General features: G+C 40.0%; 5 protein-coding genes, 2 long non-coding RNA genes and 1 pseudogene across 8 annotated transcripts; 7 read left to right on the forward strand and 1 right to left on the reverse strand.

Moving 5' to 3' along the window:
- Window positions 1–4,154: 4,154 nt before the first annotated feature.
- On the forward strand, window positions 4,155–6,409 carry LOC125591660. Of its 2 annotated transcripts, XR_007327768.1 has the most exons (4): window positions 4,810–5,397; window positions 5,488–5,705; window positions 5,947–6,077; window positions 6,155–6,409. It is a non-coding gene; the product is annotated as an uncharacterized LOC125591660 (long non-coding RNA). The 2 variants fall into 2 exon arrangements; XR_007327767.1 differs by having other exon boundaries at window positions 4,155–5,397; window positions 5,488–6,077.
- Window positions 6,410–12,217: 5,808 nt separating this feature from the next.
- On the forward strand, window positions 12,218–16,028 carry LOC125591899. The gene is made up of 5 exons (XM_048766812.1): window positions 12,218–12,365; window positions 12,492–14,414; window positions 14,501–15,038; window positions 15,140–15,239; window positions 15,306–16,028. Exons 1-5 carry the CDS (start codon window positions 12,218–12,220, stop codon window positions 16,026–16,028), a joined length of 3,432 nt encoding a protein of 1,143 aa, XP_048622769.1.
- A 660-nt stretch (window positions 16,029–16,688) lies between these two features.
- LOC111206860 lies at window positions 16,689–19,047 on the forward strand. The gene is made up of 6 exons (XM_048766235.1): window positions 16,689–16,916; window positions 17,204–17,637; window positions 17,733–17,859; window positions 17,952–18,257; window positions 18,370–18,585; window positions 18,663–19,047. Exons 2-6 carry the CDS (start codon window positions 17,204–17,206, stop codon window positions 18,939–18,941), a joined length of 1,362 nt encoding a protein of 453 aa, XP_048622192.1. The 5' UTR covers window positions 16,689–16,916; the 3' UTR covers window positions 18,942–19,047.
- An 11,928-nt stretch (window positions 19,048–30,975) lies between these two features.
- LOC125592123 lies at window positions 30,976–31,103 on the reverse strand (annotated as a pseudogene).
- A 3,472-nt stretch (window positions 31,104–34,575) lies between these two features.
- Window positions 34,576–35,947, forward strand: LOC106442841 (DNA-binding protein modulo-like). The gene is made up of 4 exons (XM_048766813.1): window positions 34,576–34,635; window positions 34,803–35,408; window positions 35,488–35,694; window positions 35,776–35,947. Exons 1-4 carry the CDS (start codon window positions 34,576–34,578, stop codon window positions 35,875–35,877), a joined length of 975 nt encoding a protein of 324 aa, XP_048622770.1. The 3' UTR covers window positions 35,878–35,947.
- A 1-nt stretch (window position 35,948) lies between these two features.
- LOC125591749 lies at window positions 35,949–37,882 on the forward strand. The gene is made up of 4 exons (XM_048766567.1): window positions 35,949–36,374; window positions 36,443–36,775; window positions 36,863–37,216; window positions 37,321–37,882. Exons 1-4 carry the CDS (start codon window positions 36,165–36,167, stop codon window positions 37,600–37,602), a joined length of 1,179 nt encoding a protein of 392 aa, XP_048622524.1. The 5' UTR covers window positions 35,949–36,164; the 3' UTR covers window positions 37,603–37,882.
- Window positions 37,883–38,148: 266 nt separating this feature from the next.
- Window positions 38,149–42,655, forward strand: LOC106442840. The gene is made up of 2 exons (XM_048766248.1): window positions 38,149–41,613; window positions 41,931–42,655. The coding sequence occupies exon 1, from the start codon at window positions 38,821–38,823 to the stop codon at window positions 40,246–40,248; it is 1,428 nt and encodes a 475-aa protein (XP_048622205.1). The 5' UTR covers window positions 38,149–38,820; the 3' UTR covers window positions 40,249–41,613; window positions 41,931–42,655.
- A 20,816-nt stretch (window positions 42,656–63,471) lies between these two features.
- LOC106444750 lies at window positions 63,472–66,166 on the forward strand. The gene is made up of 5 exons (XR_001288325.3): window positions 63,472–64,279; window positions 64,750–65,045; window positions 65,126–65,257; window positions 65,340–65,447; window positions 65,851–66,166. It is a non-coding gene; the product is annotated as an uncharacterized LOC106444750 (long non-coding RNA).
- The last annotated feature ends 4,780 nt before the right edge of the window (window positions 66,167–70,946 follow it).

Below are 70,946 nucleotides of genomic sequence, written 5' to 3' on the forward strand. Positions count from 1 at the left end.
AACCACTATACAAATCAAGAACAGTAACCAATTTCTCCCTCACAACAAAACAACATCAACACGCCTCATGAACACTTCAACACCTAAATAAAATGGTCTAATGTTATTGAAGATCTCACATGAGTCTCATTTTCATGATTGTCTAAAACAACAATCCTAATAGATCCAAAAAATCTGTTGGATCCCGAAAACGGAAAGGCCTACAAGGATGTCTGAGTTGAGGCCAATTAGCTTGTGCAATGTAGGGTACAAGATTATTTCGAAGGTTTTATGTCAGCGGTTGAAATTATGCCTCCCACGGTTAATATCGGAGACACAATCAGCATTTGTACCAGGAAGGTTGATTTCAGATAATATTCTTATTGCTCAGGAAATGTTTCATGGACTGCGGACTAATAAGGCTTGCCAAAGTAAATATATGGCGATAAAGACAGATATGAGCAAAGCGTATGATCGGGTGGAGTGGGGTTTTATTCAAGCGCTACTTCTCAGGATGGGTTTTGATCCGCATTGGGTTAAATTAATTATGGAATGTATATCATCAGTTCAATATCATGTTTTGCTAAATGGGCAGCCCCGTGGACATATAGTTCCTCAAAGAGGTTTACGGCAGGGGGATCCCTTATCCCCTTATCTATTTATCATGTGTACTGAGGCTTTGATTGCTAATATTAAGAAGGCTGAAAGAGGATATCATTTCACTAGAATGATGGTGGCAAGAGCTTGTCCTTCAATCTCTCATTTGTTGTTCGCAGATGATAGTCGCTTCTTCTGTAAGGCACAGAAGGAAGAATGTCATACTATTCTTAGGATTCTGAAGGAATATGAGGTGGTCTCGGAGCATCTGATTAATTTTCAGAAATCTTCGATTCAATTTGGACATAAGATTGAGGAGTCCACTGACAGGAATTGAGAGACATCCTTGGGATACAGAATTTAGGAGGGATGGGATCATATTTGGGTATGCCGGATAGTCTTTGGAGATCCAAGATACATGTTTTTGGTTTTGTCCAGGACCGTTTGAATAACAGGGTGAATGGGTGGACGTTTAAGTTTTTTTCAAAAGGTGGAAAGGAAGTTATCATTAAATCAGTAGTCACGGCTTTGCCTAACCATGTGATGTCTGTTTATCGGCTACCAAAAGCAACGGTAAAGAAATTGACGAGTGCAGTATCAAAATTTTGGTGGAGCCCAGGGGGAAATACAAGGGGTATGCACTGGAAGTCATGGGACAAAGTATGTACAAACAAAGACGAAGGAGGTCTAGGCTTTAAGTACATAACGGATTTCAATACAGCTATGCTTGGAAAGCAATTGTGGAGGCTGATAGAGAAGCCTTCAACTCTTTTTGCTAGAGTTTTTAAAGGACGGTACTATAGGAATGCCTCACCCCTAGAACCGATCTGTTCATACTCTCCGTCGTACGGTTGGAGGAGTATTGTATCTGCTAGATCTCTGGTTAGCAAAGGACTAATCAAAAGGGTGGGAACGGGATCCTCTATCTCTGTATGGAGTGATCCGTGGCTCCCAACCACTCGCCCGAGACCGGCAAACAAAAATCAACATGACACTTATCAGGACCTCACAGTGGACTCTTTAATAGATCCAATTTCACGAACTTGGAAGTCGCAAGTAATCCGGGATTTGGTGGATCCCCAGGACGCTCAAATTATTGAAAGTATTCCTTTGAGTAAGACTCAATTGGTGGATAGGAATGGATGGCATTTCACAAATAATGGAAAATATTCGGTTAAAACAGGATATCAGCTGGAACGGGTCTATCCGGACAAGGCAAAACCACCAGCTTTTTATGGTCCCACAGTGGATACTCTAAAAGCTTTCTGTTGGGAGGTGAGATGTCCTCCGAAGCTTAAGCATTTTTTATGGCAAATGGTATCCGGATGTATAGCTGTTAAGAAGAATCTGCAAGCAAGAGGAATGAAGAGAGATATTTGTTGTATTAGATGTGGAGCTGAGGAGGAATCAATAAACCATGTGTTTTTTTAGTGTCCTCCTGCCCGTCAAGTTTGGGCTTTATCAAAGATACCGTCTAACCCAGTCTACTTTCCCACAAGCTCACTATTTACAAATATGGATCATCTTTTCTGGAGGGTACTTCCGAAGATGGAAGATCATCATTTTGCGTGGATACTATGGTATATTTGGAAATGAAGGAATAATAAGGTCTTTAGTAATTTGGATATTGACCCAAAAGATACACTTACGCTTGCAGAAACTGAATCAACACTTTGGGGTGAGGCCCAGGTGATTAAGACTAAGCAGGCTCCACCACAGAATGAGGTTTTGAATCGGCAGCTGATAGTTGGTCGTTGGTGTTTCATAGATGGTTCCTGGAAAGATAAAGAATCTTATTCAGGCCAAGGGCTTTCAGGGATTGATGGGTGCAAGGAATACTAGGGCATGTCTTTCACCTCTTCATGCAGAGATGGAAGCTTTGATATGGGCAATGGAATGCATGAGGAATTTACATCAGTTTCAGGTTACTTTTGCTACGGATTGTTCTCAATTGGTGAAGATGGTTTCGGAACCAGAGGAATGGCCGGTATTTGAGAGTTACCTGCACGACATAAAGCTACTGAAGACATATTTTACTAGCTCAACGATCATTCATGTACCCCGGACGGAAAATCAAAAGGCAGATAGTCTAGCACGATGTGCCAGAAAACAATCGTCTTTCGTCGTTCACATGGATGCGGAGTTACCAGTTTGGTTCGCAGAGTCTATATGAGTCTGTTTGTTGATGACGAAAAAAAAAAAATAGATCCAAAAAATCTAACTCGAAACCATAAATCTTACATGTTTCAGCAGATTCTTGACCCGCAAATCCACCCGTTGATAGTTGGAGATGAAGGTCATGACCTCTCGGAACCAAGTCAAAACAAATTACATTGCTTATGTGCTGCTTTACCTCAACTTGTAGTCTCTGTGATTTATACATTAAAACAAATATTTCATTAAATATAATTACTCTAGTAATAAATCATGAAAATTTTAATAACTCAAATCCCCTATATATTATTTGAGAGACATTACAACTTCTTTTTGTAGCCACATATCATCACTTGGATGATTCTTAGAATCATTAGAGAAATATGTTGGTTCATCTAATTATATAATAAGATTTTTATTAAACTAACAATAAATTCATCATTAATGTACTTTATTATTTCTTTAAATAAAATTTACGGAATTGCCTAATGTGACTAAAGTACATATGACAATTAATGATTTTGAATAATAAAGATTTGATAAAAAATAGTGTATCTTCTATCATATTTGTTTAATTTTAAACTATTAAATAAATTAAACAACCACAATAACCATATAATAAAAATTTAGATTTTTATGTATATGTTATATTTTGAATTTTTACAAACGGCTATAAATTACTAAAACTGTTAAGAGTCTCACATTCAAATTTTATGATCCATGGTTTAAAAATTTTGTTATGACAAAATACAAATGATTACAAAAATTATATAAGTAAAAAGTCTAATTTAATTAATTATTACGATTAATATATATATATATATATATATATCATTTTAAATTAAACTATAAACCATATAAAATAAAATATTTTAGTTTCAAATGTAACTTTGAACAATTTTTTTGATAAAAGTTTTGAACGATCATTGACAACTTATTTTTTTTAAAATTATAAATTACTAAAACTATTAATCCCACAATGGAAATTTTGTTATCAGTATTTTAATTTTTTTTACAAAAGATATAAATGATAAAAAAAAATTATATGAGTAGAAATCATCATTTAATAGACATTAATATTAAAAATATACTAAAATATATTATCTATGTTAGTATCAGTTAAATTTAATTACGTATCCTATCAAATATAAAAAAAATATTTTTTGGATTAATAAAATTGATTTATATGTTAGCACCAATTTAATTATATATTTAATAGTTACCGAACTTTAATTATTTAATATATATTAATTATTTCATAATATGTAAAAATATTTGATACATAAAATAATTTTTATATATAATATTGATTCCGCGCAAGGCGCGGATCTTAACCTAGTATATTTTATAGAATGAGCATAGCATAAAAATTTAATCATTTTATAACTAAAATGATGATATCTGTTTTGTTACTATATACATTAATTTTTATTCACATGATTAAGTGATAGAAAAGAAACACTACCAAGTCAAACTCTTTAGGAGAACTAGAAATGATAACATATCTTATTTTAGATCAGATACTCGACTAAGACAAAGGAAGGAATAGTTTTTTTTTTAATATTTGTAAAAGAAAACCTTTTGATTAAATGAAAATTCAAAGATGCTTTGTATATAAGACTTTTTATGTTAATATTTCAAATTTTATAAGTTTGCTGAAACATCAAATGTAAGGATCGATAACTTCTTTTTGTTCGTTTCTTTCTTGTAATGAAGAGATCGATAATTTTGATATGAAGTACATTTGTGAGTGAACCCGGACGAGCTAGCTCAACTGGTAACACTTTAGACTCCAGTCTGAGAGGTCGCGAGTTCGAGTCTCGGGCGGAGAGGAGTGTCCAGGGTCGTAATGGTACAGACACAGGCTGGCTCCGGGTCTAGGAGGGGATTAGGGCCGAAGGCCCGAACCCCGCCTGGTTAAACAAAAAAAAAAGTACATTCGTGAGTGAGTACATATTTCAAATATTTAGATTATTATATTTTCATAAATAACATACTATCAGATATTTAGATTATTATTTCTAAACATTTAGATAGCTATCTATCTATCTATTATTATAAAGAAGAATTTCTCTTCTTCTTCCTTCTGTCATGTCATCAATTCATTGAACTTGAATGCACCACATGTCCTGCTTCACCGATCCGCTCTGTTGTGTACATTGTTTGGACTTTTCTTTTATTAATACATAAAACTTTAATACTATTTTCAAATTAGGCCCACGACTTATTAGGTATCTTCGTTGTCGATGTCTATTCTACGCCTCTGTAACCGTTTCAGTTTCATCAAACATTGTTTTTTTTCGCCAGAACTTTGTAACTGAAGAAGTTGATTTCAGCCTTCACTTCCATCAATTAATTATTAGAGATTAACGACGGAATTCATTGACATCAAACCATGAATTCTTCATCCTTTTAGCTTCCCTCAAGTCTTGACTATTTTCATACACTATTTATATGGAGCTGAAGAGGACGGCTATGTGGATCAAATCGTCACTGTCTTCTATTATACCTAAGAACCTGCAAGCAGGTTACAAGAATCCTCAACTGCTTCTTTCTGAGTTGGCTGGTCGGTACAAGGAAACCGGACCCGTCTCCTCCTCAGTTCTTGGGAAGCAATGAATGTGGGGGAAAGCTTACGGGGATTGATATATTTTGGTTGATAAGAAGGTATGTTATCTACACTAAATCTGTTCTTTCACAAACCCAGTAATGAAAAACTGAAAATAATGTGTGACTGTGTTTTATTGGGATGTGTAGTCTACTCTGATTCAGGGATCTATGAGCTGAGTTGATTTGATTTGACAAGGAGTAATCAGTACTTTAAGCTCCCCACATCACTTTCTCTATTAGATTCAAGCAACATTCCACCATGATCTATATTGCAGAAACCGTTAATCCATTACCAACGGAGGTCTTCATGTTCCGCGATTAGGATGAGATGGTGGTACTAGCGAACACAGACACATACTTACCAGGTCAGGTTGTGAACTTTACCTCGATATTGCTTGGGTTAAATGCATTGGTTTGATGATGGAATGTTTTACTTACACATGGTTTCACCCCATATTGATCGGATTAAATGGATTGGTTTGACGATGCAAATGTTTTACTTATTCCTGGTTTCATATTAGATATTGTTGGTGAATTTTGCTATAAACAGTGGATTTCATGATTTTTTTATGATTTCTAAAATAATAACATTGAACCAATCTTCAGGGACCCGACTGTTTTTGTAAGTGTGTTGACAGGATCGAAATTCGCAACTGTACTTCACGAGAAATTGGTGGCCTCAGGTGTTGAGCCCAAGGTGGTCGTCGCTACCAACGTGAATCCTAAGCTGGTTGGAGGTATTGGTTTTCCCTGACTAACTTTAATCAACTTCAGAACGTGCTACCTAAAGTTTTAGTTTTTGATTTCCTGACAGGTTGTGTCTTCCTAGACGCTACATTAGGCACATATTTCTACTTCGACACAGAGAGTGCGCTGGCCAGAACGTTTTTGAAGCGTAAAATCTAAACTCTCCAACTTTATCTTTTAACCAAAATCCTTTCTCCTGCTTAAATTTTTTTGATTGAAACAAGAAATTTTCCCAAGATGTCTCATCTTTCTCAAGTTCAAAGGTGTAATAATTTAAAGTTGCTGGCCATACTGTTATTGAAGTTGTTTTCTTGGTTTTATATTTTCTAGGCTTGGTCACTGAGAAACCTTTTCGGCCCTCACTTAACTTTTTTTAAAAACATGTACAGAAGGTTATCATCTATTAGTTATTCCAAAGACAAAAACATGCAGGTCCAACAAAAGTAAAAATCAAAAGTCTACCTTCTTAGCTAAGAAACTAGATATCACGTGTGATAGCAAAAACAAAATCGGAGCTACCAAATATATTAGTACGAAAACAAACTTCTGATTCCTTTGTGACCAAGCAAATAATAATTAATGATTACACAATGCATTTAGTAAGTACTTATAGTTAAATATGATGGTGATCACAGTGAAATACATTACGTCCACATAGGAGGTGCTTGGTCCTTGACGGATCCCCTAGCAGAACGTGTGCTTGATCGACATATTGGATGGGTTTCTGTTTAAGAACTCAACATGGTTGAGTTGACTAGAAGTCGAGTCACTGTGGTAGATCTTGCTGTGGGATGAGTTTCCAAAGATTTAAAAAAAAATCTCCAGCTTTTTGCAATGTTTTAAATGTGCAAATGCGTTCAACTGTTGGTTTATTAACCATGTACACGAGCAAATAAAGTTCACCCAAAACAGAGACATTTACAGTACATTAAATGAATTAGGCACACCCAACAGTCTTAAAACGTCTAAGATATAACTCAGAAACAAGTTCACTCTCTTCTTCGGGGGTAACTTCTAAACACAAATAAACTCAAGCTTCCTGAATCACACTACCTATGCATTCCGGCGAAAATGGTTAAGAAAAACCTGCAATAGAAATATGAGAGAATTTAACAACATGGGAAATAGTTACTCGAAATATATAAACAAATATAACCAAAAAATAACACACAAAAGAAACAAAGAAAAGCAAAAAAAAAACAACAACAATTGTTAATAATATCAATTATTAACATTCTCCAAAACAACTATGACAGGTAATTTCTCTAAATAAAAATCTCATTCTGCACTATTTTATAAATCCTCACAAGAAGTGGTATTAGAAAACCCAATTTCATTTTTTTTGATCGAATCCAATTGATTTATGTATTTTATAGCGTTATAAAACTTATAACACTATAAAAACTTACAATTCAGGACTAAAACAATAATAATACTAAAAAATTGATCATTTTTTGTTATATAATTAAAATTTGGTGTAGGCAACATAATCATGCTCACACCCAATTTAACATAAAAGATAATTGCGAAAAAATATATTTTATAAAAACTGATCCGTCAATTTTTTTAAAGAATTTTAGTTAGGCATACGCGAAGATGATATAAAAATGTGTTTTCATTATACAAAACGTAAAAAAAAAAGAAAGATAATAACTAAAATAGTATAATGTCATAAATATATTTGACAATAAATAAATAAAAAACAAAAAAAAGTTAGAAAAATAACCCAACATCAAATGTTAAGTAAAATGAATATAATATCTCTCCTCACTTACAATTTTCTAAAAAAAAAAATATCATCATTATACAAATCTCTTACAAATGAAAACCTAAAATACAAACCACAAAATCATACAAAAAAACTTAAATCACAAGTATAAATTATATCCCGCCCGTAGAGTGGGCCTACCTTAGTATGTTTATAAAGTTTGAAGATTTTCTATTCATTTTTTTTTGAATGAATGTTAAATTTTGTTCATAAAAAAAACTTTTTTACACCCAGTGCATCCTTTTATATGAAAGACTATATTAACTATAAGCTATTCACAATCTTGAACGAACCAAAATTGTAGCCCACCTTCCATACCTCTTATTCCCTTCGATCTCACCGAGCTAAGTTTATTTCTCACACCCTTATGAATCATCTTCTTCAGCACTTCCATGGGCATAAGTTTATCCTCATGTTTCAACTTGTTTCTCTCCCTCCACAATGCGTACAAAGCAGCCTGGAACGCATATCTTAGGCAGAATAGTTTCTTTTTCTCCATCTTCCTGTCAGTGATCAACTGCTGAATATTAGCCCAACTATTAGTTTACGCATCAAGCAGAATTCTTTTAGAAAGATGTTTTGAAATCTGTGAAGAGTAAGAACACTCGAAAAACAAATGATCCCTCAACTCCGCTGCGTTCTTACATAATTCATCTTTTTCTAACTCATGATTCCTTATTAATGCATCAGTTTTTATTCCTTTCAAATATATATGTAATTTTATTGTATGTTATATATCTTACCAAGAGATGACCGAGTAGAACTACAAAGCGATGTAACATACAATGAAATCATATTTTTTTTTGTACGTTTTCACAACATTTGCATCTTTTTTTTTTTTTGAACTTACACAACATTTGCATCTTTGTCTCTAAGATTAGTGTCACATGTTAAAAACACACAAACAACAAAGCGAACTTTGTAATTCTTGAGAGCAGATTTATATCCACATTGTATATATTAGAAGATGTTTTGAGAGCCCGAATAAAATTATCTTTACACTGGGGGGTTTTGGATTTTAGCAATTGCTCAATACCCAATTCCCATATATCATTGTTTCTAAAGTATACTTTCCAAATCCGGAGACCATTATAATAAGAAGTGAGAAATTATTTGAAATATACTAAGTTGAATGTTTTTCAAAAATAGGTCCAATAAAAAATACTTAACATTTGAATTTAGAGTTTAATAATTATTATTTAAGGTTTAGTATTTTGGAGTGGATTTGATTTTATAAACTTCTATAAATAATTTTAAAATATTTATATATGATTTAAAAAGTTAATTTTGTATTTTTATAGTAAATTTAAAGTATTTGTGAAAATTGTTATCATCTAAAAATAAATTCGAAAATGATATCAAATTTGAGGTAAAGTTAAGATTTTCTAGTAAGAAATTGTAACAGTTCCCATAACAACAATCTTTGATGCATTAAAATGTCTTTCAAAGATCAAACAGAAGACAAGAAGTGCTAATCTAGGTTGAGAATGTGATAGAGTTCGATGATCTGACTCTACCAGAACACTCCTTTATATCACACAAATCCAAAATGCCTAACGATAACTCACGATCTCATCGCGATCGGAGGTGAAAGTCTCATGGCAACCATTCATTCACACATCATTCAGCGTGCTTTTCCATACAAGTCACTTCCTCTATTTAAGGAAGCGGAGAATCTTCATTTGCAAAGCCTCTCTCCAAGTTAGAGTCTTTGCTTCTTCTCTTTTTCTTTTCTTAGCCACATCAACTTAAGTCAACCAGATACTTGACTTTCTCTGTTTTCTCCGAATATGAGCTACTTATGTACTTATCATAGTAAGTCAAAGAGATGCATTTGTTGGTCTTATAAAATTCCCATTCATCAAATTTTGTCGTTTTTTTCAAAATGCCGCTTTGTGATGCATCTCCTGCCCACGATCTCAAGTACCTTCTCTGTTCAAACCATATGCATTGCCATTTCTCTCACTGACGCTTACCGCCGTTTCCAAACACAGCATCCCCACCACTCGTGCCGTGTTGCAAAAGCAACCTGCTACTATGTCGGACACCATCCTCTGTTCCAATGTTTCTTGCCTAGTACTTGTTTAGAAGTGTTTAGCTGATTCGGTACATGGAGTTTGCTGCTAGACGCTTGATGGGCTAGCTTGAGGTTGTATAATACTTTTTGCCATGACTCTGCAAACTCCTTTTTGCTGTATCCAAACTTCTTGGGGCGTTGTTGTTTGCTTGGATAGTTTTCGTAGAGCCATTTATGGTAGATATCAACTCTTAACCAAACTACTTTTGCAGCTTTTCTGTTGTTCGTTAGCTCTCCTTCAAACGTTTTCATACTTTTTGACATAGACCAATGCCTTGTTTACAGCCTTCATTAACTTCTTCAGCAAGCAAGGCCAAATGTTGAGAAGAGCAACAACTATATTCGTCAATGTTACTAATGGAAGAGCCCAACATCGTGGCTGTCAAAATCAAGTGAAGGCTTCTTAATGACCACATACCGAGTGAAGGCTTAGAGCAAGACAAGACGGCAGCAATGGCCAGAGCAACGATGATATCAATAAAAGCGTTTCTCGACTGCTTCTTGGGAGTCAAAACGGCTAGCCCTTTGAACACGTTCACCAGCCCCCAATATGATCAAAGTGTATGTTCGATCTACGGCTCCTAATGATCTTGATCTACTCGATTGCGTTTGATCTAAAGCGACAAAGAAAACATGCAAGAGAGTATTTGGTCACCCGGAGTTCACCGCACTCTCCCAACGTGGAAGATCCGCTATATATCTCCGGTGCTGGATCACCAGCAACTTCACTAGCTCAGCTTAACCCCGAGTTCAGATCACAACTCGATCTCTCTCTCAATCTGTGGTGACTCTCTCCATCTCTCTTTCTCGATTCTCCTCGAGAGATAGATAGTCTAACGGCTTATAAACGCACCGTTTTACATCACCCACAGCACGTGCTACACAGCACGTGATTACTAACTCAAGCCACAAACCGGCTTAAGTAATCTCGGTTCTAATCGATTGATTCGAACCAGTTTACATTCAAATACAAGGACACTCATTCTTCACATCTCCTCCTTGTCCTGTATTGAAATCCTCCATCTTCTCTTGTTGACTATTGTTGCCAACTCCTCCTGAAGCTACTCACTCTAGCTTCAACTGACTGTCTTCTCTTGTTGACACTTCTCATCAACTCTTCTTGAATAAACCCATTCAGCTTTAAAACTTATCTCCTCGGATTAGACCACCCGACTTCAATAACTTACTGCTCCACTGTACTCAGTTCTCAGAGATTCTGAGAAACCTCAGAGCCTCTCTCATCTTCCCAACTAGTAGAACTTTCGTAAAAATATCTGCAGGGTTGTACTGATTTGCAATCTTCACAACGTCAATGATCTTCTCACTCACCAACTCTCTGACAAAGTTATACTTCACATCAACGTGTTTAGTCTTCTCGTGATGCACCGGGTTTCTCGATAATGCAATAGCGCTTTGAGAATCACAGAAGACTTCAACTCTATCCTGTTCAAACCCCATCTCATTAATAAAACCCCTTAGCCACATAGCTTCCTTCGAGGTTTCTCCCAGTGCGATCCACTCAGCTTCTGTAGTTGACAACGCTATAGACTTCTGAAGACTCGATCTCCAGTTCACTACATTTCCTCCAACAGTGAATACCATTCCTGTGATTGATCTCCAACAGTGAAGCACGCATGTTGCAAGGGAAATTTGCAAGGGAAAAATTTCCTCGCAAATTCGCGACGGAGCCGCAAGGGAATTGCGACGAAAATAATTTTCCTCGCAAAACGCTCGCAAATTTGCATCGAAATAGTTTCGTCGCAAAATTGCAACCAATTTGCGAGACTTTTCCGGAAACTCACGCAAACCCGTCGCAAATTTGCGATAGAAGCTATCGTCGCAATTCCGTTACAAATTTGCAAGGAATTTGCGTGAGAATTGCAATACCATACATGTTCGTTGCAATTCCGTCGCAAAAAACAGATAGGTTGGTGAACACGTTTTTTGTTTCGTGTAATTAATCTCGCAAAAAGAATGTATAGGTTGGTGATACACGTTTTTTGTAAGTGTAACTAATACTTGCAAGGGACAAATATCTCTCGCTAATCCCTTGCAAATGGGAAAGGCATCGCAATTCCGTTGCAATTTCCGTCGCAATTCCCTTGCAAGTGTCTTGCAAATATTTTTCATATGTCTATATATCGCATCTGTGAGAAGTGAGCGACCATTGAAAAAGAAAACGAAAGAAAAAACGAAAGAAAAAAGAAAGAAGAAAGAAAAAAAATTGAGATAAATATATTTGCCGTGTGTTGTGAGTAAGAAAAAAATAAAAAGTTGAGAGAAAAATGGCGTCCGGACATGAAATATACGCGCTACGGGCATGGATGTACAATCATAAGGATCCGGAGACTGGTGAAGTAACGAAAGAGTATCGTGCTGGACTACGAGGATTTTTACAACAGGCAACTAATCAACCATTCGCAAGGGAGCATGGTAAAATATTTTGTCCCTGTAGAAAATGCAAGAACGACCCATATTTAGAAATAGATACTGTGAAGAGGCATTTATATAATAGAGGATTTAGACCAAATTACTACATATGGTTTTTGCATGGGGAAGGTGCATCAAGTAGTAGTACGGGTCAGGGATTTGAACTGCCAAATTATAATTCAGATTATGTTCCTCGTGAGCCAAATATGTTTGGAAATAATGCGGGTGATGGGTCTGAGCAAAATATGTTTGGAAATAATGCGGGGGATGGGTATGAGCAAAATATGTTTGGAAACAATGCGGGGGATGGGTATGAGCAACAGGGAAATAGGTATCATGATATGGTTACAGATGCATTGCATGAAGCTGCTATTCCTGATAGTAGTAGGGAAGAACCTAACATAGACGCACAACGATTTTATAATATGTTAGACGCTGCCAATGAACCCATCTACGAAGGATGTAGAGAAGGGCTTTCTAGATTATCACTAGCATCTAGGATGATGACTATTAAAAGTGATCATAATCTAAATGAGAAGTGCATGGATTCGTTGGCTCGACTCATTAATGAGTATTTACCAGAAGGTAATCTTGCTGCTGATAATTTCTATGAAATTCAGAAGCTAGTTGCCGGTCTTGGTCTACCATCTGAAATGATTGATGTATGCATTGACAACTGCATGATTTACTGGAAAGATGATGAAAAACTGACGGAATGTCGAATTTGTCAAAAGCCAAGATATCAAGAAACCACAGGAAGGAATCCTGTGCCGTACAAACGTATGTGGTACTTACCCATCACAGATAGGTTGAAGCGTTTGTACCACTCAGAAAGGACAGCCGCGTCGATGAGATGGCATGCCCAACATTCGGTGAAAGATGGCGAGATTACACATCCCTCAGATGCAAAGGCATGGAAACACTTTCAAACCGTATATTCCGACTTTGCGAGTGAGTTTAGGAACGTTTATCTTGGCTTATGCACAGATGGATTTAGTCCATTTGGTATGTCTGGAAGACAATACTCTTTATGGCCTGTAATCTTGACGCCATACAACCTCCCTCCGGAGATGTGCATGCAAAGAGAATTTTTGTTCTTGAGTATTCTAGTGCCTGGTCCAAAACATCCAAAGCGAGCACTTGATGTTTTTTTGCAACCTTTGATCCATGAGCTGAAGATGTTGTGGCATCATGGCGTGCAGACATGGGATTACTCGCAGGAACAGAACTTTAATATGCGTGCAGTGCTTATGTGGACCATTAGTGACTTCCCCGCATATGGAATGTTATCGGGTTGGACCACACATGGAAGATTATCATGTCCATATTGTATGGATAGGACAGATGCTTTTCAGCTCAAAAATGGGAGGAAGTCATGTTGGTTTGATTGTCACCGTAGGTTTCTTCCGCCGCATCATACATATCGTAAGAACAAGAAATTGTTTAGGAAAAACAAGGTAGTGCGTGTTCCTCCCCCAGTAATGCAACCAGGAGCATCTTTGTTAGAGCAGATTGATTATTACGGTGCTAAGGAGACATGTAAAGTTGGAGGAAATGGGCACACTCCACCTAACATGCCAGACGGGTATACGGCATCTCATAATTGGCATAAGAAGAGCATATTTTGGGAACTTCCATATTGGAAGGATCATCTCTTAAGGCACAACCTTGATGTGATGCACATAGAGAAGAATGTTTTTGAGAATATCATGAACACTCTTTTGGATGTGAAGGGAAAGAGTAAAGATAATTTGAAATCGAGGTTGGATTTGCCAGAGTTATGTGCAAGACCAGAGCTGCATGTGACAAGAGAAGGAAAATTACCAGTTCCGAATTTTAGATTGTCTGGGGTGGCGAAGCAAAAGTTGTTTGACTGGGTAAATTCTGATGTAAAGTTTCCAGATGGATATGTGTCAAAATTCTCAAGATGCATCGAGCAAGGAAAAAAATTTTCTGGTATGAAGAGTCACGACTGTCACGTTTTCATGCAGCGGCTCCTACCGTTCGCAATGACGGAGCTATTACCGAAACATGTTCATGAAGCAATATCCGGTAATAAAAGTGATTTTTAAAATTATATATAAATTTATTGTCTTTGGTAATTGAAATAATATTTTTGTTTGATGATGAATTTGTAGGAGTTGGAGCATTTTTTAGGGATTTATGCACTCGGACATTGACTGAGGATGGGATCGAGTTGTTAGCCAAGAATATTCCGGTTTTGCTTTGCAATCTGGAAAAAGTCTTCACTCCATCTTTTTTTGACGTAATGGAACATCTCATGATTCATCTACCTCTTGAAGCAGCTCTTGGGGGCCCTGTGCAATTCCGATGGATGTATGTATTTGAGAGATTCATGGGATATCTAAAAAAGTTTGCCAAAAATCTGGCCAAAGTCGAGGGTTCGATAGTTGCAGGAAGTTTGACGGTGGAAACTTCACACTTTACATCCTACTACTTTAGCCCAACCGTTAGAACGAAGAAAACCGCTCCTAGACGATACGACGACGGAGGAGTTGCGCCTTCATATCTTGTTACAGACGTTCCTGACATATTTTGTCAGATTGGAAGACTTGCTGGCAAAGTGAGAGAAGTTTGGTGGGAAGATCATGCACATGCTCATGCGGCTCACATTTATATTATGCGAAACATTGACTACTTGCAGGAATTTGAAAGGTATAGTACTACTCATACAAATTGAACATATATAAATTGTATTGATTACTTTGGTTTTATATTTACATATATGCCTAACAAATAACAATTCTTATATGCAGCATATTCAAGTTACAAATTCGAGAACACTATCCTAATTTAGAAGAAAAGGATTATGAGCAGTTGAACGAACGAGATTATCCTGGGTGGTTAGAATACTATGTACGTACAATCTTTAGACTTTTAAAATTAAAATGACTTATTTTAATATTTATATATTTTGAGCAGGTGAGAAATGGATGTCATAACAAACCAATTCCGCGATGGTTGTATGAATTTGTTGACAAACCGGTTGCTAAGATCACTACTTCTCCAATGTACTTCACTCGTGGATACACTTTTCATACGTACACACACGGTTCGAAGAGATCAACCGCGAATTTTGGAATCCAACTCCAAGGTGAAACTGACTTCTACGGTGTCTTGCAACAGATCATAGAAGTCACTTACCCGGGAAGCATCAACTTAAAATGCGTATTATTTAAGTGTGATTGGTATGATCCAACGAGTGGCCGAGGGGTCCGAAAAAATAACCTTGGGGTCATTGATGTCAATGCAAATAGACGTTATGCAAAATTCGAACCATATTGCCTTGCATCACAAGCAGATCAAGTATGTTTTCTTCCATATCCAAGGATTAGAGAAAGGCGTGAAAGGTGGTTATCAGTCATTAAAGTGAATCCGCGAGGGTGTATAATCGTCGGAGAAATTGCCGATGTCGCTATGCAGGGAGAAAGAGTTGCTGAAATGTCTGTCCCAACCGAATCGACTGAGAATATTTTACACATCGATCCAGATAACCAAGAAGCAGAAGTCATTGTTGATGCTTCGACCGAAGGGTCTGTTTCAGAAGAAGACGAGTTTGATGCTGAAACTGACGAAGATGACATCACAAACGATGAGGCTGAAAACAGAGACAATGAAAATGTATCTGAAAATGAATCTGATTAGACAAAATTTCACATTTATGCTCTATTGTCTTGTATTTGAATTTTTTTTTAAAAAAAAATATAACAAGATGCGATGGAATTGCGACGAAATTGCGACGGAATTGCAAGATTCCCTCGCAACTCCCTCTCAAATTTGCGACGGATTTGCATGGTCATCCTCGCAATTCCGTCGCAACTCTTCGAACCACTAGCCAAAACCCTAAACGAATCCCTAAAACACAGCCGTCGCAAATCGCTCTCAAATTTGCGACGGATTTGCATGGTCATCCTCGCAATTCCGTCGCAACTCTTCGAACCACTAGCCAAAACCATAAACGAATCCCTAAAACACAGCCGTCGCAAATCGCTCGCAAATTTGCGAGGGATTTGCAAGGGATTAGCGTCGAATATTAGGTTAATATATAAAGACGGTTAACCCTTCTGCTCCATTACTCTGCCGTCAAAGAAAAAAAAAACTAAATCGTATCCTTCCCCGTCTCTCTCTCCCCGCAGCCTGACAAGTCTCGCCGGACTCTCCTGTCAAGTCTCGCCGGACTCTCCCGCCTCTCCTCTCCGCCGTATCTCTCTCTGTGTGCCTCTCCTTTCGCAGCCCTCGCCTCTGTCTCGCCGGACTCGCCCGCCTCTCCTCTCCGCCGTATCTCTCTCTCTGCCTCGCCTTTCGCAGCCCACGGCTCAGTCTTGCCGGAGTCTCCCCCTTCTCCTCACCGCCGTATCTCATTCTCTCCACTCTCTCCTCGCCGATCCACTTCGATCTAGGTCTCCTTGCCGGATCTCCTTCTCTCAACCCGTCTCTCGCCGGCTCTCTCTCCTCACGGTTGTCCTCATCCGCCGTCATACTCGCCGGACTTCCACCGTCATTATCTCGAACCGGCTCTGTCCCTTTTGAAAGGTTTAGATTAGCGATTAATTATCAGTTTAGGTTTTGATTATCAGTTTAGGTTATCGATTAGGGATGATTCTGTGTTTGGTTAGGGTTTTAACTATTTACGTTTGGTTAATTTGTGGGCAGATGTCAGGAAATGATTCTCTGTCCCTTTTGAAAGGTTACAAATTTTGGTCTATGTTTAAGTTAAATTATCAGTTTAGGTTTTGATTATCAGTTTAGGTTATCGAATTGTGATGTTTCTGTGTTTGGTTAGGGTTTTAACTTTTTAGGTTTGGTTAATTTCTTGGCAGATGTCAGGAAATGATTATAGCCGCTATCTATCTACTGGTGGTAAGAAGACTTCTGGTAGTAAGAAGAGTTCTGGTAGTAAGAAGAGTTCATCCCGTCATACCAATCCGGGTAGTTCTTCTAGTTCCCAGATGGCAGAGAGTTTGGCTGTTCCTAATAGCCAGACGCAAGCTTCCCCTCCAGCTCCCGCCCCAGCTCCCGCCCCAGCTCCCGCCCCAGCTCCTCCAGCTCTCGCCCCAGCTCCTCCAGCTCCTGCCCCAGCTCCTGCAGCTCCCGCCCCAGCTCCTGCAGCTCCCGCCCCAGCTCCCGCCCCAGCTGCAGCTGCTCCCGCCCCAGACCCGGCGGCAGATTTAGCGGCAATCAATATGATTTTGGCTAGTCCTGGACATGATCGTCTTCCTCACCTCCATCCAGATCGCCCTCCAAATACGCTCTGGTAAGTTTTTTAATTTTAATTCATTGTAACTATTTATAATATTTTCATATTCTAATAATTTAGTTCTCTCAATTGCCTTGAATTTCCTGTGATAGGTTTGATGACGATGTAGGCGTTGCTGCATCGGTCCGTCAAATCTTTGAAAGAGATTTCAAAGAACCGCATGCTAATTGGAAGCAAACCCCCGGGGATGTTGTGAGACGTTGGTTTGAATCCTTTGCGGTAATTCATTTAATTTTCTTGAATTTTAAAATTTGTAAAAAATTAATTTTATGTTCATGAATGTCTATTAATTTGCCTTTTTGTTGTGTCAGCAAATATATCATTGGGATTCCGGTATAACATCCCTCGTTCTTAACTCTTTCGAGGCTAAATTGAAACTCCAGTTGACTCGCCAAGTTAGTCGGTGGAAGAGTAACTGGCGGAAAAAAGGCGATGCAGCTATGCCTTTGTGGTTTGACCCAAATGTTTGGGCTGGTCTTGTTGCTTATTGGTTAGATCCAGAATCTGAAGTCCGGAGTTGTAACAGTCGGGCAGCTCGTTACTCTGACCCTGATGGACATGGACCGTCTAAGCATCGTTCAGGTCAGACTTCCTTCAGGGCCCGTGCACGAGTGATTGTAAGTTCTTGTTTTTCTTATCTTAGTTAATTTAAGTTGTGTTCTGAAATTGCCTATTTTATCTAAGTTGTGATCTCATTTTTAAGGTTTAACTTGATCTTTTAAATTGTAGGCTGAGCAAACTGGATGTTCTATTCCAGACTTGCTTGGGGTTCTCGAGATCACTAAACGAAACCCGGATGGTTCTTTTGTTGATGGCAAAGCTGAGCAGCTCTACAACGAGGTGACATCTAAATTTCAGGAATTATCTCAGGCTGCTAGTGATGATCCCGAGAGCACTGGTTCTAGTGGCCTCTCTCCAATGGAAAAGAACAAGATCTACTGTGAGGTAATTTATTACTGCTTTCAATCTCAAATTTTTTAAAGTCTTCTTTGATATTGATCCTTCTTTGATTTTTTATGCAGTTCGCTCCCCGCAAAAAGGGACGACTGTATGGAGTGGGTTCTCTAAATACATCTTTACGATCTGTTGCTTCGTTTCCTTCTAGCAGTAGTAGAGACCAATCTTTGGAGAAGATCATCTATGACCAAGCTCAAAAGATTGAGAGCCAGGGAAATGAAATTTCGAAGCTGTACAAAATCGTTCGTCATCTCGCTAGCAAAGACTCTACCGTCGCCGACATTCTCCAGTCTGAAGACGTGTTTTCTGCTTCTGGTGATGATGATGAATCTGATGCTATTTAGTTTGTTTTCTATCACTTTCTAATGACTTGAAACTTTTTTGTATGTGTATGTGTTTGTGTAACGACTCTTGAATTTCTTTCTATTTTAGTAATATTTTCGCTAACTATTTAAATCTATTCAGAATTTTATAAATGTATAATAATTTATAAAATTTCAAATTCTGCAGGAAAAAAATTAATTAACCGCAAATGCCTTGCAATTTTGCGACGGGACAAGCCTCGCAATTTTGCGACGGAATAAAACCCTTGCAAAATTGCGACGGAACTGTTAATTGCAAAATTGCGAGAAACAACCAAACCGTCGCAAATTTTGCGAGGAAATATGTTCCGTCGCAAATTTGCGAGGAATATCATTTTCGTCGCAAATTTGCGAGGAAATCAGTTCCGTCGCAAATTTGCGAGCGTTTTGCGAGTGATTTTCATTTGCGACGAGCGATTTGCGAGGGAATGAGGTTTCTCGCAAAATCCTCGCAATAAGCGATTTGCAACGGAATTACGATGCATATTTCCCTTGCAACTGACTTGTTTTCTTGTAGTGATTCCCTTCGATCTCACCGAGCTAAGTTTATTTCTCACACCCTTATGAATCATCTTCTTCAGCACTTCCATGGGCATAAGTTTATCCTCATGTTTCAACTTGTTTCTCTCCCTCCACAATGCGTACAAAGCAGCCTGGAACGCATATCTTAGGCAGAATAGTTTCTTTTTCTCCATCTTCCTGTCAGTGATCAACTGCTGAATATTAGCCCAACTATTAGTTTACGCATCAAGCAGAATTCTTTTAGAAAGATGTTTTGAAATCTGTGAAGAGTAAGAACACTCGAAAAACAAATGATCCCTCAACTCCGCTGCGTTCTTACATAATTCATCTTTTTCTAACTCATGATTCCTTATTAATGCATCAGTTTTTATTCCTTTCAAATATATATGTAATTTTATTGTATGTTATATATCTTACCAAGAGATGACCGAGTAGAACTACAAAGCGATGTAACATACAATGAAATCATATTTTTTTTTGTACGTTTTCACAACATTTGCATCTTTTTTTTTTTTTGAACTTACACAACATTTGCATCTTTGTCTCTAAGATTAGTGTCACATGTTAAAAACACACAAACAACAAAGCGAACTTTGTAATTCTTGAGAGCAGATTTATATCCACATTGTATATATTAGAAGATGTTTTGAGAGCCCGAATAAAATTATCTTTACACTGGGGGGTTTTGGATTTTAGCAATTGCTCAATACCCAATTCCCATATATCATTGTTTCTAAAGTATACTTTCCAAATCCGGAGACCATTATAATAAGAAGTGAGAAATTATTTGAAATATACTAAGTTGAATGTTTTTCAAAAATAGGTCCAATAAAAAATACTTAACATTTGAATTTAGAGTTTAATAATTATTATTTAAGGTTTAGTATTTTGGAGTGGATTTGATTTTATAAACTTCTATAAATAATTTTAAAATATTTATATATGATTTAAAAAGTTAATTTTGTATTTTTATAGTAAATTTAAAGTATTTGTGAAAATTGTTATCATCTAAAAATAAATTCGAAAATGATATCAAATTTGAGGTAAAGTTAAGATTTTCTAGTAAGAAATTGTAACAGTTCCCATAACAACAATCTTTGATGCATTAAAATGTCTTTCAAAGATCAAACAGAAGACAAGAAGTGCTAATCTAGGTTGAGAATGTGATAGAGTTCGATGATCTGACTCTACCAGAACACTCCTTTATATCACACAAATCCAAAATGCCTAACGATAACTCACGATCTCATCGCGATCGGAGGTGAAAGTCTCATGGCAACCATTCATTCACACATCATTCAGCGTGCTTTTCCATACAAGTCACTTCCTCTATTTAAGGAAGCGGAGAATCTTCATTTGCAAAGCCTCTCTCCAAGTTAGAGTCTTTGCTTCTTCTCTTTTTCTTTTCTTAGCCACATCAACTTAAGTCAACCAGATACTTGACTTTCTCTGTTTTCTCCGAATATGAGCTACTTATGTACTTATCATAGTAAGTCAAAGAGATGCATTTGTTGGTCTTATAAAATTCCCATTCATCAAATTTTGTCGTTTTTTTCAAAATGCCGCTTTGTGATGCATCTCCTGCCCACGATCTCAAGTACCTTCTCTGTTCAAACCATATGCATTGCCATTTCTCTCACTGACGCTTACCGCCGTTTCCAAACACAGCATCCCCACCACTCGTGCCGTGTTGCAAAAGCAACCTGCTACTATGTCGGACACCATCCTCTGTTCCAATGTTTCTTGCCTAGTACTTGTTTAGAAGTGTTTAGCTGATTCGGTACATGGAGTTTGCTGCTAGACGCTTGATGGGCTAGCTTGAGGTTGTATAATACTTTTTGCCATGACTCTGCAAACTCCTTTTTGCTGTATCCAAACTTCTTGGGGCGTTGTTGTTTGCTTGGATAGTTTTCGTAGAGCCATTTATGGTAGATATCAACTCTTAACCAAACTACTTTTGCAGCTTTTCTGTTGTTCGTTAGCTCTCCTTCAAACGTTTTCATACTTTTTGACATAGACCAATGCCTTGTTTACAGCCTTCATTAACTTCTTCAGCAAGCAAGGCCAAATGTTGAGAAGAGCAACAACTATATTCGTCAATGTTACTAATGGAAGAGCCCAACATCGTGGCTGTCAAAATCAAGTGAAGGCTTCTTAATGACCACATACCGAGTGAAGGCTTAGAGCAAGACAAGACGGCAGCAATGGCCAGAGCAACGATGATATCAATAAAAGCGTTTCTCGACTGCTTCTTGGGAGTCAAAACGGCTAGCCCTTTGAACACGTTCACCAGCCCCCAATATGATCAAAGTGTATGTTCGATCTACGGCTCCTAATGATCTTGATCTACTCGATTGCGTTTGATCTAAAGCGACAAAGAAAACATGCAAGAGAGTATTTGGTCACCCGGAGTTCACCGCACTCTCCCAACGTGGAAGATCCGCTATATATCTCCGGTGCTGGATCACCAGCAACTTCACTAGCTCAGCTTAACCCCGAGTTCAGATCACAACTCGATCTCTCTCTCAATCTGTGGTGACTCTCTCCATCTCTCTTTCTCGATTCTCCTCGAGAGATAGATAGTCTAACGGCTTATAAACGCACCGTTTTACATCACCCACAGCACGTGCTACACAGCACGTGATTACTAACTCAAGCCACAAACCGGCTTAAGTAATCTCGGTTCTAATCGATTGATTCGAACCAGTTTACATTCAAATACAAGGACACTCATTCTTCAAATCTCCTCCTTGTCCTGTATTGAAATCCTCCATCTTCTCTTGTTGACTATTGTTGCCAACTCCTCCTGAAGCTACTCACTCTAGCTTCAACTGACTGTCTTCTCTTGTTGACACTTCTCATCAACTCTTCTTGAATAAACCCATTCAGCTTTAAAACTTATCTCCTCGGATTAGACCACCCGACTTCAATAACTTACTGCTCCACTGTACTCAGTTCTCAGAGATTCTGAGAAACCTCAGAGCCTCTCTCATCTTCCCAACTAGTAGAACTTTCGTAAAAATATCTGCAGGGTTGTACTGATTTGCAATCTTCACAACGTCAATGATCTTCTCACTCACCAACTCTCTGACAAAGTTATACTTCACATCAACGTGTTTAGTCTTCTCGTGATGCACCGGGTTTCTCGATAATGCAATAGCGCTTTGAGAATCACAGAAGACTTCAACTCTATCCTGTTCAAACCCCATCTCATTAATAAAACCCCTTAGCCACATAGCTTCCTTCGAGGTTTCTCCCAGTGCGATCCACTCAGCTTCTGTAGTTGACAACGCTATAGACTTCTGAAGACTCGATCTCCAGTTCACTACATTTCCTCCAACAGTGAATACCATTCCTGTGATTGATCTCCTCTTATCTAGGTCTGCTCCATAATCCGCATCACAATACCCTCTTACTATGAACTGTCCTTCTTTTCTGAATGAAAGCTTCATCTTCGTTGTTCCTCGAACATACCTCAAGATCCACTTGACTGCTTGCCAATGAATCTTGATAGGATTACTCATGAACCGGCACACCATTCCAATTGCATACGCAAGATCAGGCCTGGTTCCAACCATTGAGTACATAAGAGTACCCACTGCACTTTGATACGAAATATTTCTCATATACTCGCCTTCTTCTTTTATCTCCTTCTCAGTGGCTGAGCTTAGTCTGAAGTGAGCTCCTAATGGGGTTGAGACGCTCTTGGCTTTTTCTATGTTGAAGTTCCCAAGAAACTTCATAGTATACTCTTTTTGTGATACTGTGAGACTCCCCTTCTCTCTGTCTCGAGTAATCTCCATTCCCAGTATCTTTTTTGCATCTCCAAGATCTTTCATTTCGAATTCTGAGCTGAGAATTTTCTTCAAACTTGTGACTTCACTCTTGCTCTTGGACGCTATGAGGATATCATCCACATACAAGAGCAGGTAGATGTACCCATTTGCTTCGTACTCCTTGTAGTAAACACAGATGTCATACTCGCTTCTAATGAATCCATGCTTCATGATGAACTCATCAAATCGTGTGTTCCACTGACGAGTTGACTGTCTCAGACCATACAACGACCTCTTGAGGATACATACTTTATCTGGGTGTTTCTTATCGACGTATCCTTCAGGCTGTTCCATGTAGATCACCTCATCCAGATATCCATGCAGGAACGCTGTCTTGACATCTATCTGTTGAAGCTCCATGTCGAAGTGAACCACCATGGACAACATGAATATGATAGAGACATGTTTTGCAAACGGGGAAAAAAATCTCTTGAAAATCTACTCCCTCCTTCTGAGCATAACCCTTTGCAACCAGTCTCCCCTTATATCTAGGATCCTCCACGCCTGCGATTCCAGCCTTTCTCTTGAAGATCCATCTACACCCGATAGGTTTCTGGTCTTTCACTCTATCAACAAGCACCCAGGTTCCATTTTTGATCAAGGATTCCATTTCTTCATCTGCAGCTCCCGTCCAGAGTTCACTATCAGGATCTTCTAAGGCTTCCTGATAACTCCCAGGCTCGGGCCTACCAGCATCTTCCGTCATGATATACGGAAAGCCAGCTATCTCTTCGTCGCCCTCATACACTAGGTAATCTTTGAATTTTGATGGCTGACAAACCTGCCGCTTCTCTCTGTCTCTGACCAACTGATACCCGCTTACATCTTGTTGAGCTGCAGGTGCAGTAGACTCGCTTGATGACTGTTGAGAACCAGACACAGGTTCCTCATTTGACTGTGTCTCCATCTCTTGATCACCATTACTTGTAACCTGTTCTCCTACATTCTCAAAACTCGAATTTTCATTAGTAGATAAAATATTTAAGGGAACATAGTTACCTGAGTTTGTCTTGTTGATGTCTTTGTACATAATTCTTCTCGAAAAATGACATTTCTGCTTATGACGCATTTTTCCTCATCCAGAAGCCAAACTCTAAAGCCTTTCACCCCTTCTGGATATCCTGTGAAGACGCCTCTCTTTGATCTTGAATTTAGCTTTCCCTCATCTGAATGAACATACACAATGCAGCCAAATCTCCTGAGCCCTGAGAGATCTGGAAGAGCTAATGTCCACATCTGCTCTGAGATTTTGAACTCAATAGCTGATGAGGGAAGTCTGTTGATGACGTATATAGACGTAGGTGCCGCTTCTGCCCAGAACTTCTGATCCAGACCACTCTCGCTCAACAAGCTCCTAAACTTGTTCATAATACTCCTATTGAACCACTCTGCAACCCCGTTCTGTTGCGGGGTATATGTACACGTCCTATGCCTCACCACTCCTTCGTCTTTGTAGAACTGATCAAATCTGTGGTTGCAATACTCAAGACCGTTGTCCGTTCTTAGCTTCTTCACTTTCCTTTCTGACTGTGTTTCAACCATCTTCTTCCACTCGACAAATTTATCGAAAGCTTCATCTTTGGTTTTAAGGAAATAAATCCACTCCTTTCGAGACCAATCATCTGTGCTCCTTGGAACATTTTGTGCCCAAAGATCTGAATGCACGTTGTCTAACTTCTCTTTGGTAACGTGCTTCGCTGGTCCAAAGCTCACCCTTTGAGCCTTGCCTATGATACAATCTTCGCCGAAATCTATATCAGTAATGCTTTGTCGATGCATCCTTCTTTAGCCAGCACCTCCAGACCTTTCTGACCCACGTGACCAAGCCTACTGTGCCAAAGCTTGGTGGTAGCCAATCTCTCAGCAACGTCCTTTGTCTGACTTGAAGTATGTAGAGAGTATCATTTCTTCTCCTTTCTCCCCTCACGATCACAGAACATCCCATAACTATCTTCAGCATACCATCAGAGCCTTTGAACTCGCAGCCTTTCCTTTCAAGAGTTCCCAACGATATCAGGTTCCTTGCTATGCCTGGCATGTACCTGACTTCATGTAGTACGAACGTTGTACCATCTGGATTCCTGAACCTCACTGATCCTATACCCTGAACCTTTGTGATGCTGTTGTTAGCCATACGAACCCTGCCTCCTGTAGCTTTCTGAAAATCGATGAACACATCCTTTCTTGACGTCATGTGGAATGATCATCCAGTGTCTAGTACCCACTCTTCTGCTTCATTCTGCCCTTGTGAAAGATTGACCTATGATGCTATTAGTCCCACTAGGTCCTGGGCATCATCCCTAGCCATAGACGGCTCAGGTTGACTGTGTGACTGAGTCTTTCCTTTGTTCCTCTCTAACCACTTGTAGCATTTCTTCTTGAAATGCCCTTCCTTTCGACATATCCAACAGACTTTCTTCTTATCCACTGACTTGGACCTCGACGTCCCTGATGACTTGCCTCTGTTACTGGACCAGTTTCTTTAATCTGATCTCCCTCGAACATAATGGCCTTCTGAGCTGGGACGAGACCCGAAAGTTTCCTTGATTTCCTTTTCTTTGGATTTTGCATAGCTCGTAACATCTTCTACTTTGATGGCTTCGCGACTGTACTTCAAAGTCTCCTTCAGCTGATCATACCTCGTCGGTAAAGCATTCAACAAGAGTACTGCCTGAACTTCCTCGGGTACTTCGATACTAAGGTGACTAAGTTCACCAACAATCTTGAGGAAATCATCAACGTTCTCATCGATTGATCGTTGATTCTGCATCTTGAAGCCGTAGAGTTTCAGCTGAGCGTGTACTATGTTTGGAAGAGACTTCGGTAGGTACAACGCTTCTAGTAATGACCACGTCTCCGCCGCGGTGGTGCATCTCTCGATCTTCCTCAGAACATGATCCCCGACATTGAGAAAGATCATGTTCATCGCTTTCTCACACTGTTCTAATCTTGATTCTTCATGTGATATCTTCTTCTTCTTGGCCTCAGGATCTTCTTCACCAGATCCGTCTTCTTTCACCTCAGAGGTTAAGGTCTTCTCGGCAGGAACGTCTTTCAAGCCTGATACGCTAAGGTAAGCGTACATCCTTCTCTTCCAAAGAGAGAAGTCACCATCACCATCGAATCTTTCGATCTTGAACTTTGTTCCGGTCATCGCTTCACCTCCGAAACCATAGATCTGCAGATCGCTTCCTCCCGTTAGCTGAACCTCAGATCTGATAATAATTTGTGCGATCTACGGCCTCCTAATGGTCTTGATCTACTCGATTGCATTTGATCTAAAGCGATAAAGAAAACATGCAAGAGAGTATTTGATCACCCGGAGTTCACCGCACTCTCCCAATGTGAAAGAGCCGCTATATATCTCCGGAGCTGGAGCACCAGCAACTTCACTAGCTCAGCTTAACCCCGAGCTCAGATCACAACTCGATCTCTCTCTCAATCTGTGGTGGCTCTATCTATCTCTCTTTCTCGATTCTCCTCGAGAGATAGATAGTCTAACAGCTTATAAACACACCGTTTTACATCACCCACAGCACGTGCTACACAACACGTGATTACTACCTCAAGCCACAAACTGGCCTATCATGTGATGGTATATGCTCCAGCAGAGCATGTTCACCTCAAAAACATCCCAAACACCTAACGTGTAATGCAAGTAGTTATCCAGCTTAGAAATCTATGTATATCAATCACTGTTTTTTTTCGTCATGATGTGAAGTGTTTATGTACTAGTGTACCTGGACTGTTTCTAGAGAGAAGGGATCAATCCCGATAGAATGGTGGGTGCTGTACTTAATCCCTGGTGAGTCGCAATCTGAGTTTGAGTCTAGTGGCCCATCCGGCCACGCCAGTGATGTAAGCAGAATCCTGGCAGAAAAATTAGAATGTAGAACCAAGCAGGGTTGTGGGAACCAAAATTCGCACTGTCGATTTCTGTTTAAATTAGGAAAGTTAGGAAAACCCTAATTTTCCAGAGGTCCCGGATATCTGTTAAACCACACGCCAAACAATCAGAACACGCGATTAAAGACCAAAAGAAATAAGAAATCGTAAAAGAGAGCAAAAGGAGTTTTATTCCGAATCCGCGTATGAGCGTTACAAGAAGGTAGAAGCCTTGGCTACGAGAGCTGTCGGCGAGATTCCTAGTTCTAACAACCTAAGACTGCAAAACCTAGTTGAGTCGCAGCTCGAAATAACAAAAATGGAAAGTTGCCTAATTGCTCTAAATGCTAAGTTTTCTCTGAAAAAGTTCCTCTCCATGCCTCTCGCCTAGGACCCCTTATATACTGGCTCCAAGGTCGGTTTACGCTTTTCCTCTTCTGCCCTTAAGCCGCCATAGCATAAAAATGGAGATATTCCATTTTTCCGATCTTCTTAATTATCTTCAAAATTTCGTATTTATCCGCGGAAACTTGACATTTATCTTCCCTTGCGAACCAAGCGTAAACCGACATGCGGTTTACGGGCTGTTGGTTAAGAAATCGTAAGTTGGGCCTCGAGTCATGTCTTAGGTCCCTTTGGGCCGTCTTTCGATTCGAAGCGTTTATTACGGCTTCTTTCGATAAAGAATGAACTTTCTGCGGTTTTTACGGTAAAGTTTGATTGATAATCTTAGAAATGGCGGGGTACGTGAGATGGGTTCACTACGGTATTCGGGAGATAGCATCGAAGGGTAGACGAGAATGCATGGACTGATGTCGTATCGACGTTTCGGAAGAGCTCGGTCGCTACGTAACGACCGAGCAAACGCTCGAGCTCGGTCGCTACGTAGCGACCGAGCGGAATGGACGTTTGGTCGCTGCGTAACGATCCTTCTCAAGCCCTTGTCCGATGATTCGCGTTTCTTCCGCAAAGCTTTTCTTCTTCGGGGATTTGGACGTTAACTTCGTCCTAACCGTTTTCGACCCCAACAAGGGTCTGCTGATTTGACTCTGTTCAATATTGCATCCGTGCTCTCTCATCACAAAGTGGCCAAAACCGATGAATGGAAAGAGTTTTATAGGACCAATAAACACATCTTCTCAACTACTCATCCTTTTTCTCAGGTTAATAATCCTTAACTCACTCCAGCCATCGAGTAACAACACGTAGTGTTAGGTTAACAGTGACCACTTTTTTTGTACAGTTGAAACTAGGGAATAATAAGCTTTCTTTGTCGGTTGATGAAACAAGTGAAACCAACAATCTACTTTGCCCAAAGTCTTATCTCCTTCTACTAAAACAATGTGCAACAGTGTTCCAAGAGGAACATTACAAAGGTTCACCACTCAAACAGCAGTTTCCACCAATGGGAAGAAGAAAAACACAATTCAACTGAGTTAGTTATAATGTTATTCAATAACATAAGGAATTTTTTTCTAACTCTCAAGAAGCATTCTATGCAATAAGTGGGAGACTTTACACGTTTTGACTTCTCTCTAAGTTCCGAGTGTGCATCATGAAGAGATGTAGGTTTCATTTTTTGTTGCATGATGACATCTTGGATAAGACACGACTCCTCTCTCCACCGCTTGAATTAATGAATATAATGTTGGATAATTCCAATTAACTTGAGGAGTAAGTTAACTCATTAAAGTGAAGTTTGATGGATGATATCTTGCATATTTCCATTGTCTTATCCATTCATCCATGTGCATTTTGATCATATAGACTAGGATTTAGCCATGTTTAGGTTGCATTTGGCATACATGAGTGTTTATTAGGTATTGGAGTACCACATGGAGTTCTTGGAGACATTTGGATGCATTTGGAGCTCAAAAGAGGTGATCTAGGTGATCATTGGATGAGAAGAGCATGGGAGCGACATCACTGAGCGACGCCATGAGGTCGCTCCAAACTACGTCTCAGAGCGACCTCGCTGGAGCGACCCCGAGAAGTCGCTCGCCATTTCATCCCGGTGGAAGCCGAAAACTGACCCGGAGTGATCTATTAGAGCGACCACTCCAGGTCGCTCCCGAAGCCCGGAGCGACTTGTCGGAGTGACATGCCGAGGTCGCTCCGCGTCTATTTGTTGGCCAAATTCATGTTTTCTCAAGGGTCTTTTGGTCATTTCATTATGCACGTTTTTACTTTTCAAAAACCTATGTTTTAAGTACCTTTGAGTGGCCAACCAGGCAGATTATCTTTTGTTCTTAAGAAAAAAACTTTGGAAAGTTCATCTCTTGAATCATTTTTGTTCATCTAGTTATTGCAATTCTGTGTTTCCAATTCATTGTTGTATCCCTCTGTATGATTAATCTGAAATCCAAAATGGGTTTAAGAGGAATCATGAAGAGTAGTGAGTAATCACCATTTGAATTCATGGGTTAGGAAGATTAAGGGTGATTAGGTTAGAGCTAGGATGTTTTAGTGTAGATCATTCCAAAACCTTGCTAGTAGAGTAATCATAATGCATCTTCTGAGTTAGCTTCTCAAAAGTTGATCTTTAGGCATTTCCCACCCAAAAGGTGTTCGATGAAATGCCTGAAACAACTCTTCTAAGCTTTTAGCATATTTTGGCAAAGACATTTGTTGTTAGAAGTGCTAAGATAGTCTTAGACCTGTTAGTAATGATTGCTTCCATATTATTCAACCAAAGACATTTGTTGTTTGAAATGTGTTTGTAAATGAACATTCATCTAGACATAAAGTTTGTTTAGAATCGTGTCTAAGCTTAAGGTTAATAGTTTGATTGTTCGTCTGCCATCCTTAGTTCGAAACTTGATCACCCAAGGTCTAATTCTTATGCCCATGAGTTCTAATTTTCCTTAGTTAAGAAAGTCAACTCATTTACCGCTTTTATTATTCTGAAACTGAATTAGCTTTATTCATTAGATTAGAAATCATTTGAAATCACTGGTTGCACTTAGATTGAGTGAGTACTTGCATTCTCATTGCTTCGAATTCCGTTAGAATTGGTTCGACAATCATTTATACTACAATATTTGTCTTATGAGCCTTGAAAACTCCTAACATCAAATTGGCGCCGTTGCCAAATTCTGAGTAGATTTGAACATTAAGATTTAGTCACTTGCTTGAGACTAAGTCATTTTTATTTTCCTTTGTTACTGATTCTCTTTCTTCACCTCCCTTTAATCTACATGTGTATGAACTTGCGGAGCAGGGGTCCATCAAACCTAGTTCCAAGAGCTGCAGACATCAGAGCTTTAGAAAGAGAGTGTGCTAGAACGAGAAGAGAAGAAGAGCAACATGCTCAATTGCAGAGATTGGACACTGATATGGGTGACATACCTCAAAATGATGCGGGCGACAATGGAGCTAACAACGTCCCACAAAACCAACATCGAGCAGCTCGACCCATTGGCACTTATGACCACCCAAACATTCATGGCCATAGATTGGGAAGCCGAGCACCCGCTGTGGCAGCCAACAACTTTGAGATCAAGTCAGGACTCCTCAACGTGATAGAGAACAACAAATATCATGGCTTGGCTTTGGAGGACCCATTCGATCACTTGGACAGGTTCGACAGCTACTGTGGGTTGTAAAAAACCAATGGTGTGTCTGAGGATGCCTTAAAGCTGAAGTTATTCCCTTTCTCTTTGGGGGATAAGGCACGACAGTGGGAGAAGTCTCTACCAAGCGACTCTATCACCACTTGGGATGACTGCAAGAAAGCTTTCTTGGAGAAGTTCTTCTCTACTTCAAGAACTGCTAAGCTGAGAAATGAGATCTCCAGCTTTCAACATAAAGGCTTGGAAGGATTCAGTGAAGCCTTGGAAGGATTCAGTGAAGCCTGGGAGAGATTCAAAGGCTACCAAGCTCAATGCCCTCATCATGGATTCTCTAAGGAAAGCCTGCTGAGCACATTCTACAGAGGAGCTCTTCCTAAGTACAGAGCCAGATTGGATACATCTAGCAATGGGTTCTTCTTGGGAAGAACAGAGGAGGATGCAGAGCAGCTGGTAGACAACATGGTCAAGAGTGATGCAGTCTACAGTGGAGACCACGACAGAGGCAGTAGAACAGATGACAAGCAGAGGAGGAAGGAGTTAAAGGCTCTCCAGGATAAGTTTGATATTCTCATTGCTGATAAGACCACCCAGGAGCAGCTGCACTTTGTTGGTAACCCAAACCAAGAAGCCACACCTGTTGTCCAGGAAGTTGATGGTTTGGAAGGGCAAGAAGAGCTGTGCTTCATCAACAACAATGGTAGCTGGTACAAGAAAGAGCCAAACTTTCAGTACAACAACTACCAACAGAGATCTTACCCCAACAACCAACAAAGTGGTTATCAGCCTAAATACAACCAGCAAGCCAACTACCAACCTCAGCAAACCACTCCTCCTGGTTTCCACAACAAAGGACAACAACCTGCCCAACAACAACCTAATACTTCTACCTCTACTCCTCAAGTCAGCAGCACTGATGCCCTACTAAAATAAATCTTGGAGTCTCAGACAAGAAGTGAGAAGCATGTTGGCTATGAGTTGAAGAACCTTCACTCAAAGATTGATGGAAGCTACAATGAGCTCAACAACAAGTTCAGAACCTTGGAGAACCAGTTTGCTGCCATGAACACTCAACAAAATCGCCAACAAGGTTCTTTACCTGGAAAATCTGAGCAAAACCCCAAGGAGACCATGAAAGTTATCACCCTCAGGAGTGGTAAGGAGTTACCTCAGAAAGCTCTCACCAAGGATGCTGAGAAACAAGGTGAGGGGGTTGCCATCAACATAGATGATGAAGTGGTGATTGTTGATGAGAAAATCAATGATGAAATCTTGGAGAAGATTGTGGAAGCAAAAGGTAAAGGAAAGGTTGGGGAAGAGAAGAAAACAGTGAAAGATGGTGAAGTTGTTGCTCCAGCAAGTGACAATTCTTTTGTTCCTCCTCCCTATGAATCCAAACTACCATTCCCTGGTAGATTCAAGAGGCAGCAGCTAGAGAAGTACAAAGCTCTATTTGAGAAGCAAATGAGTGAAGTTCAAGTCACAATGCCCATCATTGATGCTTTCATGCTGATTCCTCAATATAGCAAGTTCCTGAAAGATGTTGTAGCTGCAAAGAAAAAGGAGATGGAGGGCATGATGATTCTCACTCATGAGTGCAGTGCCATCATCCAGAGGCTTGTTGTTCCAAAGAAGTTAGAAGATCCATGATGCTTCACATTACCTTGTGCTCTTGGACCTATGGTATTTGATAGATGTCTCTGCGATTTGGGAGCTAGTGTCAGCTTGATGCCTTTATCTGTTGCTAAGAAGCTTGGTTTCACTCAGTACAAGAAGTGTAGACTGTCTCTGGTATTGGCTGATCGTTCAGTGAAGTACCCTGTGGGTATCTTGGAGGACCTCCCCGTTATGGTTGGAAAATATGAGATCCCTACAGACTTTGTGGTGCTTGAGATGGGTGAGGAAGCTGCAGATCCTTTAATCCTTGGAATGCCTTTCTTAGCTACAGTAGGAGCAATTGTTAATGTGAAAGAGGGCAAGATTGATCTCCACTTGGGTAAAGGGCATGTTCTTCACTTTGACATCAAGGAGGTAATGAAGAAACCAACAGTTCAAGGGCCAGTTTTCTACATTGAAGAGATGAATGCCCTTGCTGATGAGCTCCTTGAAGAGTTGTCACTAGAAGACCCTCTACAGCATGCTTTGACGATAGGGAGGGAAGCTGAAGTGATTCAGAACCTGGAAAGTGCTGCCTATGGGATGATGTTGGATTCACACAGAGGATTTGGTAGTAAGGCGCCTAAAGTGGAGCTTAAACCTCTCCCCAATGGTGTAAGGTATGCATTTCTTGGTCCTAATGGAACTTATCCAGTCATTGTGAGTAGTGAACTTACTGAAACTGAGCTATCTGAACTTTTGAAAACACTTAAAAGATTTAGAAAAACAATAGGTTACTCACTTGATGACATCAAGGGAATATCACCCTCTTTGTGTATGCATAGGATACATCTTGAGGATGAATCAATGACTTCTATCGAGCATCAAAGAAAGTTAAATCCTAACCTGAAGGATGTTGTAAAGAAACAGATTCTTAAACTCTTAGATGCTGGTGTTATCTACCCTATCTCAGATTCTAAATAGGTATCTCCTGTGCATGTTGTGCCAAAAATGGTGGTATAACTGTGATTAAAAATGACAAGGATGAATTGATACCAACAAGAATAGTCACTGGGCATAGAATATGTATTGATTACCGAAAACTGAACTCTGCATCTAGAAAAGATCATTTTCCACTTCCATTTATTGATCAGATGCTTGAGAGACTTGCAAATCATCCATTCTATTGCTTTCTTGATGGATATTCAGGATTCTTCCAGATCCCCATACATCCCAATGATCAGGAGAAAACAACATTTACATGTCCTTATGGTACCTTCGCATATCGAAGAATGCCATTTGGTCTATGTAATGCTCCAGCCACCTTTCAAAGGTGCATGATGTCAATTTTCTCTGATCTAATTGAAGATGTTGTGGAGGTGTTTATGGATGATTTCTCTGTCTACAGATCTTCGTTTTCTGCTTGTTTGTCAAACTTGTGCAGGGTCCTACAGAGATGTAAAGACACCAACCTTGTGCTGAATTGGGAGAAGTGTCACTTCATGGTTAAGGAATGGATTGTGCTGGGGCACAAGATTTCAGAGAAGGCACTACAGGAAATGTGGGTATTAATAGCGTCGTAGCATAGCGTTTTTTGCTTCTCTGCTATTGTATATAAACACGGACCTTTATAATAGCGTTTTTGAAATGTATAAGCTATCTTTGTAGTCGCGGGAAAATAAAATAATTCAGCCGCGTTAATTTGGTAAGTGGAGGCGCCTTACCATTGCAAATCAAAAACTAAATGCTATCGTATATGAAAAAATATATTAAAAATAACTTAAGTATTAATCGAAACCGAGACTTCATTCTCTTCACTTCACTCTCTTCACATTCCTCAAAATCAAAACCGACTCATCGAAGTTCTTCAGAGTTCTCTCGAGTCGAAGCTTCAATTGGTATGAGTTTCGATTTGATTCTGAGTTTAGAATAGAGACTGGTTCTCTCGAGTCGAATCTCTTTGATTTTGGGTTTCTCTTTGATTCAAATCTCTTTTCACATGCATGTCCGCGTTAACACATGATTCGATTTTGATTGTGGGTTTCGATTAGGTTTTGAATATGATTGTGGGTTTCGATTAGGTTTTGAATATGATTGTGGGTTTCAGTTTGATTTTGAATATGATTGAAGGTTTCGATTTGATTTTGGGTTTAGATTTTTTGATCGAATGGCTTGATTTGATTTTGGATTTGTTTATCAGTTTCAGAAATGGCAAAGACAAGAGGACAAGTTGGTTCTCGTCGGAGTAAACGTAATCAAGGCTTGGAGGTAGTAGATCAAGAGGACAAGGCACCGCAACTAAAAGTGAAGAAAAGAACAGCAAAGAAAACGGCTTCCCCTAAAAAGAATTTAGTTTTAACGCCAACGAGAAGAAGTAGTAGAATCAAGAAAGTGGCTGCTGAAGATGATTACATAGAAGATGTAACACCTCTAAGGATGATGAGGTAGAAGATGTTACACCTCCTAAGGATGATGAAGTACAAGATGTAACACCTGCTCAGGATGATGAAGTAGAAGATGATCAGGCTGAGAAGTCAATGTCTGAAGAAGATAAAGACGATGAAGAGGATGTCAATGGGAAAGAGGATGAAGAAGATGGCGATGTCAATGGGAAAGAGAATGAAGAAGATGGAGATCTCAATGGGAAAGAGAATGAAGAAGAACCGGCCAATATGGAAGATGATGGAGTTCTTAATGAGAAAGGGAACGAAGAGGAAGCTTGCGAAGAAGAAGCTCGCGATATGGAAGAAGATGGCACTGCGCAAGATGATGAGATTCCTAGTACTGAAGGAGTTGAGCTAGCAGGGGAGGAAGTTTCAAAAAAAAATAAAAGAGGACCTACAAAGTTGCGTAGAGTGGCTGAAAATCCCAATGATAAGATTATGGTCACATTCAATGACATTGGTGAGCATGTTGGACCTGGTTCAGTAACCCTATCGTCGTTTCTTGGTCCTCTTGTGAGGGAACATGTTCCGGTTACACTTGCCGATTGGAGAAAACTTGATGCAGCGACTAAAGCAACAATGTGGGAAGAAATTCAGGTTTGTATATATATTAGTATGTTTTGTTTAACCGCAAGATGAAATTATAAACATGTTTAACTTGATTATTGTGATGCAGGGGAGGTTTAACTTGCAAGAAGAGTGGCAGAAAGCTGTTATTTTCAAGCAGCTGGGAAATGTGTGGAGGGCTGGGAAGTCAAGGCTGGTGTCACAAGTACGTGTGGCGAAGACTGCAGCTGAGAGAATAGCTTTAAAACCGAGCAACATCCCATCCCTTCAACTGTGGAACACTTGGGTTAAGAGTAAGACTACCAAATCTTTCACAGTGAGTTATCTACAACTAAGTAAGTTTCATCCTTAAAGGTCATGTCTGATGGATATAATCAATGTCATATTTATATTGTAGGAAACGAGTAACAAGTACAGAGCGATGAGAAGAAATCAGATTCCTCACACCACCAGCCGCAAAGGAATGCTTCGTTTAGCTGATGATATGGTAAAAGAGTAGTCAAACATCTACATATTGTAGATCAGCTTGTTAGATTAAAATGGTAGTGAGATATGTTTGTTTTCATATAGAAAAAAAGAGTAAAGACCCAAGTAAGGTGAGTAGATCCAAGGTTTGGATTGCGGGACACACTCATGCTGATGGCAGACCTGTGAAGCCCCAGTTTGCTGAGACTATTGTAAGCATTATGGAAGTTGTATATTGTGTATAGTTAATAGACTATGGCAATGAATGATTTTGTGTTTAAATGATTGTATCAGGAACAAATACAGTCACTTGACAGTCGGATGGACTCCACATCAGCTGCTGATAACATAAGGGAAGATGCTGTGAGCAAGGTTTTGGGAAAAGACAAACCTGGACGAGTAAGGGGCTTTGGTAGAGGGATTACAGCTAATAAGCTAGCATATCTGCAATTTAGAGACGCTAAGATTGCAGAAATGAAAAGTGAGATTGAAGAGTTAAAGGGGATGGTGCGAGAATTAGCTGAGAAGAAGGTAATCCTTTTCATTACCTTTGGTCAATTAGTTTTAAGACATTTACGATTTCCGTTGCCTTTTCTCAGAAAAGTAATGTTGATGCTGAAACATCTGAGAGTAGTGGTGGATTCAAAGAAGGAGTCAGAGTACAAATACTGGATTGGATTGAATCAGAGGATGTTGTTGTTGGTGAAGGAGAATTCTGCTCTGCTGAACCGAAGTACAAAATTGGTCGTATACCAATTGGTCCTAATGCAGTGGCTATCGTAGTTAAGTATGCACTAAGCGCATCAGCTTCACTCTGGAGGCCTACTACGGATGTGTTAACTCTTGATGAAGCTGTGGGATACAAGATATCTTGGCCAATGGATAAAGTGATTTTGGATAAGGATCCAAACTGTTCTGAAGATTTATCTATGGTAAATTTTCAAATCTTGTTTTCTTCTTACAACAATTGAGTCATCTCTAATCATTACTAAAATTTCTAATTTCAAATCTTGTTTTAGCAAAGCAAGGAAGGTGAATATCGAAGATGCAAGATATATGATTGGACCAATGATGGGGACGAGGTCATTGCTGAAGGTCTCGTGTGCTCTTCAAAATCCAAAGACATGGTTAACAACATACCTCTGGGTCCCAATGCTGTTAGTGTCGAAGTAGTGAAGGTGTTCAATGATCAAGCATATTTGTGGAGGCCAACCGCTGATATGTTCTTGATTGGTGATGCACTTAGCGAGAAAATAGCATGGCCAGTCCTAAAGGTTGAAGTCATGCCTACACCTGCTACAGAAGTAACACCAACTAAATGTGCAGGGAAGAAAATAGCATCACCTTCGAAGCCAGCCAAGAAAAAAGCAGTGGTATGTAATTGACATGAAGTTAAATTTTTTTATTTGCCTGATGATTGATGTTGCGTCCTTGATTGATGTTGGAACTTGCTTCTGTCATCTTGTTTGAGTTGTAGAGTCCAGGCAGCACTAGTTCGACCAGAAGTCCGAAGCAGAAGTGCACTCTCTTGGATTGCAACAACTCTGGACGTAAGGTAGCTGAAGGAAGGGTAGCTTCAACGGATCCGAATGAGTTGTGCCACTTTGTACCCCTAGGTCCAAATGCAAGCAAGGTGTGGATTGATGTGGCTAAGATCGGTGATGCAAAAGTCTGGAGGCCAAATTCAGAGATTGAATACATATCTGATGCAATGGGTTCGGTTGTGGCATGGCCAAATGACAAAATCAAGTTTGTCTAAAATTGTCGTCTGAAACATTTTTCAAGTTGGTTCTCATCGGCTATGTATTTCTAGTGTGTGATCGAATGTTTAGGTACTTTTTTACTCGGTTGAAATCATGTATGATATTATGTAACAGTTAGCAGACAAAAAAACAAAAATTATGTGTTATATTATGATATAAGGTTATGTGTGAAAATGTTTAGCTTGTTAACCCCTATACCCTTAAGTGCATAATTTTACATTAAACCATAAGCTTTAAAAATTAAATCCACAGACGGGAAGACCAAAAATTAAAATCCTATACCCTAAAGTGAAATCCCTAAACCCTAAAGTACAAACCTATACCCTATACCCTAATTGTACTTGATTTCACAATTTTGTTCATTCTTAAAAGGATATTGTAATCTTAATTTCACAAAACTGATTAGTTATAAATTTTATAAACACTCATTTGTTCAAACCCTATACCCTAAGCCTTTGTACATACAAATAAGTAGTAGTGTTTATGAACATATGAGCTAGATTGATCAATCTTATAAAAGCTCACATAAAAAATTATATTCATACAATTTTTTTTTTGTAAAATTGGAAAACTGAATATTTGATTTTTAAGATTTAATTTAATTTTTTTTTGCTTCAAAATCATATTTATATATTAATTTCCAGATTTCAAACGAAATTAATACCTTGAGCCAATAAGGAGTAACCTCCAAGATTGCAGACGTGGCAAACCATATGCCGATGGATGTGTCTTCCCAACTTCAATCTTAGCCATTCTTTTTATTTTTTGAGCCAATGAGGAGCAACTACTAAGATTGCACTCGGATTAATCATAGACCGTCCGATTTCTCTCCAAATCTTTGATCACAACCGTTCATTTTTTTCTGTCTCTGTTTGCACTCGGAAAATTTCAGAACACAACATCTCTCTTTCTGTCGAAACTCCTTTCTGTCTCGCGATCTAAAATCGAAAAAAACCCTAAAGAAAGCACATGTATCTCTCGAGCTAAAATCAAACCAGCTGTTCCTGTATTCGCCGATTGAAAGTAAGCAAATGGATAAGTCGTGGATTTGGCTTCCAAGGTATAACCTAAAATCCCTCGATCTCATTTCTACTCGCCGATTGAAATAAAGCTAACTTCTTTTGTCTGATTCTTGTAGGAATAGCCACGAGTATTCAGAAGGAGCAACTAATTTTGTGAATTCGTCCGCAAAAAGATTGGGAAGTCTGTCTGAAATGCTATGCCCTTGTAGAGACTGCCGCAATCTGAGCCATCAGTCACTGGATAAAATTGTGGAGCATTTGGTGATTAGGGGTATGGATAAGAAGTATAAGAGTTCTCGTTGGAGTATTCATGGAGAAAAAAGAGATTCTGCAGAAGACAGTGTTCTTCAATATGAAACAGAGGCGTTTGATTTGTTTAAGACAATATTCTCCATGGACGAAGGTGGTCCAAACCCGACAACTGACAACGAAGACGATGAAGCACCAGAGGAAATTGAGTTTAAGAAAAAGCTCAGAGACGCTCAAACGCCATTATACTCGGATTGTCTCAAGCACACAAAGGTTTCAGCTATCATGGGACTTTACAGATTCAAGGTTAAAAGTGGTGTGTCGGAGAACTACTTTGATCAGCTGTTGGTTTTACTTGAGGATTTGCTACCTGAAGACAATGTTCTTCCCAAGAGTTTAGCTGCAATCAAAATTTTTTTGAAGATCTTTGGGTTCGGCTACGACAGTATTCATGCTTGCAAGAATGATTGCATATTGTATAGGAAGGAGTATGAGAACCTAGAAAGCTGTCCAAGATGCAAAGTTTCAAGATGGGAAATGGATAAGCACAGTAATGAGTTAAAGGTGGGGATTCCGGCAAAGGTCCTTAGATATTTTCCAATCAAGGACAGGTTTAGGAGGATGTTTAGATCACAAAGGATGGCTGAAGATCTGCGTTGGCACTATACCAATGCCACTGAAGATGGTACAATGCGGCACCCTGTTGATTCTATCTCTTGGGCACAAGTGAATGCTAAATGGCCAGACTTTGCTGCTGATCCACGGAATCTTCGACTTGGGATTTCTACAGATGGGATGAACCCTTTCTCCATGCAAAGCACCAATCACAGCACATGGCCAGTGTTGTTAGTGAACTATAACACGCCTCCAACCATGTGTATGAAGGCTGAGAATATAATGCTGACTTTGTTGATCCCTGGTCCTACTGCTCCTGGTAACAACATTGATGTTTACCTAGCACCACTGATAGACGATCTAAAGGATTTGTGGGCTGAGGGTATTGAAGTGTATGACTCATTTGCGAAGGAGAACTTTAATCTCAGAGCCTTGCTGCTTTGGAGTATCAGTGACTATCCAGCCTTAGGAACACTGTCTGGATGTAAAGTAAAGGGGAAACAAGCCTGCAATGTATGTGGAAAGGATACACCTGCAAGGTGGCTTAAGTTTAGCCGCAAGTTTGTCTACATGAGTAACAGAAGGAGACTACCGCCTGGCCATCGTTACAGATATAAAAAAGCTTGGTTTGACAACACTGTGGAGGAAGGGAATGCTAATAGGATACAAACAGGCGCTGAGATATATGAGACACTACAAGCTTTTACGAATGATTTTGGTAGACCTCTAGAGAAGGAAAAAAAAGGAAAAGACTAGAGTTGGAAGATGATGAGAGGTTACAAGAAGAAGAGTGTGAAGAATCAAATGAACTATGGCGGTGGAAGAAGAGATCAATATTCTTTGATCTACCTTACTGGAAGGTAAACTATAGTAACTGACCTATATTATCTGATTACTGGAAGAAGAGATCAATATGTCTAACAGTTTCTTGTTTAATGTGTTAGGAGTTGCCTGTTCGTCACAATATTGATGTTATGCACGTAGAAAAGAATGTGTCCGATGCTATATTGTCTCTGTTGATGCAAAGTGCGAAGTCAAAAGATGGGTTGAAAGCAAGAAAAGACTTAGAAGATATTGGAATCAGAAAGCACTTGCACACAGAGGTGAGGGGAAAGAAAACATACTTACCTCCTGCTGCCTACTGGTTATCGAAGAGAGAGAAGACCATTTTCTGCCAAAGGTTAGCTAAGTTTAGAGGCCCTGATGGTTATTGTGGTAATATTGCGAATAGTGTTTCAGTTAACCCTCCAAATATTGGTAGTTTAAAGTCGCATGATCATCATGTCTTAGTACAGAACTTGTTACCAGCTGCATTAAGAGGGTTGTTACATAGGGGTCCTAGGATAGCCATAAATAGATTATGCAGTTACTTCAACAGGTTGTGTCAGCGCATCATTGACCCAGAGAAACTTATATCCATGGAGACAGAGTTTGTGGAGACAATGTGTCAGCTGGAGCGCTTCTTCCCTCCAGCCCTTTTTGATATCATGTTTCACCTTCCACTACATTTATCAAGAGAGGCACGGTTGGGAGGACCAGTTCACTTCCGATGGATGTATCCCTTCGAAAGGTTTGATCAACATCTCTCTTCAATATATCCACTTCCCACAATGATGTTTGACTAATATTCATATTTCCTGAGTTATAGGTACATGAAAACACTAAAGGCTTTTGTTAAGAATTATGCAAGGCCAGAAGCATGTATGGCTGAGGCGTATTTAGCTGGAGAATGTGTTGCATTTTGTTTAGAGTTCCTTAAAGAATCAGTACCAGTTCAAGAAGCAGTTAATCGTAATGAAGATGTTGAGGCTGATAGAATGGTGGTTGAAGGCCGACCTCTGCAGAAGGGTATAGAGGTTACCCTGTCAGATAAAGATAGAGACATTGCACATCGATATGTGCTAATGAACATGGCATCTTTGGATCCCTTTCTTGAGTAAGTAATTCTCTATGTTTCTTCTACTTGTTTTACTCATAATTTCATTTTCATATACTGTTGTTTAATTTAAAATCAGGATGCATTTGGAAGAGTTGCAAGCTAAGGATGCTCGATTGGCTAAAAATGAAACTTTGTTATGGAAAAACCATACTGAACACTTTACAGAATGGCTTAAAAATAAGGTTACAAACTCCAAATTCTTTTCTTGATTATTATTGTAAATACTGGTTAGCTTGTTTGGTGATGACTGGTTAGCTTGTTTGGTGATGACTAGTTAGCTTGTATCATGATGCCTGGTTTGTATCTTGAAGAACATGTCCATATTTTAGCGAATTGATGTCTGAGTAGCTTATAGCTTGATGAAACTGTCTGGATTTTTAGTATTTTTATGACTGGTTAGCTTGTAGATTGATGATTGGTTTCGTGGTACATATTATCATGTTTTGATTATAATTTAAGTACCTCGGCTTGATGATAATCCTCTGATTTCCTGCGGCAGATTCATTTAGACTCAAAAGATAGTCATTCTAAGGAGATAAGGTGGTTGGCATTTGGACCAAGAAATGTTGCTTTAGCACATAAAGGATTCATCATCAATGGCCAACGGTTTCATACTGATGCGGTCAAGCTGAAGACACAAAACAGTGGAGTAACTTATGAAGCCTTTAGCATGTGTAGATCAAGTGCAAGAGATATGAGACAGGTCGCGGATATGATTACATACTATGGAGTGATAAAGGAGATTTTGGTCATCGACTATCACATGTTCAAAGTGCCACTCTTTAGATGCAACTGGGCAAACACAGCGAATGGTGTGAAGGAAGAAGATGGCTTCACTCTTGTTAACCTTCATATGAACCAAGCAGCCTATTTGAAAGATCCATTCATTCTACCTTCTCAAGCGAAACAGGTTTTCTACTCTAGGGAGGATGATGCTTCAAATTGGTATGTTGTTATGAGAGCACCACCTAGAGGTTATCATGAGTTGGAAACAGAAGAGGATTTAGGTGGTGCTCCTTTACCTGTCCAAGAAGTTGATGATATGGGTGATGATATGGATGATGATAGTGTATATGTTAGGGATGATTGTGAAGGTTTATTAGTGGTAGATTGATGATATGTTGTATGCTTGTGTGATGGTTTGTATGAATGTGATAATGTTGTGTTATGGGATTTGAATAATTATATTGATTTTTGGAATTTTAATAATTTATATTGTTTTTATTTCATATTTTCGAATTAATTATTTAAAAATCAATTCAATAATTATTATTAATTAATTTTGGGATAATTATAAAACTAATTAATAACACGAAACATTTGCTATCTTTGCTACTAGGAAAAATCAAATTATTTGGTTCTAATAACATTTATTAAACGTTATTATAAATACTAACAATTGAGAACACAAAAGCGCTATTGTTATACACTTAGTAATAGCACAGAGGAAAATCGCTATTAAAAGGGTTGGACTTTTTATAACGGGTGATGTCAGATCGTCCAAGGAAACGCTATTAAACCAAAATGATAGCGCTTTTCGTCCGCTATTACTAACCACATTTCCTGTAGTGAGGGGATTGAGGTGGATAAAGCCAAAATTGATGTTATGGTTGGTTTGCCCCCACCAAAGACAGTGAAAGACATCTGAAGTTTTCTTGGTCATGCTGGGTTTTACAGGAGATTCATCAAGGACTTCTCCACGATCACTAGACCATTGACCAGGCTGCTGTGCAAAGAAGTCACCTTCAACTTTGATGTGGAGTGTCTAGAAGCCTTCAAGAAGCTGAAAGGTGAACTCATCAGTGCTCCAATTGTCTAGCCACCTAATTGGGATCTCCCATTTGAGATCATGTGTGATGTTAGTGATTATGCTGTGGGAGCTGTTTTGGGGCAGAAGAAAGATGGCAAGACCCATGTGATCTACTACGCGAGCCAAACCCTGAATGATGCTCAGATGAGATATGCCACAACAGAGAAGGAGATGCTAGCCATTGTCTTTGCCTTTGAGAAGTTCAGAAGCTACTTGGTGGGATCTAAAGTATTTGTCTACACAGATCATGCTGCGTTGAGACACCTTTTGGCAAAGAAGGATGCAAAGCCCAGGCTCTTGAGATGGATTCTTTTGCTGCAAGAGTTTGATTTAGAGATCAAGGACAAGCCAGGAGTTGAGAATGGTGTAGCTGATCACTTGTCCAGGTTGAGAGTGGAGTGTGGCATACCAATTGATGAAGGACTCCCTGAGGAACAGATCATGGCTATTGGAGCAGTGATAGCAGTTTGTGAGACTGGAAGGAAGCTTGAAGAAGTCAAGGCAACATAAGAGAAAGAACCTTGCTATGCTGATTTGGTGAATTACCTAGCAACAGGAAAAGAGCCTTTGAATCTTGTGGGTTATGCCAAGAAGAAGTTCTACAAGGATGTGAAGAGATACTACTGGTATGAACCCTACCTCTACATTCTCTGCAAAGATCAACTTTATAGGAGAGTGGTTGCTAATGAGGAGATTGATGGGATCCTTACACAGTGTCATGGATCATCTTATGGAGGCCACTTTGCTACCTTCAAGACTGTTGCTAAGGTGTTACAAGCTGGATTCTGGTGGCCACACATGTTCAAGGACACACAAGACTTTGTTTAAAGGTGTGATTCATGCCAAAGGAGGGGAGACATCACCAAGAGGAATGAGATGCCTCAGAATCCAATCCTTGAAGTTGAAGTGTTTGATGTGTGGGGTATTGACTTCATGGGGCCATTTCCATCATCACATGGCAACAAGTACATCCTGGTAGCTGTTGATTATGTCTCAAAATGGGTGGAAGCTATTGCAAGTCCCACCAATGACGCAAGAGTGGTAATCAAGATGTTCAAGAGCATCATCTTTCCAAGGTTCGGAGTTCCAAGAGTTGTAATCAGTGATAAAGGGTCTCATTTCATCAACAAACTGCTTGAGGGACTTCTCAGGAAGAACGGTGTTAAGCACAAGGTGGCAACTCCTTACCATCCTCAAACAAGTGGTCAAGTTGAGATTTCTAACAGAGAGATCAAGTCCATTTTGGAGAAGATTGTGGGGATTACAAGGAAGGATTGGTCAGTTAAGCTTGATGATGCGCTTTGGGCTTATAGGACAGCTTACAAGACACCTCTAGGGACCACACCTTTCAACCTAGTGTACGGGAAAGCTTGCCATCTGCCAGTGGAGCTTGAGTACAAGGCACTTTGGGTAGTAAAGTTGCTGAACTTTGACATCAAGAGTGCCAAGGAGAAAAGGCTTTTTTCAGCTACATGAGCTTGATGAGATAAGAATGGATGCCTTTGAAAACTCAAGGATCTACAAGGAGAAGACTAAAGCTTTCCATGACAAGAATATCCTAAAGAGACAGTTTAAAGAAGGAGATCAAGTTCTTCTCTACAACTCAAGACTGAAGTTGTTTCCAGGAAAGCTTAAGTCAAGGTGGTCCGGCCCCTTCAAGGTCAAAGAGGTTAAGCCATATGGAGCAATAGTTTTGTGGAGTACTGATGGAAGAGACTTCACAGTCAATGGGCAAAGGGTTAAGCTCTACATGGCAGATGCATTTGAGGAAGATGGAGTTTCAACTCCACTGTCTGATCCTACCCCAGCCTAATCCAAAAGGAGGCAAAGTCAAGCTAGAGACTTAAAACAAGCTCACTTGAGAGGAAGTCCCATGCGTATCCTTGTACATATTGTATTGGTATTTTCATTTTCACCATATTTCATAAAAAAAAGGGAAAATGTTGAAGTAGTGTTCAGGTGGTTCATCGATCCGGTCAAGGAAAAGAATCGAGCGTGGGAGCGAGGTTACGCAGCGACGCCACGAGGTCGCTCCAGCTGGGAGCGACGTGATCAGAGCGACTGATCCAAGTCGCTCGCATTTTTGGTGTCCGGAGCTCGAGAGTCGCTCTCGGAGCGACGTCTCGCAGCGACCACGTGAGGTCGCTTGCGTTTTCGGTGACTGGGAGCGACTAGATCAGAGCGACTGGTCCAAGTCGCTCGCATTTTCGGTGTCCAGAGCTCGAGAGTCGCTCTCGGAGCGACGTCTCGCAGCGACCATGTGAGGTCGCTCACAATTCTGTCGATCAGAGCGACGTCTCGCAGCGACCACGTGAGGTCGCTCGCAATTCTGTCGATCAGAGCGACGTCTTCAGAGCGACACCTCCGAGTCGCTCGCCTTTTCATTGACACACGACGCGAGAAAGCGACCCAGGAGCGACTTCACGCAGCGACACCCTCAAGTTGCTCCCGAGCCGGTCCAGGTAAGTCCCTCTTCGATTTTGTCCAGTTTAATTCAAGTTAACCAACCCTAAACCTAACCGGACGACCCTAGACCTACCCAGACCCATGACCTTCATCTCTTTCACTCTCCCTTCCTCTCACAAACACTCATACTCTCTCAAACAAACCCACACCAAAAATCTCCTAACTTTCTCAATTCTCACCCAAATCTCCTAGTTCTTGTTTCTAAATCCAAGCTTTCGCCCCTATAGTTTATTCCTCACCACCCATTCTCCATTTCCTTTCATCCAAAGCAAGGTATTGTGTTTTTAAATTCAAATTCGTAGGTTCATGAACCCTAAAATTTGAAAATCGAAATTTAGTCATTTTCTTGCTTGATTGTGGTAAACTAGACTAGGGAAAGCTTATATATCAAGTTGGGTTGTTGAATTGATGGTGGAATTGAGCTTAATTTGAAATTTGGCAAAACTAGGGTTCATGGATTTGGGGCTTTTCGAAATTGATCCTAATTGAGTGTGTTAGTGGGTGAGTTAGTATGTTAAGGTGTTTAAAGGTTTGATTAGAGAACCCTCTCATTCTAGAATTACTTTGATTATTGAATTTTACTTGTCTTGTAATTTTCACATGATGAAAAGATTGAGAATTGTGATTCTTTACGTTGCCTCTTGAAGTTTACATTTGCAAAGTCAATCCACTTATCCCTTTCCAAGTTTTGTATTTCTCAGGTACAATGGTTAAGAAAACTAAGGGAAAGTCGGATGCTGAGAGGCAAGAACCTGAGAGACAAGAGTCTTTGTTGAGAGGAAAGGCTTTAGCCTCGGTACAAGCTGGTTCTGGGACACAAAGGACTTCTCGACAGCAAACCGTGGCTGCAAAGAAGGCGAAGGAGCAAGAGAAGAGGGCAGGAAAGAGTATAACAGTTCCCATAGATGAGGAGAGTGGCGATGAAAGTGCAGATGAGCAGGCTCCTACAAAGAGGGCCAAGATGTCCAAGGGGAAGGAGGTTGCTGATGATAGAGACATGGCGAAAACTCCATCTGAGGAAGAGCTGTATCATCATTTGCTGAATGGGGTAACTTGGACTCCAACCAGATTCGCTGACCTTGATTTGCTGAAGGAGGTGGGTCTCGATTCTGATATTAAGGCAATGATGGGGCATCTGAAGATGCCCAAACTCCTCACCATGGCCTATCCTGCCTACCGGGATGTCTCCTGTCAGTTCTTGTTTTGTCTTGAGGTCACTTACCATGACGCTCCGCACGTGAGCAAGGATGGGGCAAAATAGAGTTCAAGGTCAATGGGAGAGAGTACAACATGAACTTCAAAGACATTGGGAGAGTCATGGGTTTCCAAGAATTGGCAGACTACTCCCTTCCCAAGTGTGAAAACCTCCCCACTCATCTTTGGAAGTTAACCACTGGAAACAAGCACTCTACCGGGGCTGACAAGAACTCACATATCCGGCACCCGTCTGTACGCTACCTCCATAGGATGCTCGTCCATGCATTCTACCCACGGAAGCAAGCTGGTAATGTCACCGAGGAATACATGCGACTGCTCTGCCCGGCTATCCGCCCCTACGCCCCACCTGGAACGTTGCCCCGTCCAAGCAACGACATCTATGCTTCCTTCGGGATGGTCAGCTTCTTCGTGAATCATCTCGAGCACTACAGAGACTGGGCATGGTACACAACTGATTCACAACCAAAGGTTGGGATAGGCGGGATGATCACACCACTGCTCCAATTTCTGAATGTTCCCTTAGGAAAGGACTCAGCAGGGCCTAAGTTTATCGATTGCACTTACTTGAGGATTGCCACCTATTTCAGTGGGATGTATGGGAAGGACTACGTCTACCACTACTACTTGCAGGGCAAGCCGGTCGAAGTGGTTCTTCTAAACCAGAGACTGACGAGCTTAGAGAGACCTGGAGCTATCAGCTTCAACTTATCCCAAGAAGAATTTTTTGGAGAACACGGGTCTCTCGGTCCCATTGCTGCACCAAGGAAAAGGAGTGTTCCGACGAGATACGACTTCACGGAACCTCCTAGGGAAGAATCTGTACCCATCTATGGACCTCCACGCTACTACTTCAAGCCACATGATGGAGTCCTTCCCCCTGGTGTGCTTCGTGACGCTCATGACCACATTGGCCGACTTCAGCGATGGAACAAGGCACAAGACATAACAATCGAAAAGCTGAAGGACAAGTGCAAGGCGCTGAGCAAGACGGTGAAGAAGCAAGCAAAGACTTCAGCCAAGTTCATGAAGAAGGTGGCCGATGTCTTGACCAGAGGAGGAATAGTTGGATGTAGCTCAGCAGACTTTGCATTCGCGAACACATCAGTCCCCCAGCCCCCACCTCAGCCCACTGATCGTGGTTTCCCACTCACTGATAGACAGCTCCAGCGATAATGGAGGAACCCACCCACTCAGCCTTCCACCTCTGGAAACAAGTCTCCATCCCTGGCCTCTTCAGAAAGTAAGGCTGAGATTGAAGAGGTTCAGAGCCAACAATGATATGGAGACTACAGCTCAGGACATGGAGGTTACTACACCATGTTTCCACCGGACGACGACGATGCTGGGGCATCTGCCCCCACTCACTATCCTTGAAGGTACTTCTCTACTTTCCCTTGTATATAGCATTTCATTTTTGCATATTAGTTTTCTCTTTTTGGGTATCTCTCTCTCCTTGACAACACAGAGACTGTGTCATTTAAGTTTGTGGGAGGTACCAAGTATTTGATCATGTTTGCTTTGATGTTGTTTCATTGAGTCATGCATTGCATACCTATTTGCATAAAAAATTTTTTTGAAAATATTTGAAAAAACACAAAAAAAAATCATTTAGTTTGCATCATTTGCATTTCTAGGAGAGTCTAGAGCATATAGGTTGCATTTACTTACATTGGGAGCAATGATTTGAAATGCCTTGTAAAGAACATTATTTTGCACCTGAGTAGCTTATGCACCTCTCAAAAAGACTTGTATGCTTCGAGCCTTGAAAACTCTTCCTGAAACTTGTTGATTACTGAAACTCAACCTTTGAAGCCAACTACAACCTTGTTTCAACTGAACGAACTTAATGCTTCTTGCTTATGGTCCTTTGTGTACTGAGTCATGGATATACACACTTGAGTTGTCACATCCTTTATGCCAATATTTTTGACAAACTCGAGTGGTACACCATTCCCAAAACCCTTCCCTCCTTTTGAGCTTTCATTATTTGATGAGTGAGGCCTTTTTCGGAAAGCCTTACATGTGTATAATGTTGAGAGTATCGGGAACGACAATGCTTGGTCTTCATTCTTGCTAGATTAGGCACTCTATTGTCTAGCTATAGGTGGGGGTGAGTGTTGTGACTATGGTTTGGAAGCATGAAAAGTTCGAAGGAAAAGAATAGACTCTTTGTGTTTAAATGGATAATCTTATTGGAATTAATAGATAAACGTCTAGCTCGAGTTTATGAAAAGTCTTGGCCCCCGAAAAAAAAAGAATATAAAAGAGAAAAAGAAAAAAAGAAAAAAAATATATATTAAAAAAAAAAATGGGGCTAGCAAAGTTGTTTAGAGCTAAGATTTGTTTAGAAGTTGAGAAAATCCTTTATAGATTTCAAAGAAAAGAGTTTTATGTGCAAAGTGTTCTTGGGATCTTTTGGTGAGAGATGAGAGTTGAGTTTGACATTATGAAGTGATTGTGTAACTTGTATGTTTGGGAAAAGGGTAGAACAACGGAGATTGCGCATTGTATGCATGATTTGGTCCCTTTCTTAGATATATTATGTGCAATGTCAAGGCTACTTGTCTTGAGAGTAAACCACCTTTAAAGATCATGTGTTTTGAACCTCTTGACTCACTTGAATAAAAGTCTTCCCTTTACTCAACCAAATGATTTGGACCAATTGACCATTTGCAAGAATTCACTTGATGTTTTATGCTTAATGAATGTGAGAGTTGGTTGATTTGAATGTGTGGATGTTTCATGATGAGTATAAGGGCAAAAAGAGTTGAGATAGGCATAGAGAAGCTAGAGTGTTATAAGAGAGTGTGCTCATATTGGTTTAGATGTTGAATTGAGTGCTAGTTGTGTTTCTTTTGGCTATGAACTCCCACCTTCAAACCTCTCTGCTTATGAGTTCTAGAAAGTTCACTTGTGGACAAGTAAAAGAACAAGTTTGGGGGAGTTGATATCTTGCATATTTCCTTTGTCTTATCCATTCATCCATGTGCATTTTGATCATATAGACTAGGATTTAGCCATGTTTATGTTGCATTTTACATACATGAATCTTTATTAGGTATTGGAGTACCACATGGAGTTCTTGGAGATATTTGGATGCATTTGGAGCTCAAAAGAGGTGATCTAGGTGATCATTGGACGAGCAGAGCATGGGAGCGACATCACTGAGCGACGCCATGAGGTCGCTCCAAACTACCTCTCAGAGCGACCTCGCTGGAGCGACCCCGAGAAGTCGCTCGCCATTTCATCCCGGTGGAAGCCAAAAACTGACCCAGAGCGACCTATCAGAGCGACCACTCCAGGTCGCTCCCGAAGCCCTGAGCGATTTGTCGGAGCGACATGCCGAGGTCGCTCCGCATCTATTTGTTTGACGAATTCATGTTTTCTCAAGGGCCTTTTGGTCATTTCATTATGCACATTTTTACTTTTCAAAAACCTATGTTTTAAGTACCTTTGAGTGGCCACCAGGCAGATTATCTTTTGTTCTTAAGAAAAAACCTTTGGAAAGTTCATCTCTTGAATCATTTTTGTTCATCTAGTTATTGCAATTCTGTGTTTCCAATTCATTGTTGTATCTCTCTGTATGATTAATCTGAAATCTAAAATGATTTTAACAGGAATCATGAAGAGTAGTGAGTAATCACCATTTGAATTCATGGGTTAGGAAGATTAAGGGTGATTAGGTTAGAGATAGGATGTTTTAGTGTAGATCATTCCAAAACCTTGCTAGTAGAGTAATCATAATGCATCTTCTGAGTTAGCTTCTCAAAAGTTGATCTTTAGGCATTTTCCACCCAAAAGGTGTTCGATGAAATGCCTGAAACAACTCTTCTAAGCTTTTAGCATATTTTGCCAAAGACATTTGTTGTTAGAAGTGCTAAGATAGCCTTAGACATGTTAGTAATGATTGCTTCCATATTATTCAACCAAAGACATTTGTTGTTTGAAATGTGTTAGTAAATGAACATTTATCTAGACATAGAGTTTGTTTAGAATCGTGTCTAAACTTAAGGTTGATAGTTTGATTGTTCATCTGCCATCCTTAATTCGAAACTTGATCACCCAAGGTCTAATTCCTATGCCCACGAGTTCTCATTTTCCTTAGTTAAGAAAGTCAACTCATTTACCGCTTTTATTATTCTGAAACTGAATTAGCTTTATTCATTAGCTTAGAAATCATTTGAAATCACTGGTTGCACTTAGATTGAGTGAGTACTTGCATTCTCATTGCTTCGAATTCCCTTAGAATTGGTTCGACAATCATTTATACTACAACATTTGTCTTAGGAGCCTTGAAAACTCCTAACATCAATGGATTAAGGAAAAAGGAAAACATATCGAGCTTAGGAATGTTTCCATATTATTATTAGGAAAAGATGTAGCTTCGTCCTATATAAAGAGTTCTCATGGAGAGATGTTCCATCAAGAGAAACACATTGAGAGATTTAGTTTTGAGAGAGTTTCTAAATCTAATAAGAAGAGAAGTTCTTATAATCATTATGTTTGTGCAACTTTAGTTGGTATCAGAGCTCCAGGTTTCGAAGATCGTTTACAAGAGGAGTTGTAACTCGATCAAAACATGGGAGACAATAACAATTCTCAAGGACGTGATAAAAGTCTTGAGATGAAGAAGGACATACGATGTCCGATGCTATCATCGACCAACTACACCGTATGGTCGATGCGAATGAAAGTGGTGCTTCGTTTATACGATGTTTGGGATACGATTGATCCAGGGAGTGATGATGCAAAGAAGAACAATATGGCGATTGCTCTATCTTTCAATCAGTCCCGGAAGCGCTAATACTTCAGACATGAGAATATGATACATCGAAGAAGATTTGGGAAGCTATCAAATCTCGTAACCTAGGTGCTGATCGCGTGAGAGAAGCGAGGTACAAACTTTGATGTCTGAGTTCGACAAACTGAAGATGGCAGATACAGACATGGTGGATGACTACGCATGAAAACTTTCAGGCTTAGCATCGAGAGCAGCCGCGTTAGGAGAGATAATGGAAGCATCGAAGATGGTAAAGAAGTTTCTGAAGGGACTTCCAAGAACAAAGTTCATTCACATCATAGCTTCGTTAGAACAAGTGTTGGATCTAAATTCAACGGGATTCAAAGACATTTTTGGAAGATTGAAGGCTTTCGAAGAACGCATACAAGAAGAAACCCAAGATGAAGATCAATCGAAGCTAATGTTTGTGAAGAATGATACGCAAGGTCATGAAAGCCATAACAACTCACGGGGAAGAGGCAGAGGTAGAGGTTATGGTGGAAGAGGAAGAGGACGAGGAAGGTCTAATGGTTCTGATGGTCATAGCAAAGGAGGAGAAGCTTCAGACAAGACCAAGAAGGACTACTCTAAAGTTAAATGTTGGAGATGCGACAAGATGGGGCACTTCGTGTCACATTGTCCTACACGACCAAGAGAAGAAGCTAACCTAACGGAAACACAAGAAGCAGATGCATTATATACGCATGAACTAGTATTCCTCAACGAAGAGAGAGTGTTTCCTAAGAGGTTTGACGAATGCGATGGAAATACGAGTATATAGTACCTTGACAATGGTGCAAGTAACCATATGACAGGCAAGAGAGAGTTCTTCTCAAACCTAGACGAGAGCATCAAAGGCAAAGTCAAATTCGGTGATGGATCAAATATTGAGATTGTTGGGAAAGGTTCGATCACGTTCATCGGAAAAACAGGGGAGAGAAGAGAACTCAAAGATATCTACTACATCCCAAATCTTAAACACAATATCATACGTCTTGGACAAGCAACCGAGATAGGTTGTGAGGTTAATATGAAAGAAGACTTACTGATGCTCAAAGATCCCCATGGAAGGCTATTAGTACAAGTCGCAAGGCAACCAAACCGATTGTACAAGACGCCAATGGAGGTTGAATATCTGAAGTGTCTTCAAATACAAGAAACTGATGTTACATGGACGTGGCATGCGCGGCTAGGACATGTGAACTTTGGAGTCATGAAGAATATGGTAGACAAGGAGATGGTAGTAGGGATGCCTCAGGTGATACACGAGAAAGATGTGTACAGCGCCTACTTAGTTGGGAAGCAAACTCGGAAGTCTTTCCCGCCTACAGCAACCGCCTACAGCAAAGTATCGAGCATCACACGCATTGGAACTGGTACATGGTGACTTGTGCGGTCCGATATCACCATCATCACCAGCAAACAATAGATATGTACTCGTCTTAATTGATGATTACTCAAGATATATGTGGACGATACTGCTAAGAGAGAAGAGTGAAGTGTTCGATCGGTTCAAAAAGTTCAAGGAGTACGTGGAGAATCAAACGAAGCTAAAACTCAAGACTTTTCGCACCGATAGAGGAGGAGAGTTCACATCTTTTGAGTTCATTCATTTTTGTGAAGAAAACAGTGTAACTAGACATCTCACCGCACCGTATAAACCGCAACAAAACGGTGTGGTCGAGAGACGAAATAGAACACTAATGGAGATGAAAAGGAGCTTGATGAAAGCTATGAAGATTCCTAATCAGCTATGGGGATAAGCAGTACATCATTCAACGTATCTCATCAACCGCATTGCTACAAAGGCATTGGTGAATAAAACTCCATATGAAGGCTTGTATATTAAGAAACCGAACATTGAGCATCAAAGGGTCTTTGGATGTGTAACTTTCGCAAAAATCAACGATCCTCATCTCAAGAAGCTGGATGATCGATCAAGGATGGTGATCAACCTATGCACAAAGCCTGGCTCAAAAGCTTACAGACGCCATGATCCGGTCGCGAAGATGATAGTTGTTAGTAGAGATGTAATCTTTGACGAGAAGAAAATTTGGGATTGGTCCACACTATCAACAAACGTAGACGAAGAACCAGGATCATTCAAGCTTTCTCATATCAATGTTACAGAAGAATTAGATGGTGACGAGCATCAAGATCACCAACACCACGAAGAGCAAAACAATAGTGAAGAAGAAGAAGCTGTAGACGCAGGTGAACAAGAGCAAGTAGCAGAGAACAACGATGCAAACCAAGACCAGCATGTAACATCAAGATATGGTCTTAACATCAGAAGTTGAAGGTGGCAGACTCTTGCTGAACATCGATGGTGAACCAGAAAGTTACATCGAAGCTGCAGTGATACAAGCTTGGATCGATGCAATGAAAGCAGAGATCGAATCTATCATCAAAACAAGACCTGGAAGCTCGTCAAGAAGCCGACATGTGTGAAACCGATAGGTTTGAAGTGGATCTATAAGATCAAGAGGGATGCAGATGGAACAGGGATCAAATACAAAGCAAGGCTAGTTTCAAAAGGCTACGTGCAACAACAAGGCATAGACTTCGACGAAGTGTTTGTACCATTTGCTCGGATAGAAACCATACGACTACTCTTGGCGTTAGCAGCAACTAATGGAAGGGAGAACCATCACTTAGATGTGAAAACTGCGTTCCTGAACGGAGACTTAAATGAGGATGTATACGTGGCTCAACCAGAAGTATTTGTGCAGAAAGGAAAAGAGGATCATGTGTACAAACTTAGCAAAGCACTATACGGTTTGCGTCAAGCTCCGAGAGCATGGAACATCAAACTCGACCGTGTTCTCAAGGAGATGGAGTTCACGAAGTGCACCAAGGAACCTGCGGTATATCAAAAGAAAGAGAAGGGGGGGGGGGGGGGGGGGGGCTTCTCATCATAGCTATATACGTTGATGACTTGTTTGTAACAGGGACTTCGCTCAACGTTATCAAGCAATTCAAAGATGATATCTCAAGAACATTTGAGATGTCAGACCTCGGGAAGCTTACTTACTGTCTTGGTATAGAATTAACGCAAGGAGCTGATGTGGGAACCGAAATTTGCACTGTTGATTTCCGTTTAAATAAGGAAACTAGGAAAACCCTAATTTCCCAGAGGTCCCAGATATCTGCTAATACCACACTCCAAGCAAATCAGAACACGATAATGACAACGATAAAGTATAAAAATCGTAAGAAGAGAGCAAAGAGAAGTCTTATTCCGAATTTACATATGAGCCTGGGCTCGAGAGCTGTCGGCGAGATTCCTAGTTCTAGCAACCCTAAGACGGCTAAACCTAATTGAGTCACAGCTCGAAATAACAAAAACGGAAAGTTGCCTAATTGCCCTAAGTGCTAAGTTTTCTCTCAAAAAGTTCTCTCCTATGCCTCTCGCCTAGGACCCCTTATATACTGACTCCAAGGTCGGTTTACGCCTTTCCTCTTCTGCCCTTAAGCCGGCATAGCATAAAAATGGAGATATTCCATTTTTTTTCGATCTTCGTAATTATCTTCAAAATTTCGTATTTATCCGCTGAAACTTGACATTTATCTTCCCTTGCGGACCAAGCGTAAACCGACATGCGGTTTACGGGCTGTTGGTTGAGAAATCATAAGTTGGGCCTCGAGTCGTGTTTTAGGTCCCTTTGGGCCGTCTTTCGACTCGAAGCATTTATTACGGCTTCTTTCGATAAAGAATGAACTTTCCGCGGTTTTTACGGTAAAGTTTGATTGATAACTTAGAGATGGCGGAGAATGTGAGATGGGTTCGCTACGGTATTCGGGAGATAGCATTGAAGGGTAGACGAGAATGCATGGACTGATGTCGTATCGACGTTTCGGAAGACCTCGGTCGCTACGTAGCGACCGAACTTTGGTTCGAGCTCGGTCGCTACGTAGCGACCGAGCGGAATGGGCGTTTGGTCGCTATGTAGGGACTGAGCTTTGGCTCGAACTCGGTCGCTACGTAGCGACCGAGCGGAGTACGCGTTTGGTCACTTCGTAACGATCGTTCTCGAGCTCTTGTCCGATGATTCGCGTTTCTTCCGCAAAGGTTTTTTGTAAAGAAGAATTTATTTCGAAAATATATTTGTTGAAGAATTTTTATACGTTTTTCTTCTTCGGGGATTTGGACGTTAACTTCGTCGTAACCGTTTTTGACCCCAACAGTTAGCCCCCCAGCACATTGGGAACGTAGATTTCTAGCGAGGTCCCAATGCGTGGTATGGCGAGTTTGGACGAGATTGGTGTATTTGGGCGAAGTTCGTGTCCAAAAATCCGCAAGTAAATAGTAATTTCTCATGCCTATAAGAAGGGAGGTAACTTCTTCATAACCTTCACACTTACTCATTCTCATACTCATTCTCATAGAGAGGTTTTTCTTGAAAAGTTCTTTCTCTTTCTCTTTGTCATTTCCTCCTTGATCTTAAAAAAATAAAAACACGAGATATCGAGTAAGAAGAGGAGTTCGAAGAAAGGGTCTTTGCCCGCGAATGTTTCTGAAGAGCTTCGAGTGCCGAAGATGGAATTCGTTCCTCATTCGGTAGACCCTGCCGAGAACGAGGCATGGTTAGTGGCATGTTACGGTTCGATCACGCCTCCCATAGAAAAATCGTTCCCGGTCATGAACCATCGTCCGGTGGAGGCAGGTGCGCCGAGTAGGAGTACTAGCAGATTCCTCGAGGTCATGCGGTCGTTCTACCATATTTCGGACGCGGTGGAATTCAGGATTCCTTATCAAGGAGAGTGCTAGTAGTCTCCCGGGGGGATTCTTTACTTGTTACGAGGCATTTGTAGTGCGTTACCGTTTATGGTTTCCGATCCCCGAGATCATCGTCCGTGTGTTGGGTCGTTTCGGGGTGGTGATAAGCCAACTGAATCCTCTTAGCATCCAGAACCTCATAGGGATCCTGGTCCTGAGCTACGAGCATGGTCTCTCTCTCACCGTTGATCATTTCGAAGCGCTTCTTCGATTACAGATCATCCGGGACACGGACACGTACAGGCTAGTTCCTCGGAACTTCATGTCAGTGGTAAAGGGGTTCACTTCTAACTTCAACTTGTGGAGGAAGTTTTTCTTCTTTGTTCGTGTAGACGCAGCGTCCGTTGAGGAGAGTTTTATCCCACTGTTTCGGAGGTTGCCGAACGATCGTCCCTCTATCAACCCTCTTGCTCCGTTTCCTGAGGACATTATTGCGATGAGGGATCTGCTCAGGAATGGTCCTTTTTTCTGGACTTCTTTTACGCCGAAGAGAGTTCGTAAGGCGTTGAGGTTTGTGCATCCTGGTCCTGCTTTGGGCGGAGAAACAAGGAGTAATTCCGAACCTGAAGACCAAGGTCCCAACGCTGGTCCCAACGCCGCTCCCACTATTGTGACGGGGCCGAATTCTTCGAAGGGGAAAGGTATTAATCTCGGTGACCTGGAGTTTTCGGTGGACGATTGCATGCTTCCAGTATGGGATCCGAACCTTACTTTCGGCAATGGAAGTGGTACGAGCGAGGTCCCTATTCCGGACTTCGATGATTTCTTCACTGGTCTTCCGTCGGGTTTTGACACTCCTCAGGCCACAAGCGAGTCAGGGAGGCCGAGAGTTGTTACGGAAGGATCTCGCATCATTAACGGGGTATAATTTTTAAGAATCCCGACGATTGTTATTATTATTTTTTGCTTATAACGTGTCAATCGGTTTTACAGGGTTTGAACTTGCTTGGATCAGCCATTGAGACGAGCCATAGAGAGGCCATGATCTATCGCTTTAAATCGGAGAAGGTGGAAAAGGATCTTGTTCGTATGCGAGACGAGATGTTGGCGCGAGACGCTCAACTCGCTCGTGATCATGCGAGGGCTGTTCGCAGGGCGGAACGGAAGGGCAAGAGGGAAATTGTCGAGGTGATGAAGACTCGCGCTTCTCAATTTCAGGTTGAGTACGGGAATCTTAAGGGTGCTTTCAACTCGCTATGCGACTTCCGTGAGTGTCGCGGCTCCGTCGGGAGCCTTTGGAAGACGCAGGAAGATGACTACGTCTTCGAGAGGGAGATGGAGTTAATGAAGGGGGAATGATGGATCATGCTCACGCTGAGGCGACCATTCCTCCGATCGACGGGAAGATCCAGGGATTCTGGGATCCAATCCCGGTTTCCCCCGATACCGTAGAGACTACGGCTGATTTTGCTGGTGATGATGAGGAAGTGAACTTTCCCGTGGATGCATTCGGGGCTTCCTTGTCCGGGAGTTTTAACTTCGACCTGTGAGTGTTTTGGCTGGAAGGAGTTTTTCCCTTTATCTAGTATTTAGCGGCCGAGTGTGGCCTTTGTTCATATATGTCTGGCCGAGTGTGGCCTTGAACTTTGTACGGGCCTTTTTTGGCCGCTTTTATCGGGACTGGTTGTTGGTGGCCTTGAACCCCTACCGCTATGCGGTTTATATAATGGATGTCTGTTTGGGTTACTTTGTTTAGAGTGGGGTTGAAGTGAACATGAATTGTCGTCTCATATTTATCTTCGTTGAGGCGTTCGATCTGTTAGTTCGTTCGAGACGTGAGTTTTCGTAAAAATTATTTACAATTTTTTGGGAACGTTGAGATATGAACGAAGAGACATGTTTTAAGAATCTCGTATCGTTTAGATATCATGTCTTTGAGATGTTTGAGACCAATGCGATGGGTTTAGGGCAAGACCTAGGTTTACTCTCGGTTTTAAGGTTTGTGCGGTGACTAGCCGGCTATCGGTTTTCCTGTTGCGATTTCTACCTGATCCGTACCGATTTAAAGTCTGCGATAGGTTCTCGGCTTATACGACTTGTATGGTACGAATCGAGCATCTTTCCAGAGACAATTTTTAAGCCAACTGGAAGTGCTAGACCAAAATTTCGGATTTTTTTTGTAGCGCGCTTTCGTCTATTTGTTGGACGTTTGAAGATCAAAAGAGTGATCAGGTTGCGTTTGTTTAAGACGGCTGATGTGTTCGTCGGGGCCAATCGATGAACGGAGTGTAAGATTTGTAATGGTCGCGTTCGGACAATTTGTTCGTATCATCTCGATTTTTAACTTGGCGACGTCTCACAGTTATATTGAAGACTATACGTATATTTTTGAAGTGAGATTGCTTTGCGATTTTGTCTTAAAAAGAGCGACGCATATTTCGTGAAAATTCTCGAAATCTCGATAGAATTCGATTACAATAACGCATCTTTTCCTATGTGGGAGTATATGAGTATACGCACCCACTCTCCCCCTTTTTGGAGAGGGGGATAGCTAAACTCGTCCTTCGACGAGCTGCCTACGTACCCCTTTCGAGGATCAAGCCATCTCATAGTTCTGTTTTATGCCGCGAGCGTTTTTACTCGGCGGTTGTCGCCGTACTGACCGCCTTGATCGAGATGATCGTGGCAGGGTCAGTGTTCTCTTCCGGATGTTCTTGTTGAATTGTAGTGTTGGCTTCGGCCTCATGTTGAGTTTCAACGCCCGAAGCGTCTGCGTCGAAGACGATATGAAATTGTCTTTTCTCGAAACGTTGTTGGTCGAAGATTTATCGATCTTCGTGCATTTGCGATTTGCCGTTGCAGAGGTTGTCATCTGTCTTAACTTGTGTTCTGCGAGGAAGCACAGTCGCGACTGTTTCTGACATCCCCAGATAGCTGCGACTCCGTTTGGGGTCGGGAATTTGACGCCCAGGTGGTACGTTGATGGAACATCTTGCATAGCATTGAGCCACGGGGTTCCCATGATCACGTTGTAGATGGCAGGATGATCGACTACCGTGAACTCTACGATTTTTGTGACCTCCTTGGCCATGAGAGGTAGCTGCATCGATCCGAGGGTCATCGATACTTCGCCAGAAAAGCCTGTGAGCGGTTTCGGAGTTAGTTACTTCTCCAAGTTTGATGCTCATATTCTTCCTTGTTTTCGGGTCTACATCTTTCGAGGACGATCTTGCCGACTTATGCTTCTGCGATAAGATTTTTGTTTCGTCCTCGATCATGATGTAGTCCGTCGCCTTGTGGTGGGCGTCTTGGATCGTCCGTGGTTATTCGAGGGATGTCCATTTTCTGAATTTCGACTTATACCAGAGCGCCTTTCTGAGCGCGTTGATGGCCACCTTGTTGCTTATCCCGCTGACCCTGGACATCACCAACTTGAATCGGCTGATGAACTCGCAGGGGGGGGGGGGTTCCTCTTCCCTCTGGGACAGACTCCAGAGATCGACATCGGAAGTTTCTCTATCTATGAACATAGAGTATTGCTTGAGAAATTCTGATGCGAGCTGTCGGAAACTCCCGATAGAGTTTCGTTTAAGGCGCACGAACCATTCGAGGGCTGCTCCTTCTAGATTCTCGACGAACAGGCGGCAGTAGCCGGCGTCTCTCTCGCCGTCCTTCAGCCTCGCTCTTCCCATCGTGATGTGGAAAGCCTGAAGGTGCGCTCTCGGATCGGTCGTACCATCATACTTCGGTACTTTGATCTTTCATGGATCGGATACCCTCGTACCTGAGATGCGAGCAGTGAAAGGGGTTTTCCGAGCCCCTTATAGCAGTCTATCGATCTCGGGGGCCGCGCTCGTAGCATGATGGATTTGAGATTTTATGGCTCTTACTTCTGCCGCAGTCTTGGTGATATAGTCGCGAAGATCGCGTATATCCGACGTCTCGTCAGCAGGTTTCCGCGCTTGACGGCGTTTACTGCGAGTGAGCTTGGTTTGTTTTTCAGCCAGCTCTTCCTGTTCGTTCTAATAGAGGATTTCCTCCTCTTCTGTCATCGGTTTGTCGAACGGAGAGCTTTCCCGAGTGAATCGGCTTCTGGTCCTTCTTGGATGTCTGTCGGCGTCTTCATCAGTATTGTTGGAGACATCGCTAGGATCCAGGTCGACTTGCTCGACTCCGTTGTCCTCCGAAGCCTTCGCGAGAGGCGGAGGGCTTTCGGAGTTTCCCTTTTCGACGGGAGACTTCTCGCTAGGGTTTTGACCCGAAGGTCGTTCCTGGGCGGCTCCAGGCCTGTTGAGCGGGGTTGCAAAGTCAAGTCTTTTCCCGCGGACTTTAGTGGTTCCACGGGGGCGGATTGCTCGAGTCCTTGCCGTTAAAGTTTCAACTTGTTTGGTCAAGGTGCTCACGAGCTTATCCTGTTCTTCCAACCTTTTTTCATAGGTGGCAAACATCTTTTTAAACTCCTCGAGCGCCGCGGCGTTGGCTGGTGCGTTGGCCGAGAATACGTCCGCTGCGGGAGTGTGGAGATCAGTGCTGCTGCCTCCGTTAAGAGGAGTCTGCACGTTATCCGTGTCGTCAGTTTACATGTCTAGTTGAGCGTGATGTGGTTGAGAGTTAGATTGATCCGTATCCCCCTCCTTCTAGCGCAAAAATGTGGGAACCGAAATTTGCACTGTCGATTTTCGTTTAAATAAGGAAACTAGGAAAACCCTAATTTCCCAGAGGTCCCGGATATCTGCTAATACCACACGCCAAGCAAATCAGAACACAAAAATGACAACGATAAAGTATAAAAATCGTAAGAAAAGAGCAAAGAGAAGTCTTATTCCGAATTTGCGTATGAGCGTTTACAACAAGGTATAAGCCTGGGCTCGAGAGCTATCGGTGAGATTCCTAGTTCTAGCAACCCTAAGACGGCTAAACCTAATTGAGTCGCGGCTCGAAATAACAAAAACGGAAAGTTGCCAAATCTCCCTAAGTGCTAAGTTTTCTCTCAAAAAGTTCTCCCCTATGCCTCTCGCCTAGGACCCCTTATATACTGACTCCAAGGTCGGTTTACGCATTTCCTCTTCTGCCTTTAAGCCGGTATAGCATAAAAATGGAGTTATTCCATTTTTTCCGATCTTCGTAATTATCTTCAAAATTTAGTATTTATCCGCGGAAACTTGACATTTATCTTGCCTTGCGGACCAAGCGTAAACCGATATGCGGTTTACGGGCTGTTGGCTGAGAAATCGTAATTTGGGCCTTGAGTCGTGTCTTAGGTCCCTTTGGGCCATCTTTCGACTCGAAGCGTTTATTACGGCTTCTTTCGATAAAGAATGAACTTTCCGCGGTTTTTACTGTAAAGTTTGATTGATAACTTAGAGATGGCGGGGAACGTGAGATGGGTTCGCTACGGTATTCGGGAGACAGCATCGAAGAGTATATGAGAATGCATGGACTGATGTCGTATCGACGTTTTGGAAGAGCTCGGTCGCTACGTAGCGACCGAACTTTGGTTCGAGCTCGATCGCTATGTAGCGACCGAGCGGAATGGGCGTTTGGTCGCTATGTAGCGACTGAGCTTTGGCTCGAACTTGGTCGCTACGTAGCGACCAAGCGGAGTACGCGTTTGGTCGCTGCGTAACGATCCTTCTCGAGCTCTTGTCCGATAATTCGCGTTTCTTCCGCAAAGGTTTTTCGTAAAGAAGAATCTATTTATAAAATATATTTGTCAAAGAATTTTTCTACGTTTTTCTTCTTCGGGGATTTGGACGTTAACTTCGTCGTAACCGCTTTTGACCCCAACAGCTGATGGCATTCGAATCAAGCAAGGAGGATACGCGAAAGGTATACTTGTCAAGACAAAGATGGAGTTATGTAACTATACTCACGTTCCGATGCACACGAGTTTGAAAATATTAAAGGCAGAGGAGGAGCCTGAGATTGATGCAACATCGTATCGAAGCACTATAGGATGCTTAAGGTATCTTCTTCATACACGACCGGACTTGGCGTTTTCGGTTGGTGTATTAAGCAGATATATGAAATGTCCAAGAGAGAGTCATGGAGAAGCAGTGAAGCATCTACTACGATAGATAAAGGGCACTACACAGCATGGTCTCTTCTTCAAACGGGATGGAACAACGGAGATTACAGGTTACAGTGACAGCAGCCATAACATAGACGTTGATGATGGAAGAAGCACTACAGGGTTTATGTTATACCTAGGAACATCGCCGATCACGTGGACATCGTGCAAGCAACCCATGGTGGCACTCTCTTCATGTGAGGCGGAGTTCATGGGAGCTACAGAAGCTGCAAAACAAGCAATATGGTTAAAAGAGTTGATGGTCGAGATCATGAACAAAGAAGACAAGAAGGCCGTGTTGAAGATTGACAACAAGTCAGCGATAGCCCTCACCAAGAACCCGGTGTTTCACGGTAGAAGCAAACACATACTATCGAAGTACCATTTCATTAGAGAATGTGTGGAGTTCAACTTGATCGAAGTTAAACATGTACATGGAGTAGAGCAGAAGGCAGACATACTCACTAAACCATTGGCGAGGATCAAGTTCGAAGCAATGCGCAAGTTCATCGGAGTTCAGAAGATCAATATACCTAAGATTCAAGTTGGAATTAAGGGGGAGAATTGTGGATAATTCCAATTAACTTGAGGAGCACGTTTACTCACTAAAGTGAAGTTTGATGGGTTAATAAAAAAAGAAAACATATCGAGCTTAGGAATGTTTCCATATTATTATTAGGAAAAGATGTAGCTTCGTCCTATATAAAGAGTTCTCATGGAGAGATGTTCCATCAAGAAAAACACATTGAGAGATTTAGTTTTGAGAGAGTTTCTAAATCTAATAAAAAGAGAAGTTCTTATAATCTTTGTGTTTGTGCAACTTTAATATAATTGGTATGCATTGAAACAGGTCTGGTCCTTGCTTTTATTTTTTGGTCAAACCGATATTTTATAGATAGATTACTCATATTTGAAGGAGAGATTGTTCAATGGAGATAACAACAGAGGCAACATGGCCAAAAGAACCGCTGATGCAGAGACTGAGCGGAGAAAATACAGTAATTGGATAAAGACAACAATAACACTTAAGCAACTAAAACAATTGAAGCCATCGAGGTGTTGATGGTGATTCTTAAATATCACAGAGCAAATGATAGAATGCAATAGAAACAAAGACACAAGAAAAAATTAGCTACTTTTATATTTTGAATTCTTAAATTTTGGAATGAATCAAATCTAGCCAAATCGAGTCTTAATCTATGACCAATTTTAGTTAACAGTCGACCGTTCTACCATTAAGCTACTGAGGAATATTTGAAGATTAGATCTTAAGCCACGAACAAATTTAGATCATATATTGTTAACAAAAAGTGAAGCAGTTTAGTTATATGCTCTTTTTCGGAAGAAATCTATTTAAAAGGAGAGTTTGATTTCACAATTAGAGATGTCAAACTGGGTACTGGCCCGCGGGTCTGGTCCATAAGGGTTTGGTGCGGGGCTGGTTTGGGTCTAGGAATTCTTGACCCGCAAAAAGCGGGTTTTGCCGGATGGGGCTTGCACGGTACCGGGTTTAAAGCGGGATGGCCCGTAACAACCGCGGGAAGGCCCAGATGAACCGCTAGACGCTTCAGTTGCTTTCGTCACCTGAAAACAAAACGAAAGAGAGAGTGGGACGAGATGGAGCTCCGACGAGGCCGTGGGAAGAGATGACTATGATGGCCATGGGAAGAGATGGAGCTCCGACGATGACCGTTCGATGTCCGACAGGCGACAATGCTTCTGGTGACCACATCGTGTTCAATCTGCAGCAGAGGAGCTTCTCTTCCTTTTCGTTCCACCAAAAGGTATAAAATTTCTTTCTCTCATGAATTCTAGACTTTATCTTTTGATTACAATCTCTGCATGTGTACTTCGTAAATGATAAAATGGTCCACTGAAACATGATGATTCTTAATCTGATATTAAGTCATTGTTCTTGATGTGAGTGTGATTGTGCTTAGCTTAGCTTCGGTTTTAATCGATTTTAATTGATGTTTAGTTCATGTTTTTTTTTATTGTGGCTTGATGTTTAAAACTGTATGAGCTGTTCTATTAGAAACTTTTATGGTTTTATTGTTAATTGTTACTTGTCTGTTTGAAAAGGCGATTTAGTATGTGAGTGTGATTGTGTTTTAAAAGACTACTGATGCGTTTACAAACTTAGTAACACTAGGAGCCAAATCCAAGCTTATGTCTTTGATGGTAAGTGTAAACAACATTGATTTAGAAAGTGATGAATATGTTATTGAAAGTGAGTTTTGTTTTTTTATTTCAGTGATCAGAGCAACTGTCCCTAAGCTGCTTCTTGATTATGTCTTCTCTGCTTCATCAAGCCACCACCGGTGCTTCTCTGCATTATCAAGCCACCACCGGAGCTTCTCTGCTTCATCAAGCCACCACCGGTGCTTCTCTGCTTCATCAAGCCACCACCGGAGCTTCTCTGCTTCATCAAGCCTCCACCGGAGCTTCTCTGATGCAACGGATCCAAGTCCAGAACCTCCTGAAGCAAAAATTAACTGAGAGGAAATTTGTTGAGAGGCTTGTCCCATCTTCATCAGCTTTTTCTTTGCTGTAAGATTAGTTTGATCTCACTTGACTCTCATCATTGTTTTTCTGTGCGTTCAATGATTGATGCTTTTGTCTACATACAGATCAGGAACATGGCTGAGAAAGTACCGTCATTTAAAACCGGTGGAACTCTTTGGTTTACTGATCTCACCACTGCAGATACTACATATATCTTGCCACTTCTCACCGCCATCACTTTCATAATTATGGTGGAGGTAGTAGGAGCTCTTTACAGGTCCTTATCTTCAGACCTAATATATATTGAAAGCAAGTCTTGTATTGTTTTTCTGTCTCTAGTCGAACATGCAGGAAGGTATGGAAGGGAATCCAGTAGCTGGAACTATGAAGAAATTCTCAAGAATCATTGCCTTTCTCTCTCTTCCAATTCTGATGGGCATTGAAAAGGTAACATGAAAGAGATTTTGCTATTATCAAGTCAGCAACAAGACTAAGCTATATGTAGTTACAGGCTTGTCAACTAATCTATATATGCATATAAAAATGATACATATCAGCTGAAAGACTAATCTCCATAGCTACACGTACACGTATTGTTTCTTCATGGTATTGTGCTTGATAATCAAATTGTTCTTGATAATCAAATTGTCCTAAACACGTATACGTACACGCATTGTGCTTGATAATTAAAATAGCCCTTCATGGTATTGTACTTCATGGTATACGTATACGTACACACAATAAAAAAAATTGTCTTAAGTGAATGAAATAGACTTTGCTATGACCAAGTCATTCTTGTTTGGTGTTTGTTCCTGCAGAAACTAATTCTTGTTTATGTTTGTTCGTGCAGGAAGAGGTAGACAGTGTAATATCCGATATCCCGCGGGATGGCCCGCGAAGGCCTACAAAGAATGCGGTATGGGATTGGGCAGCCTACAGGCCCGCCGTGTCCCGCCCGAAGACAAACCCGCAGCGGTCCGGGACAGGACGGGAGAACCCAATTGACATCTCTATCCACAATGTAGGTGTTCAAAAAAAAAAAATTCCACAATGTCTTTGTTGTGCCATCTTTATATTCTACTAGATATGAACCCGTGCGTTGTAACAGGTTTTGTTTGATATTTTAATTTAATAAAGAAATAAAAGTAAGAAATCATTTTATTATACTTTTAGGATTGTTTTTGCATAGTAATGTCAAAAAGGTTGATTCGTCCCATACCGCCCCGTACTGCAGCGGGACACGGCGGGTCAGGCCCGCGTGGGCTGTGGTCTTCAAAATGGTTGACCAAACCTGTACCGCAAAACATGTAGGCCTTTGCGGATCAGCCCGCGGGACATAGAATTACAAACGGACATATGGCTCATGAACGCTTCAAGACATGATTCAAGACTGCATCAGTAAGTAAGTTTAGTCAATGATTGAACTTGATAAGGCAATACACTTGTTAGTTGAAGATTTTAGTTGGATCAAAACACTAGTTTATTTACTTTTGTTAGACTCCAAACATTTTAAAAATAAAAAATACTTTAGTTGCTGAATCCAAATATTATAACTCATAAGTTCATAACAAATTCTTTAGTTTTCTGAATCCAAAATTAAATAAAACCAACACCAAATCAAAGATGCTAATTCCAAAAGTAAATAAAAAGAAAACACCAATCACACTTCTTGTTCTTCATCTTTATCACCAACAAGCGACAAAAATATGAAGATTTATCTTCTTCACCATCAACTTTATCTTCTGCAAATAAGAATAATAGAAGTCAGTTAAAAGATATATTGAAACCTAAAACTCCAAAATGTATGATAATGTGAACAAATACATATAGGCAAAACTATGAAGAACCCATTGTGGGAACTATATCTTCTTCTTCGGTGGAAAGTGAGTTTTCAAATTTCTTATGATGACTCGAAGAAGCTCCACCGGTGCAGATCGAAGGCGCTTGGGAGACCGGAAGCATCATAGACCCTGAAACCACCATCACCGGAGCTATATCACGTCGAATCGTCTTCTCTCTCTCTCTCTCTCTCTCTATGTTTTAGGTGAAATCAGAAATGGGGACTTAGGGTTGCGGGTCTTCAAAATCCTGCAGGTTAACCTGTAGCCCCCGCATTTGACCCGTCCCGTTTTGAACCCGTCCCGCTTTCGGCCCGTCCCGCTTTCGATCAGTCCTGTTTTCGACCCATCCCGCTTTGAACCCGTCCCGCGAGGCCCGTAATTTTGTGGGCTTACCAAATGGAGGCCCATTCCCGCCCCACAACAAGCTTTTACGGGCCAGGTCCGCGGTCCAGATCCTTGATTGCCATCCCTATTTTTGCGTATGTTGTGTGAGATTTATTTTATAATTAGGAACTCTTTTTTACACATAAATTCTAATTAATATTTGTATTTTATAATCATGGTGCATAGGTGAATTTTTATCAACTTTCTACTTAGTGCTAGAAAAAACACTCATACCTATAATTTTAGACCCAACCCCCCGAATTAAGAATTAGAATGAAAAAAATTAAAAGTTAAATAGGGCCATTAGAGTCAATGACAACATCATACACTTTCTTATGTAATAATTTAATATTTTATTAAACTTATCCGATGCTTAATAATTTTCTTAATTCATTATTTCTTAATGACCATAACAAAATTATAATTAAAATGAAGTAGAAAATATAACATAGTAAAAACAAAAAAAAAACGTAATAAGATGGCGATGAAACTTTATTTTTTTTTGATAAAATGCATATAAAAATCACTTCCGTGACAATAATAATAATCTATTTCTTATGACCAAATATGAAAATATATATCAAACATGTGTATGATTTTCATATGACCAAACACATATAAATAGCAATCATGTTGACATCCTAATTTTTGATTTTTGTAAATTAAATAGTTTTAACATCATACTTGTCATCGAATTCTTTTTTTTTTAATTATTATTAAATAATTTTAAATTTAGTTTTTGTTTGGAAAAGGGCTCCTTTTTATTTATAATCAAATATATATATATCAAATACTCTTTTACATCTTTTGTTTAAGATTTTAGGAAAGGAAAATTACTATCATATAACATCTTACAATTACCTTCTGTTTAAAAATTTAGAAAAATTAATTTGTTATCAAATAATGATTTCTAGTTACTATTAAATAAGTTTTAAAAATACTATTTATACAATTCTTATCTATACTAGTCTTAAACAGAGGGAGTAATTTTGATTATCATGTTCATCATCAAATTATCTCTTAAAAACATTACCAAATAATTAACTATTTACAATTTTATTTTGGTTAGAACTTAAAAATATGAAACAAATCTCTTTTGTTTATGATTTTTTAAAAATATATCAAATATTCTCTAACAGTTTTTTGGGTTTTAGTATAGGAAATTAATTAATATTAAATAATATTTTAAAATTAATTTTGTTTAGGATTTAGAAAAATAAAATTACTATCAAATAATTATTTCCAGTTAATGTTAACTATTTTTTAAAGTTGCTATTTTCAAAATTCGTTTTTTCAATATCACAAATATTTTAACAATTTTTCTTTGTTAATTAAATAATTTTTAGTATCATTTTTATCATTAAATTTTAAAAGTGAAAATTTCTATTAAATAGACTTTTACAATTATCTTTTGTAAGGATTCTTTTTAAAAAAAGAAAAAAAAAATCTTATTTGGTCAAGATTAGAAAAGGAAAAATTATTTTCACATAATGGCAGGTTTTTATTGATACATTAACAATCTAATTTTTTTATTGGTACATGTAACAATCATATCGAGTGAAATATTTTAAGTTATTTTGGTTTATAATTTTTTAGCACAAAATTACCTATGAAAAAAGAAAGTTAGTTATTTATAAGAAAAAAGAATATTGCTTTTACAATTTTATTGGAATTTTATTTTATTTAGAATTTTAAAAAAGGAAACTTACTTATTTTATAATTATTTTTTAAATATTTTTCATTAAAATGTTTTTTGTATGGGTAGGATACTATAGTTCGTCTTTGTTTATTTTTTTTTATAAATTTAATTCATTTTTAATAAAATTTTCTGTTTAACTGATTTAATATTTTGTCTTATACTACCAATACATATTTTTTATATTTTTCATATTCACACATACTCATATACGACAACATATCATAATTGAAAAAAATTGCGTTAGCATCATAAAATGTAATAATATTATAAAAAATTAAGTTGTATCAAGAAATGAAAAGAAAATACTCATGTAATATTTTATTTTGTGAAAATAATATGCGGAAGCTTAAACCTAAATATAGTTGTGAAATATTTGCAACTATTTTTTGGTGTATAATTTTTTAACATACAATTATCTATAAAAAGGAAAGTTTGTTATTTATAGTAAAATAATAGTAATACTTTTACAATTTTCTTTTGCTTAGGCTTTTAAAAAGGAAATATTACTTATTTTATAGTTACTTTAGTTTATGATTTTTATTAAATAATTTCTTGTACTTGTAGGATTTTATAATTCGTTTTTTTTATATTTGTTGTAGTTAATATTTTTCATTCACAATTTTTTGTTCTTTATTATCTTTAAAAACGAAATTTTATATTTTTTAAAACAAAAAAATCACTTTCAAATAACTTTTTACAATTATTTACTTTTTTAGGATTTAAAAAATAAAAATTACTATCCAATAATTTTAACAATATATAATTGTAAAAGACTATGTAATAGTAATTGTTCTTTTCCAAAAAATTAAAAAGAATCGTAAAAAGATATTTTGTAATAATAATTTTCATTTTCTAAATCTCTTTTAAATCCTAAGAAAATAGATCATATTTTTGACATATGTCATAATCTTAAAAAATGTATTGACACATATCACGATCATGTTAATTAGAAACTCTGAAGAAACAAGCTTTATATAATAAGATTTTTCCTTTTAACTATTTTTTATATTGTTTATGGTGGTATTTATTTTTCTCTAACTTTTTATAATAATAATAATAATAATTATTATTTTTGCTTATCTTTTGCTTATTTTCAGCATATATGATTGTTGAGCAAATATTTTCCTCCTAGAATCAACGGTACAAGCTCAAGCCAAATGGATATAGTGATCCCATAAACGAGGATGCCCATTAAATAGTCAAATCTCTCATTTTTATAGCTCCTGGTGTGGCATATAAGCATGGGATTAAGATTGATCAATCAAGAAGTGTAGTTATTTAGATCTTACACTACAAGAAAACACAACATTAGCGACGACGAAATTCGTACTAATTTCGTCGTAAAATAGGCTTTACGAGGAATTAGAGAGGAAACAAGTTTCGTCGTTATTCGTAACACATATTTCCTCGCCAATTTGCCGTAAACTAGCGAGAAACACATTTCGTCGTAAAGATGAAGAAAAGTATTCGTCGTAAAAACCACGTAACCTTTCTACGTAAGGAGAACGCTACATTTCCTCGTAAATACTGTTGGGATCGAAAACGGTTGCAACGAAGTTAACGTCAAAATCCCCGAAGAAGAAAAACGTAGAAACCTTCTTCGACAAATACTTTTTCGAAACAGATTCTTCTTTACGAAAAGCTTTGCGAGTCATCGGACAAGAGCTCGAAGAGGGTCGCTACGCAGCAACCGAACACATGTTCCGCTCGGTCGCTACGTAGCGACCGAGCTCGAGCCAAAACTCGGTCGCTACGTAGCGACCGAGCTCTTCCGAAACATCGATACGACATTGGTCCATGCGTTATCGTCTACCCTTCAATGCTATCTCCCGAAGACCGTAGCGAACCCATTTCACGATTTCCCGCCATTCTAAGTTATCGATCAAACTTCGCAGTAAAAACCGCGGAAAGTTCGTTCTTTATCAAAAGAATCCGTAATAAATGCTTTGAGTCGGAAGACGGCCCAAAGGGACCTAAGACACAACTCGAAGCCCAGCTTACGATTTCTTAACCAACAGCCCG

Source organism: Brassica napus, chromosome C8 (genome assembly GCF_020379485.1).
Source record: "Brassica napus cultivar Da-Ae chromosome C8, Da-Ae, whole genome shotgun sequence".
Taxonomy (NCBI): Eukaryota; Viridiplantae; Streptophyta; class Magnoliopsida; order Brassicales; family Brassicaceae; genus Brassica; species Brassica napus.

Excerpts from the sequence above, each read along its gene's own strand:
- LOC106442841 (XM_048766813.1), top strand. The coding sequence starts at position 34,576 with ATGGCAAAGACAAGAGGACAAGTTGGTTCTCGTCGGAGTAAACGTAAT. Across the intron at positions 34,636-34,802 it reads AACGTAATCAAGGCTTGGAG|GATGATGAGGTAGAAGATGT; the intron begins GTAGTAGATCAA and ends AACACCTCTAAG. Across the intron at positions 35,695-35,775 it reads AGACTACCAAATCTTTCACA|GAAACGAGTAACAAGTACAG; the intron begins GTGAGTTATCTA and ends TTTATATTGTAG.
- LOC125591899 (XM_048766812.1), top strand. The coding sequence starts at position 12,218 with ATGGCGTCCGGACATGAAATATACGCGCTACGGGCATGGATGTACAAT. Across the intron at positions 12,366-12,491 it reads ACCATTCGCAAGGGAGCATG|GTGCATCAAGTAGTAGTACG; the intron begins GTAAAATATTTT and ends TGCATGGGGAAG. Across the intron at positions 15,039-15,139 it reads TACTTGCAGGAATTTGAAAG|CATATTCAAGTTACAAATTC; the intron begins GTATAGTACTAC and ends TCTTATATGCAG.
- LOC111206860 (XM_048766235.1), top strand. The coding sequence starts at position 17,204 with ATGTCAGGAAATGATTATAGCCGCTATCTATCTACTGGTGGTAAGAAG. Across the intron at positions 17,638-17,732 it reads CGCCCTCCAAATACGCTCTG|GTTTGATGACGATGTAGGCG; the intron begins GTAAGTTTTTTA and ends TTCCTGTGATAG. Across the intron at positions 18,258-18,369 it reads GGGCCCGTGCACGAGTGATT|GCTGAGCAAACTGGATGTTC; the intron begins GTAAGTTCTTGT and ends TTTAAATTGTAG.
- LOC125591749 (XM_048766567.1), top strand. The coding sequence starts at position 36,165 with ATGGACTCCACATCAGCTGCTGATAACATAAGGGAAGATGCTGTGAGC. Across the intron at positions 36,375-36,442 it reads GAGAATTAGCTGAGAAGAAG|AAAAGTAATGTTGATGCTGA; the intron begins GTAATCCTTTTC and ends GCCTTTTCTCAG. Across the intron at positions 36,776-36,862 it reads GTTCTGAAGATTTATCTATG|CAAAGCAAGGAAGGTGAATA; the intron begins GTAAATTTTCAA and ends ATCTTGTTTTAG.
- LOC106442840 (XM_048766248.1), top strand. The coding sequence starts at position 38,821 with ATGCTATGCCCTTGTAGAGACTGCCGCAATCTGAGCCATCAGTCACTG.